Here is a 54,578-nt window from a genome sequence, read left to right on the forward strand (position 1 = left end):
CGGAAACAACATAACACAAGAACGGAAAACACGTCACAAATGTCAATAGAAGACATGGTCTCTGGTTAAAAGTCTGCTGTTTGTTGGCCAAATATACAAGACTGTGTCATCTGCATAGAAATGTATATTATAAGTCGGTGTTGGAGAGATGATATTGTTTATTACTGATGATCCAAATAATTAATATTCCGAATAAGTATACAATATTTTCCATTTTGTGGGTGGACTGAGAAGAGAGGAACCTAAACCTCAGATTGATTTGTTCAGTATCTGATTTTTCGGTTTGTTGTGGCGTCCATCTCGCTAATCGCTGTTTGCTTTTAACCATCACAATTTTGTTTTATTTTGTTTATCCATAACTAACTACGTTTGTGAAAGTTCATTCTTGACTTTGGATTTGGACTCAAAGTCGCTCCTACTAGCTTTTTACAAAACTTTCAACAGATGGAGTTTTGCTCCGATTTGCTGGCCTGTGTTTCACATTTTTGAACGCCCATTGACTTATTTTGTCATGTCAGTCGTTAGTCATGTGACTCGTTAGTTAGTATCGTTAGTCTCATGAGTCGCTAGTCATGTGAAGCCAAGTTCAGACAACAGGAAGTGGTCAGATCTCTGTACTGATTACACACAACTTCCTGTCTTGTAATCAGGAGTCTTTAAGTCGTTTTCACGCTACATGACTGACCGGAGACAGGAGGTCACACTACCAGATCTTTCAACAGGAGGAATTCCCGATGAAGTCTCCAAACTAGTCACAAAAACACGAGAAATACACGGTAAATGACGTGATACCATACGAGACGCATTGCTGATGTTGTTGTTGGCACACAGGTTTGTGCAACAACAACTTTGCTCCGTGTTGCAAATGCAGCTCATACATTAAGTTCCTGTTGTTACAGGCTCCTCCTCCAGGTTCACCATCAACCCGGGTCTCACGCTCTCGTTGGCTGTAGCTCGTGGCCAGAGTCCCCGACAGGTCCAGATATTTAGCATGCTTTTGCAGACATTTTTCACAAATCTTTTGGGTATTTTTGAGACATTTTTCACATATTTTACTAATAACATTTAGATATTTTTCTGATATTTTCCACTTATATTTTTTCATTTATTATACAATATTTATATTAATAATTTTCCGATATTTTTTTTTTCTCAAATATTTCGAACATTTTGCAACAAAAAACACACAAATTTTACTAATAATTTTCAGAAATCCTCAGGATATTTTTCACTTTTTTTTCACATATTTTCATGAAATCAAAGCTAAAGTTTTGTAGTGTGAACAAGACATTTGTTGTGAAGTTTAGGAAACGGTCGTGGTTAACATTACCTTAAGTGACTAAGTGGTTGTGTTGCCTAAACCTAACTTCCTGTGAAAACGAAAGTTTATTTTGAAAGGAAACAATACATTTAACAAACATATATTGACACGCTATCTCCGGTCCGTCCAAAAGTAACGTAAGAGGGGTACCCTGTGCGTCCGTCTCCGATGCCGAGGGGCGCTGACCAAGCGGTGAGTTTGGAGGGAGAACGGGTTGTACCGTCCGATATTTGACCACCTGTCATCACGTGACTGAAGATCACTCGATAAAAACTGATGAAGAACATGAGATGGGGTCAAAAGCTCTGAAATAAAGCTAGTTTTAAAGGACTTTACTTTGTCAAACTAGTTTATAAAGAGAACTTGTTGACAACAATAAAAGCCGAGGGGGTTTATAGATCCTGGACGTAAAACTCACCATGAAGTTGAGCACATCAGTGCTGAGGTTGGTGTAGATTGATTAATGTGACTGGTAGAGCTGCGGTAGCCGGCTGCAGAGAGAGAGACAGCGCTATAATGTATGTGTGGTATTGTAAACAGCTCCTGGCGACCTGCCTCGCTCTCTTAATGAGCTCTAATCCTCCATCAAACACGCAAAACTGTCGACGCTGTAAACAAAGACGACAAAGCGGCGGCCCATCAGCTGTCAGTCAGTCACTGCCTCGGGTCGAGCCGGCTGTTACCGCAAACACCGGCACAGAGGGGCTGATGGGAAATGGAAAAAAGAACAGATGAGGGTACGATGAGTCTGATTCCAGGAAACTTCAAAACTTTATTTAAAAACGGGAACTTCCCCGAGGCGGGTCATGAATTGTTCCTGCTCCAGATGAAGGAGCCTCTCTCGCCTGGAAGAGTCAAATTATTTAATAAACGTTTATAATTAAAATTAGCTGGATAGTTTGGAGAAATCTGAGTTTTCTTTCACAGTTATAAAACTACATAATAATTATTAATTATTGGCTGTAAAAACAAATCTCCCTCCGAGACGATATCAACAATGGTCTCATAACTCAAACCTCTATTTGTTTTCATACATTTTTAACCTTTTTAGATATTTAATAACAAGAACTACAAGAGGCAAAGACACTTTTACCGGTTTTACTTTATCAACTGTTTTTAAACTCAAATCCAGCTCGTAGCAGGAAAAAAAACTATTTCAGATCTTGAAACCGTGCTGATTAAACTCCCCCTAAAACAATCTGAATAATAAACTAACAGCTTAAAGGAACAGTTCACCCAAAAACAATATACATTGTATTTAGTACTCGACTCCATTGGAAATCCAAACACAACTGTTCTGATGTGCAGGTTTGTGCAGGACGACTCGCCCACGAATGGATATGAGACACTAGGATGATACTGCTCAGGGATTTTCAGAAAGTTTTGCGGACGTTTTATAACGTTATTTTAAGGTTACTTTTCTTTGACCTCTGTTGAAGTCTGTTTAATATGCTTTCATTTTTCGGACGCTCTGCTCTTATTAACGCTATTAGATTGGAAACTTTTTCTGACACCATGAAGAGGTGAAGTCCCGCCCCTTTCAGGTGGACCATCATAGGACCTTATTTAGGTAAAAAATATGAACGATAGCCAACGAAATCGTCTTTTTGTCTTTCGTCTTAGAGTGAGATGTTCAGATGGATCAGTCTAATGTTAGCTTAGCTTAGCATAAAGACTGGAAGCAGGGGAAACAGCTAGCCTGGCTCTGACGTACCAGCACCTCTACGATGGGAAAAAACAATCTTTTTTTTACTATTTAGAAATAGATTTTTTTTAATGCCAGAATGGATATATCTGCTTCATCTGAGTCTATGTGGAGGTAGAAGGAAGTTACCGCTTTTATTGTGGTGGTCTGAGTAGCGTGACGTCATATCCATTCCGTATCCGTCAACCAAAACAAACCTCAGAGAGTATAAAACGTTGGAGTGTCGTCATGGATACGACCTGCACCCTCCCATGTTAAATCCAGCGTGGTAAACACTACACATCCAGTAAAGGATGGAAACACTTTGGGTTTCACACATTGACAGGAAAAGCAGAGCTAGACAGAGCAGAGCTAAAGCTGCATGCTAACGTATAAAAAAGGCCACAATATGTCCGAAAATAAGTCAAAACAAAGGCTGAAATTTATCCGAAAAAAGGCCGATATATGTCTGAATAAAAGTCTGAAAAATGTCTGAAATATTTCCAAAACAAATGTCTGCAAAATATCCGAAAAAAAGTGTGAAAAGGTTATCAGGAAACGTTATGGTGTGGCGGTAACGTGGCGGTGGAGCCGGCCGTCGCTCTCATCTCCGTGGTCAAATGGGCCGACGCTACGACTGTAGAGCACCCATATACTGACATTTGTGTTCTCTGCATTGAAACGGCCCCGATGGAGCTGACCATGGATGGATAAAGAGAACGGAGCTGACGGGAGAGCTAGAGACCACCTTGGAGAAGTTAGAGGAAGTAGACACGTGGGACTACGTCCGCTTTTCAAAATAAGGTGTTAACAAAGGGAACTGTATTTACAAAATACATCTATGGAAATCAGATTGATGGATTATATTCACCAGAAGTATAAAACATCATAAATTAAAAAGAGAATACCACTAATCTGTGAGGGAAATGTCTTTATTCTTTGAGTTTTGGGTTGCTGGATAATAAATAATTCCTGACAATGATCCTGATATATTTGACTTCAGGATGTCTCAGACTACATACATGCTGGAAATCAAACATTTATACTGGATTCATTTAGAGGTTTTCCAAAGTAAAAGTCCCTAGAAGTGTAAGATTCAACTTGTTGCCTTGGTTTAGTGTTAAAAAAGTCACAATAAATCAGGATATCGAATCACACCGATGTATGGTGATAGTATCTAATCAGGAGATAGGTGTATCTTTTGAAAAGAATACCAAAGCTTTGTTTTTTGTCTGTAACTGCAGTAATAAGTCATATTGTGGCGTGACTTCAGCTTGCTGAGTGAGTCCTGACTGGATTAATTGCGGTTGATGATTTGGCCGTTATGAAGACGTCATCAGCTGCAGGCTGAAGTCAGACTGGTGTCAGTGTTTACCTGCTGCTCTCCTCATTAACTCACTATCAACACTATCAGAGCGTCTGTGGTGTATGTTGGTGTTATTAAGTGTAATTATCAATATTAAGTCTCATTATGAGTGCATGTCAATAAGTCTACGGTTCATCAGTTCAACTGTAGTCGACGGGTTCGGATCTGCTTTTTATTTATTTATCGTCCTCAAACGTCTAGAAGTGAGCGACTCAGCGGTTTTGGCGAGCAGCAGCAGCTGCTGGTCGGTGACAGACGAGTCGGCGACATCTGATGGTCACCTTCACGTCTGGGAGCCGACGTCCTGTCGGAGCGGCGCGATGGGCGGCTGTTTGTATTCCAAACACTCGTATAATTAGTGTTTCTGTGTTTGTCTGACTGCTGCTACTTACCTGCAGGACGGGTCGGGTCACATTGTGTAATGTAAGATAATAGTGTGTGTGTGTGTGTGTGTGTGTGTGTGTGTGTGTGTGTGTGTGTGCGTGTGTGCGTGTGTGTGTGTGTGTGTGTGTGTGTGTGTGTGCGTGTGAGATATCTCAACATAACACATTTCTTCTTCATAATAATAATAATTGTTTCCTGATCTCAAAATAACCTCCGAACCGTCTCCTCCGGATCATTAGAAGAAAACTAATGATCAGAAATCATAAACTTGTGATGTCATAATCACCAGAAAATGATGCGTCTCCAGAGATCACTACAATATTTATCCGTGTGATGTCGTTATCTCGGGATCATTAAATAATTCCTCTGTGATCAAAATATATGAATATTTACACCTTTCACAGCTCCTCAGAGGAGTTAAACACTAATTTAACAGAAACTAAACTCATTATTTTATATATATATATCTGTGTAATTATAGTTGATAAGATACGATATCAATAACATTCTGATTACGTTAGTCAATTATTTATTATCAGCTTATTGTTACACGTTATAACATTTTATATACTGTATTAAGTATTTGTTAATAACTACAAAATTAATAAATTGTTTGTTAAACATCTTTAAACATTACATAGATGGATGGACCATAAAACTAATTATTAAACATTAATAAAGAATGAACCATCTATTTAAATAATGTTTATTGACACTTTACAAACTATCTATTAAAGATTTACGAATAACTTCATAATCATTAATTAATACTTTGTATAAAATAGTAAATAAAATAAATTATTAAAAAAATTCTTGTTATAATGTTTGCAAAAATAAACTGTTTAAAATAAATAATTATAATTTCATTGTTTGTTAACAGTAAAATAACTTTTTAACTAAGTTTAATTATCAATTTCACATTTATAAATGATGGTTATTATAAAGTGTTACCAATATTTCATTGACTTCAGTAGTTTTAATTATGTATTATTATAAGTTTAACATGTTCCCTCTTTAAGATCTATTTGATTTTGATGTAAAAACAACTTCATTTATTTACCTTTATATCCTTAACTTACTGTTTTACAACCTGTCACACCTCCATGTGTACACAGATACATATTATTCCTGTTTACATTCTGTTTTTCCATCTGAAATATTGTCGTCAACAAAATTACAAATTTACATTTACATTAGTATACTATACTTATGTTTTATATTTATTTAGCTGCACTATTTCATTCCTCAGATTAAAGTAGTGTGTTGCCCTTTTATATATCTATAAATTTTATGAGCATTGTTGAAGGAACCTGAGACCAAAGATCTTCTCTGACAATGAACCTCGAGTTAATCGCGATTTATCTGTTCTAAATGAACCTTAAAGGGAGATTTGTAAAGTATTTAATACTCTTATCAACATGGGAGTGGACAAATACGCTGCTTTATGCAAATGTATGTATATATGTATTATTTTAAATCAATTAACAACACAAAACAATGACAGATATTGTCCAGAAACCCTCACAGGTACTGCATTTGGACAAGATTTAGCGTAAGTTTGGAGCGTTATGACATGGTTTGTACCGATGGATTCATCAGGTTTTATAGTTTACTATGATACTAGTATCTTTAAAACTGAGCCGCTACAACCTAAAAATCACAAGTTGCATTAATGCGTTAAAGAAATTAGTATCATTTAATTTTTTGTTAACGTGTTATTATCGCGTTAACGTGTTATTATCGTGTTAACGTGTTATTATCGCGTTAACGTGTTATTATCGTGTTAACGTGTTCTTATCGCGTTAACGTGTTCCTATCGCGTTAACGTGTTCCTATCGCGTTAACGTGTTATTATCGCGTTAACGTGTTATTATCGTGTTAACGTGTTATTATCGTGTTAACGTGTTATTATCGCGTTAACGTGTTATTATCGTGTTAACGTGTTCTTATCGCGTTAACGTGTTCCTATCGCGTTAACGTGTTCCTATCGCGTTAACGTGTTATTGTTGTGCCCTGAATAGGGAAATATTTGTATTGAGACTCTTGACACGATGCCTACTCTCTGGCAGTCTCATGAGAATGAAGCACCGTAGTCGCGAGCTTCCCCTTCAGGCCTCGGCAGGTACTACTAATCAATCTCCGAACAGACTTAACAGGTAGATCACAGATGGACAGGAAGATAGGACATATTCTGACATTTAGAGAGGTTTTAACCAAAATAATGTTTTTAAAGTGTTTTTAATCTTTTTTAAAAAGACTGTTTCGAACACTCAAACCTTTTAAATGTTTTTATGATCCATTTCACAATTAATTAATCTTTTATGTCACTATAACTGTTTTTATTACTCAAAGTTATTTATAGCTGATCAGCTTTCCTCATATAATATTCTACCTATCACATTATTACCGCGTTAACGTGTTATTATCGCGTTTGAAACGCCGTCTCCGGTCCGTCTTAACTTTGACAGCTCTAAAAACAATATTCTCAGCATCAGTAGCATTGATTATAATTGTACGTATTTATTATAAGCTGCTGTGTTATAGTGTTGTTGCTGTGAAAACATTTCCTTCAAACAACTTTATTTAAGTTTCTCTCCAGAAGCTAAATTTTAAAAGATTGGATTTGAACACATCGTGATAACATGATAAAAGCTGGTCTCATGATCACATATTATTACTGAATATCGGAAAATTATTGGGGCATCCCTAAACAAAAGAACTGGAAGCAGCTGTGTTTAAAAATGGTTAAAAAAAGAAAAAGAAAAAAAGATATCTTTCTCAATTAATTACGGAAAAAAGGTTAAGTTATGTATAAAAGTTTAAAACATTGTAAGTTACATTATGAGATGGTGAGTTAAAATTTTGTCTTACTATCTCAACGTTTTTGACTTCGTATCTCGCGTTAAATTTAGCCTCTGAGGAGGTCAATTTAAAGAATATTTAGCGTTAGTTTGGAGCATTATTTAACCTCCTTCATGACAAGCTAGTATGACATGGTTGGTACCGATGAATTCATTATATGAGTGTATTGCTTCTGGTTGGCCTACAAACATACGTCATCCCTGGAGCTCTCTATTTTGGACTTAAGTCCATCAGGTGGACAGAAACACGACTCTAAATGAATGCTGATGTTGCTCCGTATCTGCTGGACTCTAGCTTTAAGACTGAGCCCGCTACAAACTAAACAATGCAAGTTTCTTTAATGCATTAAGGAAATTAGTGCCGTTAAAATTAATTTGCAAATTATCGTGTAATTATGGCATTACCTTTGTCAGCCCTAGTTTGAACAAATCATGATTACCCTGAGATCGCTGACTAGAAAGCATTAATGATGATTTTATGTTCATCCAGAAACAAAAGAACAAGAGGCTGGAAAACTATTATATCATTAATTGATTACAGAAACAAGTTGTGCCTGAAAATAAAAAATATTAAGTGACATTATGAGATTGTGAGTTAAAGTTTTGTCTGATGGTCTCAATGTTTTTAACTTATCTCACGTAGGAGTATTTTACATTTTTATCATTCCCGACTTTTATTACTATTTTTTTTTTTTTGGGCAGAATTGAGCTTCCGTACAAAAAGTCTGTGTGAAAACATGAAATGATTTATTTATCCATCAGCTCTCCGAACCGTCGACTAACCAACACGGAAACGAAGCACTAATCTAAATACCAGCGTGAGTCTGAACTGCTGCGTTAACGTGGAACTAAAATGTTATTTTCTCCGTGATTAAGTGTAATTATCTCAATCAGGCTGCAGACTCACAGCAACCGTCATTACTCTTAATTAGAGTTCTTTCAGTGATTCATAGAGAACCAGCGTTTTACTGCCTATCGCTTCCCCCCCAAACTCCTCTCGGCCAATCACAGCGGCCCGTCCAGGTGGTGGCGTAAGGGAGCGCTCAGGGGGGGCGAGGCCGCCCTCCGGGCGCTGATTCAGGATCAGTTCTTCCTCCCGCTGGCCTCCATCACCGGTGGAGGTTAGAAGCTGATCTGGGAGCAGCGTCTGCTCCGTCCGAAACCAGCTCTTCCAGTCTGTAGACGCTGCTCAGCGCCCAAACCCGTCATTAGCCCGTCACGCTCGCTCGTAAATCAGGCCCCATCGGATCCGTTGTCATGGCAACACCAGAGCCACAAATCAAGGTGGGCGGTTGGAGCCGACAGGCCTCTGGCACGCCAGGGAGCTGTTGGAGAAGTCAAACTGTAGTTTAGGTCAGATGAGGCTTTTTTTATGCAAATGAACGGGCGCCGCTCAGGACACTCGGGCGCCGCCGGTCATTTACATCCTGCAGAACGAGCCGTCGTCGGTGGCGTCATTTTGGCGTGCAGAGAGTTTCTCCTCACGTGAAGCATACAGCACATTAGGGAGGAACATTAGCTCATCAATCATCCGCCTGCTCATAAACGCAGGAGTTTACCTGGCAGTTAGTGAGGTGGAGCCGCCAACGCCGTCTCATAATCGATGGACGTGAATCACTCACTTTTATAGACGTCACATTCCTCTTCTACATCGTTATTTTCTGGCACCTGCCGCTACACGTGCTGCTGTATTCACCCGGAGCTCGTTTCACCTCCAGGTTCGGTTCGTTTGTTCATACGTGAACTGTGCAGTCAGAACGCAATCGACCCTTCGATCCAAAACAACCAGAGCTAATCTCCGACAGGCGAACTCTCGTCTTTCATTAGCTCCACACTTTTTCGAACTCCTCCTAAAGGGTTTATCAGATTGGGTTCAAATTGAGTGGGTATAACCCTCCGGGCTAATGTGACGCTAAATTGCGCAATAATAGTTGCTACCTCAGACGATGATGTCATAGATCACGTGACAATACCCCATTTCAGACACTTTACAGGTACGGAACTTTTAGAAACTCCTCCTACTGGATCCAAAAGATCGATCTCAAATTTGGTCAGCAGAATCTCAAGATCTTCATGATGGTTAATTGCAAAGCTTTTGTGTTTTTGTGGAGAGGCGTTGCCGTGGCGAGGCGGGCAGTTTGCATGTTTCGCCATGACACAGGAAGTTGTTGTTACTGGACTTTACATCGTCCATTCTGCCCCAAATTGTTGGATCAAAGTCCAAGTCTAAAGACATCTACGAGCCCTCATAGTTGCTATGATATTCACAAAATTTGGTACCCACATTACTCTCATCATTTTGGACATATTTCCCATCGGCTTTCATTAGCTCCGCCCTACCGGGAGTCGGCCATTTTGAATATCTTGTGTTTTTCATGTTTTTATGCAAACTTTTTGAAACTCCTCCTACAGGATTTAACAGATCGATCTCAATTTGGTCAGCAGAATCTCAAGACCTGCAAGATGGTAAATTGCAAAGTCTTCGTGGAACGGCGTTGCCGCGGCGAGGCGATCAATTTGCATGTTTCTCCATGACCCAGGAAGCTGTTGTAACTGGACTTTACATCGTCCAATCTGCCCAGAATTTCACAAGTTGGATATAAGTCTAAAGACATCTACAAGCCCATATTGAGTTATAGTCATAGCACCACCTACTGACAAAGATCATCTGATTTACATGAGATTAACGTGGTGTTATCTACACATGATATACAGCAACATCGCGTATAATTAGCGTGTGTGTTCTGTAGCGCCACATAGTGGACACAGGAAGTGGTACAAAATGTTTAATATGTCATTTCCAGCGCCACGCACTCAACGCAGGACAACCCATCTAACTTGTGAGCGTAGTGTCCAGTGGTCAAGGAAATGCACAGCAGCATCAACCGGCATTCCGCCAGTAACCCCCGACGTGCAATTTAAAGTTTTTCTTAAAATCTGCTCGACAGCTGCATGGAAACACGACAACTGATTTGCAGGAGAAACAACGTCTTGTCTTATTAAAAACTTATTTTCAATGCCTCAAATACATGAAACCATTTGATTCAACAGCTTCCTGAGAACTCCCCCAGGATCTCCTGGACAGAAGCAGGTTTACAGAAACACCTGTAATGAGATGAGTCGGTAACTCGTCCATGAAAACAGGAGAGGAGGCTGCTGCTTGTGGTTGATCTCAGTGGGGGATTTCTCATCATACAAAGACTCAGTTTGGTAGCTGAACCTGTAACCAGATGGTTGGAAATCCCCTCCGTCAAGCCTCAACACCGTCAGTTCCTCGTCTCTTTCTGCTGCTCAAACTTTCCCTCCGTCAGAATTTACTTTGATGAGTTATTGTCACGCATGTGTACCGTCACATGCAAATACTGGACCACATGTAAATACACCCAGAAACACATCACCGTTTAGCGGTTAGTAGCCTCCAGCCACAGAGCTGATAGAGTCCAGTCAGATGTGAGAGAGGACGACTCTACAGGTCTGAAAGTCCTCTTTACTAACAGACGTTATTTAGTTTAATACACGGAGAACAAAACGCTGTTCAACGGTTCAACCAGACAAAGAGACGTCGATCCCTCTGAGCTCCAGTTTAATCAGAATCAGCAGTCGTTGGTGAAAGAAACATGGAAGCTGAGCGTTATGATTTATTGTGACTTTTGTTACCTTGTTTACCTCTAGACCATGAAGGGAAACAGATGAATCAGACACTTCTAGAGACTTTTAATTTGGAAAATCTCTAAATGAATCCAGTAAAAATGTTTGATTTCAGCATGTATGTAGTCAGAGATGTCCTGAAGTCAAATATATCAGGATCATTGTCAGGAATTATTTATTATCCAGCAACCCAAAAATCAAAGAATAAAGACATTTCCCTCACAGATTAGTGGTATTTTCTTTTTAATGTATAATGTTTTATACTTCTGGTGAATATAATCCATCAATCTTATTTCCATAGATGTATTTTGTATATACAGTTCCCTTTGTTAACACCTTATTTTGAAAAGCTGACGTAGTCCCACGTGTCTACTTCCTCTAACTTCTCCAAAGTGGTCTCTAGCTCTCCCGTTTCAATGCAATCCTGCAACTTTTCCTCACTTTTTTTCGGATATTTTTCAGGCATTTTTCTGACTTTTTTTTCCGCACATAACTAAGTCTTTTTTCAGACTTTGTTTTCGGAAATATTTCAGACATTTTTCTGACTTTTATTCAGACATATATCGGCCTTTTTTCGGACATATTTCAGCCTATGTTCGAACTTTTTTTTTATGACATATTTTGGCCGTTTTTAGAAGTTAGCATGCAGCTTTAGCTCTGCTCTGTGTAGCTCTGCTTTTCCTGTCAATGTGTGAAACCCAAAGTGTTTCCATCCTTTACTGGATGTGTAGTGTTTACCACGCTGGATTTAACATGGGAGGGTGCAGGTCGTATCCACGAAGACACACATTTTATACTCTCTGAGGTTTGTTTTGGTTGACGGATACGGAACGGATATGACGTCACGTTACTCAGACTACCATAATAAAAGCGGTAACTTCTTTCTACCTCCACATAGACTCAAATGAAGCAGATAGATTGATTCTGGCTTTGAAATATTATGTTGTTTTTAGAAAAATATGAATATAACAGCTGATTATTAACTTTTGAACATTTTAATGAAGTTGTAGTTTGGTATAAACGGACAGAGAGAGAGGTTCAGAGGATTAATATAATGTGATCAGCTGATTGTGTTGTGTGGTGGTTAATGTGATGCTGAGCAGCAGCAGAGTGGCTCTTATGTTAATTGCTTTTATTTGCAGCAATTAAGTTGATTAGAGGTTTGCTAACGAGCGGCTGGTTTTAATTAGTCTCGTTTGGATAAATACTTTCATTAACATCAGAGAGCTGACGGATGATTGGCGCTAATTGAAGCACTCGACTGATTGGAGGGTTGAAACCTCAACAAGTGTGAAACAAACTGACACAAACAATAGAAACACAATAGAAAAGATCAACTTTTACTGGAGGAGATCAGACGAACCTTTAACCTTCACAGTTGCTGTTGCTGCCACTTCGGTGGTTTTATCCACCAGAGAGAAGTTCATTCTCTTTAACTGAATGTTTAACATGTCAATCACAGGAATATGAGGATTTAAGAGTTTCTGTCTGTTGACTGTTGTTTTACTTTTACCTGCTGCTCTGAGCCCAGTGGATGAATTATCAATCTATCTATCTCTCCATCCGTCCGTCCGTCCTTCCTTCCTTCCTATCGTCCATCCTTCCTTCTTTCCTACCTTCCTATCGTCCGTCCTTCCTTCTTTCCTACCTCCCTATCGTCTGTCCTTCCTTCCTTCCTTCCTATCGTCCGTCCTTCCTTCATCCTTCCTATCGTCCGTCCGTCCTTCCTTCCTTCCTATGATTCGTCCTTCCTTCCTTCCTATCATCCGTCCTTCCTTCCTTCCTTCCTTCCTATTGTCCTTCCTTCCTATCGTCCGTCCTTCCTTCCTTCCGTCCTGTCATCAGTTGACCTTTCTTCATCCTTCCTATCGTCCGTCCTTCCTTCCTTCTTCCTTCCTATCGTCATTTCTTCCTTCCTATCATCTGCCCGTCCTTCCTATCGTCCTTCCAGCTGTTTCCTTTCATCAGGCTGGTTTATCAGCGGTGACCTCATCATCAGCTTCGTTGACCTCATCAACTCGGTGATGTACGTCTGAACGTGGACGGTCGGTGACGTCCGTCTGAACGTGTCCTGCTGCTTCGTCCTGAATCTGAGTCGTTGTCTTCAGCCATACGGAGGTGACAACCCTCAAACGAACGCTGAAAGTCGTCACTTTACCGTCTCAGTTATTGTTTCATATTTAATGTGATGAAGCTCAGAGACATCGGAGATATCAGAGACATCGGACCAGGCTGTCCTGTGTGTGAATGTGTTTGAACCTTGTCGTGTTGACGCTCTCTGTTAACAACATTATGAGAATCATAATGAATCCATGATTGATAATTGAATGTAATAACCGGCGGTCGCCGCCGCGGTTCACCTGGACTCACCCGTCGGTGTCGCTCCACTCGGAGGAGATAAAGAGAAGTGATAATTTGTTTCTGTCAGTCGTGCACCTGCATGCCTCCCGCCATCTGTTATTTCACTTCAGCCTCCCATTGTGAATATTGAAATGTTTCCATGGCAACGCCACCAACATACAGGCAGGTAGCAGCGACTGGAGGGGGAGAATACAGCGTTATGATATCTCCATCATCATAATCATCACTTTATTGTCCTCTATTAGTGTGTTTTACTCGCTCCGTTCCTCCTTTTGTTCTTTGTGGCGTCAGTTTAATATCCTTTAATTTGATTCAGTGAATTAAAAATCACTATTAACGTGATTATTCCCAACATATTAGTGCTCTTTATGAACATAAATATTACTGCCTTTGTGCCAAAGAATGTACCGTGTACTATATTTATCTCCTGTAATATTTCTGTAGTATTGTTTGTAGTACTTTACCTGCTGCAAGCTGTATTTTCATCACATTCACTGTAATATTGAGTCATCTAATCAGGGTGGTGTTCAGATCCTTTACTGCAGTAAAAATACTAATACCACAAAAATATCTGTAAATTATTAGTAAAATATCTGACAAAAATAGTAAATAAATGTCCGAAAAATATGTGAAAAATATCCAAACATTATTGGGAAAATATTTGACAATTTCTTTGTGAAAATGTCCAAAAAATATGTGAAAAATATCCGTAAATTATTAGTAAAATTATTGACTAAATTTGTGAAAACTGTCCAAAAAATACATAGCAAAATATGTGGAAAAATATCCCAAAACTAACCGAAAATTATTAGGAAAAATATTTGACAAAACTTGTGAAAAATGTCCGAAAAATATGTGAACATTTTACGGAATTTTTTTTTTTTTAATTACTAGGAAAAATATTTGACAAAATTAGTGAAACATGCCTGAAAAATATGTGAAAAATGTCCAAAAAATATTAAAAACGTGAAAAATATTCGAAAAATATTTGACAGAATTAGTGAATTAACTAAAGCTGTCAGATAAATGTAGTGGAGTAGAAGTATACAGTGGCATGAAAAGAAAATACTCAAGTACAATACAAGTAGTTGTACTTTGTACTTAAGTACGTTACTATAAGTCATAATATCTCAGTATATATATGTACTGTGTTACCTCCCTGTTATAATGAGGCAGTTTTTTGAGGCTGTATTTTGTGTATTTCTTGTGTATTTGAGGGTAGACCTGTGCAGTATGGAGATGATGGAGTATATTTCCACATTTTATTAATAATGTACTTCATCTGTTTGTCCATCTGTCTTCATTTTGTTGATGTTTATCTCAAGATTATTTCTGATTCAGACTCTCAGTGAATCATTACTGTAATAATTCACTTTATGAATTTATTTCTCATAATATTCCAATAATCCTCCTAAAGTTAGATACAACATGTGTCTTAAGGTACTTGTTATATTGTTATTTTATTTACTTATTTCATGTTTAATTAATATCTGCATATAGAGATATGTGTTTCAGTTAATGATCCGAATACTTTGTGCACATTTAGATGCAGAGAGAGACGGGGGGAATCCGGCGGAGCAGCTGCAGGCTGAGGACGCAGGAGGACCGGGATACCAACCTGGACACCAACCTGGACACCAACCTAGACACCAACCGGGACACCAACCTGGACACCAACCTGGACCCCACCCGGGACACCACCCAGGACACCAACCTGGACACCAACCTGGACACCACCCAGGACACCAACCTGGACACCAACCTAGACACCAACCGGGACACCAACCTGTACACCAACCTGGACACCACCCAGGACACCAACCTGGACACCAACCTAGACACCAACCAGGATACCAACCTGGACACCAACCGGGACACCAAGCTGGACACCAACTGGGACACAAACCTGGACACCAACCAGGACACCACCCAGGACACCACCCAGGACACCACCCAGGACACCAACCTGCACACCAACCAGAACACCAACCGGGACACCAACCGGGACACCAACCGGGACACCAACCGGGAAGCCAACCGGGACACCAACCGGGACTCCAACCGGGAAGCCAACCAGGACACCAACCTGGACACCAACCGGGACACCAACCGGGACACCAACCTGGACACCAACCAGGACACCAAACTGGACACCAACCTGAACACCAACTTAGACACCAACCGGGACACCAACCGGGACACCTTCCGGTCTGAACCGCTGCAGCAGCCGAGGATCAGCTTCAACCTGCGGAGGATTCACAGGTCTGACATCTATTTCTATTCTACTATCTATACTTTATATTTATTTGAGTTCGTACAAAATAAGTGAAAAATGTCCGAAAAATATCTATAAATTGTTAGGAAAATTATTTGACAGAATTTGTGAAAACTGTCTGAAAAAACACGTGAAAAAAATGTGTGGAAAATATCCATGAATTATTAGGAACATTTTTTACAAAATGAGTGAAAACTGTCCGAAAAATATTTGTAAATTATTAGGAAAAATATTTGACAACATTTGTGAAAACTGTCCGAAAAATACGTAACAAAATATATGAAAATTATCCCCAAAATAACCGAAAATTATTAGGAAAAATATGTGAAAAATATCTAGGAAAAAATTGAAAATTATTTGGAAAGATATTTGACAGAATTAGTTAAAATATAAAAAAAAAATTGTGAAAAATGTACAAAAAATATTAGGTAAAATACTACTATTACTACTAGCTACTAATACTACCACTACTAGCTACTAATACTAATACTAATAATAATAATAATAATACAAATTTGAGTTCCAAGATTCAAATTACTTTAAATTGAAATTTAGTTGTAACATTAACAAAACCTCCACATCCATAATCTATAAATGTTTTCTATTCTTGTAAAGTCAAATCAGTTTTACTAAATGTATATGTTGTTATTTGCAGATTTTGGGTGGTATATCTTTAATATTTCACAAAGAACCGTTTTAATGTCATCATAACGTCAACAACGTAAAACAAAACGTTTGATTTCATCTCATTTTATTTATATTTTTTCCAAATCTGAACACAGGAAGTACAAAGCTTCTGTCATTTCCTGTCCCCATTGTCGTACAGTTAGTGCATTCGATCCTAAAACGATGAAAAAATAGATCTGACTAAGAAGAAGAAGAAGAAGAAGAAGTGCTACATAAGGAGATGATGAGGTAAATCTGTCCAGGAAGAAGAAACAAACAGATGAATGGATGCAGTGAGAGAAACAAACAGTCCACACATCATTATTATTATTATTATTATTATCATTATTATTATTATCATTATATACACATCAGATGCATAGAATACTTTTTTCAAATCCATTTTTTTACATAAATACCTAAATTTTTTTTCCAAAAAGACAAAAAAAAACTAAGGAGCAGAATGAGAACTGCTCCGGGATCAGCTGGTTTCTGCCGCCAAGCAGAGAAACCTTAAACTGCTCAGTGAAAAACAACTAGAAGATTCCTGCAGGAGACATGCGTGTTTATCATTTTATCTTTTTCTACTCGTCAACAAACCTCATTAAAAAAAGCCCAAATGTGGATTAATCCGCCGCTGAAAATAGTCCCCAACAAAGTCACTATTTATATATATTTATATATATATATATATATATATATTTATATATATAAATATAAGATATTCAGTAGGAACCAACAGGCTCGGATCTGAGACAGACAGGAAGTCAGACAGTGTTGAGAGACGGACATGAGATTTGTTGACAAGAATAAAATTATAAAATATTCTTCTATGTTTAGAGACGCTGCTTTAAACTCTTTTTCATTCGAGGTCAAACAACAAAACTAAGCGTTGTTGAAAGATTTCAGGTTCCTCCAACAGGAAGTTTGACTTTTAATCTACAAATTAAAATCCACTTGTTAATCAGTTTGTGATGTTCAGCACAGTATATATATATATATATATATATATATATATATATATATATTGTTAATCAGTTTGTGATGTTCAGCACAGTATATATATATATATATATATATATATATATATATATATTGTTAATCAGTTTGTGATGTTCAGCACAGTATATATATATATATATATATATATATATATATTGTTAATCAGTTTGTGATGTTCAGCACATTCCACCAGTTATTTTGAGTTGAAAAAATGTTGTAATGATCCTTTTTTGTTGCCTACATTTCCCAGAATGCTTTTGAAGTAAAGACAGAATGAGAGCAGATGCATTCAGACGCTCTTTGTCAACTTGTAAAGTACAAAAACTGAAGAGTTTACCACCTGAAAAATTATAAATAACATTTTCTTATTAAAGGTGTCTTTCAGCAGAAAACCTGAAGCATGTTTCTGAAGGGTTTCTATCCATATTTTATATTAGAAGGATTAAATATTAAATAATGATTATTTTGTTAGAATATATTACAACACATCAGTTTGTGAAATAGTCGTGAAATTTAATCTATTTGATTCGTGTTCACAAACTAACCTTTTTTTCATGACGCTCAGCACGACTTTCACCAACGTATTTTTCGTGCGTTTTCCTACGAATGTCCAGCAACACGTGATGCACGTGTCAACTTACGCTCCAGGCTTTTCAAAATAAAACTACTTAGTTAGGTTTAGGAAAAGATGGCGGTTTGAGTTTAAATAACACCGGAAGTGTTGTAACTTAAGTACGGAAGTTACGTGACAAATAAATCAGCGTTGACATGTGGTCTCAAACGGGACATGAACAGCGGCGCTCGACGTTCGACACTCGACGTTCGACGCTGACTAATTTCGTGCTGACTATCACGAAAAAAAAAAAGTGAAATCCGTGTCTATGTTCACGAATCAATACATTCAATTTTGTGACTATTTCATGAACTGCTGTGCGACTGAGCTGCATGTTAGCAACAACTACAATTCCCATGATGCTTTGGCAGCATCCCTGTGTCCAAGGCTCGCGGGATATACTGTTGTTAAATGCAAACAAAAATCAGTTTAATATTGATACTAGAGCAAGCTAAATCTACTTAAGTGCGTCTCGCGGGTGTAGTTAGCGAGTTCAACGGAAACACACTAGCTGGAATAATTTGTTAATGAGCATCTTAACAACCTGTTTAAGCTTCAATACGAGGACTGTCAGTCGATTCAAATAGTTAATTAATAGCAAATCAATCGCACATTTAATCGCAAGTATTTAATCCTCTTATCAACATGGGAGTGGACAAATATGCTGCTTTATGTAAATGTATGTATATATTTATTATTGTGAATCAATTAAGAACACAGATCAATGACAGATATTGTCCAGAAACCCTCACAGGTACTGCATTTAGCATAAAACAATATGCTCCAATCAGAACATGTCAAACTGCAGCCCAACAGACAACAACAGCTGTCAGTGTGTCAGTGTGCTGACTTGACTATGACTTGCCCCAAACTGCATGTGATTATCATAAAGTGGGCATGTCTGTAAAGGGGAGACTCGTGGGTACCCATAGAACCCATTTACATTCACTGATCTGGAGGTCAGAGGTCAAGGGACCCCTTTGAACATGGACATGACAGTTTTTCCTCTCCAACATTTAGAGTAAGTTTGGAGCGTTATTTAACCTCCTTCATGACCAGCTAGTGTGACATGGTTGGTACCGATGGATTCATCAGGTTTTATAGTTTACTATGATACCAGTATCTTCATTCTAGCTTTAGAACCGATTATTATATTATTATTACTGCGTTATTATCGCATTAACTTTGACAGCCCTAATTATTATTATAAATGCTGGTGTGACTGAGCCCTGACAGCCACCGATGAATCCAAAGTAAATCTGATGTGATTGATTGATTGATTGTTTTCCAACTTAACAAGTTGACAAAGAACAAAACTGAAATGATGTTTCTCAGGATGTAAAACCTGGTTTCTCTGATTGTTTTCGCCCCGTTTGTTGACTCCATGACAACAAAGGGACAAAATCTGACATGTTGCTGTACTTAAAGTAAATAAAAGTGTGGTAGAGAGTAAAGTAAAAAGACTAAACGGAGCGTGGAATGTAAAGAACATCACAAACACAGTTGTGTTTAAGGTGGATTCTTCTTTAGAACTTTATGTTAAAGTAAACTTTCCGTTCCACCCCCCATCCATCCTCTGTTCCTGCTCCTGTTTCCCTGCTGGAGGAACCGTTATTCTCCTGTTTCAGACTCGTTTCTCAGCTGAGCAGATTTCCTGCGAGCCGGCCGCCGTCTGTTGCAGACAGACGCTCAGAAAAAAACCAGCTTCTCCTCTCACTTTAATCCTCTTTTTTTTTTTTATCCAGGAACGCTGGCTTCGTTTGGCACCAAAGATCCGTGTTCAGTCAGCAGCTGTGACCACGTTTGGACTCCTGTTTATTTTTATTTTTGCCTCTCGGAAGCATCAAATCTCCTCGTCAGTCCGACTCCGACAGGAAGGAAGGTACAGTTTGTGATTCTTTGAGCTCCTCCTTCGTGGCTGATCAGAGTTTTTGAGTGTTTTTTTTTTTTATCCTCGTCTCTAACAGGAGAGTTTTGACCTCCTGCTGTTTGCATGAGCGTGATGCCTTCAGGGACATCCATCAGTCCATCAGGAAAGGTGAGCTGTCAACATGTATGTATGTGATTATATGTGCTGCTGTGCATGTATGTGTGTGTCTATGAATCAGTGTAGGAACATCTAAGGTTTACATGATATATTTGACCATTTAGTAGGACATTTTGACATCTTTTAGTAACCGTTACGGAGAAATCTGAGCTGTAATCAAACTAACTTTAAGATTTGAGGCAGAATTATAAACTTCATCATTTCCTGCAGATGTTTTTGGCAGTTTGTGAACGTGAGACGAACCTGCCAAATAATATTTAGTAAACGTGCCAAAACAGGAAACACCTTCACCTGTCGGTTGGTCTGACGGCTCTGTTAAAACACCGACGTCGGTACGTTGAGGGGGTGGAGATTTGTTTTTGCAATAAGTTTTTTTTGGTGGAATTTGTGTCTGTTTTGAGTCATGCATTTTACTCCTGCAGCCTCATGCATGACTCACAAGTACGATGATTTGTTTTGATGAAGTGAAAAGTGTCGAGAGAAGAAATGATCATGATGCAACATCAGGTTTTATTTAGAAATTTAGGCCTCGACTGAAAGAAAATGGAGCAACACAGGCCCGCAAATTTCATGGTGATAATTAGCAAGTGACCTATTTGATTTTTCTTTGGAATTACTGCCAAATGATCCCAATATTTACCTCAAAACTTATCCAAAACTACTCTATTATAAACATTATTTAATAATTATATTTCGCTATTTCCCAATAGATGGTAATTTATTTAATACATTTAATAATACATTTAATTTATTAGTAAATAACTTCTTTGACATTTTTTTTAAAAACTCCCTGAATTATGACATTAGCTATCAGGTTACATCTGTGTAGACAATCAGTCACCATGGCGATCAGAAGTGTCTTCTATTAGTTTTGTTAGAAGAGCAGCCGCTTCTCAAGCCTGTTTTAGCCTTTAGATGCTATTTTAACATAATTATTAAATTATGTTTATAATAAAGTAATTTTGATACATTTTGAGGTAAATATTGGGGTTCAAATAGGTCACTTGCTAATTATCACCTAATTACCATGAAATTAGCAGACCTGAAAATGAAGAGTTACTAAAAATGGTCACAGTGGCCGTATTTGATAAAGTAAATAAACCTGTAGAATACACTTTATTATAGATTTTATTTTTACGAGGCCTGAAGTTACACTGAGTACTGTTTCTTTAACAGTATCTTTAAAGTCTTAATAAATCATAGACGTATTTATTATTGCTTTTAGACAAATGAAAAAAGGTGATGAAGTATCTTGAGAGGATGATGAGTTTCAGTTTGTTCTGCTCGCTGCAGATTAATTCTGTCTTTTTTTAAATGAATCAGATTAATTACAGCTCATATTTTCGTCACTTTTGGTAAAACGAGCTAAAGTTGGCCTCGTGGTGCGTTCAGTGTCTGTCTTTTACACAGGTTTGTGCACATTTTTGTGCACAATGTTTTCTTTTGAAAGGTTCAAGAAATCCAGCTCTCTTTCTCTGTTGTATATTTATCTATTATTAAACCAGGTTGATATTTAAGAGCTATTTAATTACAGCACATGCTTGTTGGTAGTTTATATCCAAATGGGATTCTCATTGTGATTTGTATCTAATATCGTACAAAACGTTTTTGCTTCATTTCTTACAGCTTTTAAAGCTGAGGTTGCGTCAGAAATTTCATCCTAACATGATATTTAATATAGTAAAACAGTATGTGAGACATTTTAGTACATCCGAAACCTTAGTGTGAAACCAGTAGTACGCAAGTTACATACTATTTCCTGTGAAATATTACAGAATGTAACACTGGACACTATGGTGGCATAAATATCCCACAATCCAATGCGGTAGTGACGGACGGCTCTGTAACGTCAATAATAATATAATTCAATTTAAATTACTGCTCGGTGTGTCCGTAAAGATGCATACTACTGTTTATTCACACTAACGTATGTTGAGCGATAGTACGCATACTGAGTTTGTAGTGCATAGTGTGTGATTACGGACCAAGCCGAAGGTTTTGATTATAGTTAATAATTACAGATTAGCTGCTTTTGATGAGTGGAGGAGAAACTGAATTCAAGTTTTTGTCTCCTGTGGAGACTTTGAACACTGAGCTGTTAGCATCACGAGCTACGTTAGCCCGTCCTGTTTACAGAAATCTGATTGTTGATATGAAAGCTTTTTTAAAACATGTGAAACTGAACGCACCTTTAAAGTTATTTAGATGTCAGTCACTAACCAGTATGACTGTAACAGAGTGTGTGTTAATGTGTGTGTTAATGTGTGTGTTTGCAGCAGTCTAGTCCTCGCTGAGGACGTCCACGTCCTCGCCGCCGCCGCCGCCGCCTCCTCCTCCTCCGCCGGGCTGCTGTGTGGCTGCTCTCCAGCGGTTGATATGCTGACTGCCCTTCCTCTTCTGCTGAGCTTCAGGAGACTCTTCCTCCAACTTCTGACGTTTGTGCTTCGTCCGGCGGTTCTGAAACCAAACCTTCACCTGCACACAGAGAGAGAGAGGTGTGTCTTAATACAGGTAAAACACATCCAGTTAAATATATGATATGGTAATCCTAGTGCTCCTAATGGCGTTTTCACCGCGCCCGAACAAAAACAACCAATCAGGGTGCCGCAGTAGCTCACATGGTAGAGCGGGCGTCCCATGTACCAAGGCTTAGTCCTTACCGCAGCGGCCCCAGGTTCGAATCCGACCTGCAGCCCTTTGCTGCATGTCATTCCCTCTCTCTCTCCCCCTTACAAAAAACTATATCTGTCTCTGTCAAATAAAGGAATAAATGCCCAAAAAATAATCTTTAAAAAAAAACAAAAAACAATCAGAGCGGAGCTAGCAGCTGTCAATCACTGCTGGCGAAAATCGGGAACTCCGATCAAACAGTCAAACTAGGCAGCGCTGGTCAAATATGGATCAATATTCTGTTACTGTAATGACTGTTTCTCTCCTCAGATGTTTTTAGAAACACATTTTAATGTGTTTTTTCAGCTGTAAAAGTCGAACCAAAATCATCAACGCTCGCCGGCCGGAGCAAAATAATTCATTTTACAGCAGTTTACAGCATGTCGAAAAATGTCGTGAAAAAATGTTGTGAATATAATGTCGTGACAAAAAAGTCGTAGTATTATATGGCGAAAAAAGGCGTGAAAAAAAGTTGTGAAAAAAAGTCGTAGTATTATATGGCGAAAAAAGGCGTGAAAAAAAGTCGTAGTATAGTATGTTGAAAAAAGTCGTGACAAAAAAGTCGTAGTATAGAATGTTAAAAAAAGTCATGGTAAAGCATGTACTGCACTTCCATATATATCAGAAGCGTATTACTTCTTTTCATGTGAACTCCAAAAGATGATTTAGAACTATTATCTGTACTGTCAGCTACTATTACTGTAGTACTCCTTCTACCACTGACAGTTATAGTACTAAATATGATTTAATATCTTCACGCTGGTTAAACACGCATCCGTCTGTTAAAACACGTCCTGTCTGACAGATTGTGCAACATGAGCAGTTAGTCAGCAGCTTCTCTTTTACATTAAATCTGTACGACACTCAGGTGTCTCCTAAAGGCCTCAGGTGTCTCCTAAAGGCCTCAGGTGTCTCCTAGAGGCCTCAGGTGTCTCCTAGAGGCCTCAGGTGTCTCCTAAAGGCCTCAGGTGTCTCTTTAATATGACATGGTCTCCGTGAGGGACGGGACGTTGTGTAATTATATTATATTATGACAGTTTAAACTCTTTGTTCGTTCCAGACAAAGACACTGTCTAATAAAAGTCAGACTTGTTACTTTACGAGCTTCATTTTAACATGCAAACACGTCAGACTTCAGATCTAAACTTACAGAAAGTTTCGTCAGTAGTAGAAGAAGTGGTGGAATGTAATTAAATACATTTACTACTCAAGTACTTGTACTTGAGTACAAACTTTTACTCCACTACATGCTTCAGTAATATTAATCCAGAAACAAAACACTGACTGAGAACATTTTACTGCTCCATCAATACTTCTACTGTAAGTACATTTTGCTGAGACATACTTCTACTTGTAGTGGAGTATTTTCACAGTGTGGTATTAGTACTTTTACTTAATCTACTTAGTTACATTCCAACACTGATACTTAGATATTTTACTTGAGTAAAAGTAGTAATACCACAGTGTAGAAATACTCTCTGTTACAAGTAAAAGTCCTGCATTCAAAATGTTACTGAAGTAAAAGTACAAAAGTATCAGCATTAAAATATACTCAAAGTACCAAAAGTAAAAGTACTCATTATGCAGAATGGCCCATTTCAGAGTAATATTTTCATACGTTAAGTACATTTTGCTGATTACATACTTTTACTTCAGTAAGGTTTTGAATGCAGGACTTTTACTTGTTGTGGAGTATTATTAGTAGTTTTACTGCAGTAAAAGATCTGAGTACTTCTTCCACCGCTGAGTAAATCTACTTAGTTACATTCCACCACTGGTACTCAGATATTTTACTTGAGTAAAAGTAGTCATACCACAGTGTAGAAATACTCTGTAAAACTAAAGTAAAAGTATCAGCATCAAAATATACTTAAAGTACTCATTATACAGAATGGCCCGTTTCAGAATAATATATATAATAGTTGAGTATTATTAGTAGTTTTACTTCAGTAAAGTATCTAAATAAATCTACTTAGTTACATTCCAACACTGATACTTAGATATTTTACTTGAGTAAAAGTAGTAATACCACAGTGTAGAAATACTCTGTTACAAGTAAAAGTCCTGCATTCAAAATGTTATGGAAGTAAAAGTACAAAAGTATCAGCATCAAAATATACTTAAAGTACCAAAAGTAAAAGTACTCATTATGCAGAATGGCTCGTTTTAAGTACATTTTGAAAGCAGGACTTTTACTTCTAGTGCAGTATTATTAGTAGTTTTACTGCAGTAAAATATCTGAATACTTCCTCCTCTACTTAGTCACATTCCAGCAGTTGTACTCAGATATTTTACTCCAGTAAAAGTAGTAATACCACAGTGTAGAAATGTACAGTGTACAAGTCCTGCATTCAAAATGTTACTTAAGTTAAAGTACAACTACATACTTTTACTTTTTTAAGGTTTTGAATGCAGGAATTTTACAGTGTGGTATTAGTACTTTTACTTAAGTAAAGGAGCTAAATACTTCTTCCAGTACTGATACTTTTACTTAAGTAAAGGAACTAAATACTTCTTCCAGTACTGATACTTTTACTTAAGTAAAGGAACTAAATACTTCTTCCAGTACTGATACTTTTACTTAAGTAAAGGAACTAAATACTTCTTCCAGTACTGATACTTTTACTTAAGTAAAGGAACTAAATATTTCTTCCAGTTCTGATAAAACTGATTAAATAAAATCGTCAGCTGAGTTTTTGAGTCTAGTTCTTTAGCTGCTCCGTGGAGACGAGCTGACAGCCGTTCATTAAGTCTGACGGTTTTAAGAGTTGTTGGACGGCGGCCCTGAGATCTCCTAAAGGAACGCAGATCGCTCCGTCATTATCGTCTATAAAAGTGCAATGATTGCAAAAGTTTTATTTATGTGTGATTAATAACTGCTGATGATTCTGTGCTGATTGATGGATTACTCTCCCTCTCTCTCTTCCTGTCCTCTGTTGTGAAATTAGCTCATAAATAATCGTGGATGATTCACATCGTTTCGCTGGCGTCAGGACTCGTATCGCCGTGGAGACCTGACGACAAACACTGTCAATCACTCCTGAGAATCAGGCGGAGGGAGCGCCGAGGAGCTGACTAACCGTCGACTCACTTCCCCTCCAATCTTTCCTCTGATCTGGATCCCAGCCAGACATCTGAAGCTCAACCTGACTTTATATCAAGGCTTGATGTCCTACATACGTACAGACACTTTAAGGTGATTGATATGAAGGTTATTATCACTATTACTACACTACTATACTTATCAAGTTATATTTGTTATTTTAATTGACATTTTATTCAAGTGAAATTGCTGTTTTAAAATGATACAATTCTGTATTTCGTAATTCATTTTTTCTGGAGGATAATTTGTTGTCAGCTATTTTTACAGGACGGTATAAATTCATTCATTTCTCATTAAAGTTGATTAAATTTACTGATGGACAATAAAACCGGAATATTTTAATTAATTTGTCATTAATTCCTTCTAATTTTCTGTTATATTTTCATACTGTAAAATGACAGTTTATAACATGCTATACTATGACTTGTTTTCACAACTTTTTTCAACATTCTGTACTATGACTTTACTCGACATGCTATACTATGACGTTTCCACGGCTTTTTTCGACATACTATAATATGACTTTTTTCCACGACTTTACTCAACAAACTATACTATGACTTTCTTTTCATGAAACTTTTCGACATGCTATACTATGACTTTTTTTCAACATGCTTTACTATGACTTTTTTTCACGACTTTACTCGACATGCTATACATGACGTTTCCACGGCTTTTTTTGACATGCTATACTATGACTTTTTTTCATGGCATTATTTCAAGACTTTTTTCAACATGCTATACTATGACTTTTTTTCACGACTTTTGTCAACATGCCATACTATGACTTTTTTCAGAACTTTTTTGACATGCTATACTATGACTTTTTTTCAGAACTTTTTTGACATGCCATACTATGACTTTTTTTCATGGCATTATTTCATTAAATTTTTCGACATACTATACTACGACTTTTTTTCAGAACTTTTTTTGACATGCTATACACTGACTTTTTTTCACGACTTTTGTCAACATGCCATACTATGACTTTTTTCCACGACTTTACTCAACATAGTATAATATGACGCTTTTTTCATTACATTTTTCGACATACTATACTATGACGCTTTTTTCATGAAATCTTTCGACATACTATATTACGACTTTTTTTCAGAACTTTTTTTGACATGCCATACTATGACTTTTTTCAGATTTTTTTTTACATGCCATACTATGACTTTTTTTCAGAACTTTTTTTCAACATGCTTTACTATGACTTTTTTTCACGACTTTACTCGACATGCTATACATGACGTTTCCACGGCTTTTTTTCGACATGCTATACTATGACTTTTTTTCATGGCATTATTTCATTACATTTTTCGACATACTATACTACGACTTTTTTTCAGAACTTTTTTTGACATGCCATACTATGACTTTTTTCCACGACTTTACTCAACATTGTATAATATGACGCTTTTTTCATGAAATCTTTCGACATACTATATTACGACTTTTTTTCAGATTTTTTTTGACATGCTATACTATGACTTTTTTTCAGAACTTTTTTGACATGCTACACTGACTTTTTTTCACGACTTTTGTCAACATGCCATACTATGACTTTTTTCCACGACTTTACTCAACATAGTATAATATGACGCTTTTTTCATTACATTTTTCGACATGCTATACTATGACTTTTTCCACGACGTTTTTCGACATACTATACTATGACTTTTTTTCAGAACTTTTTTCAACATGCCGTACTATGACTTTTTTTCAGAACTTTTTTTGACATGCCATACTATGAATTTTTTTCACAACTTTTTTCAACATACTATACTATGACTTTTTTCCACGACTTTACTCAACATAGTATACTATGACGCTTTTTTCATGAAATCTTTCGACATACTATATTACGACTTTTTTTCAGAACTTTTTTTGACATGCCATACCTTGACTTTTTTTTCACGACTTTTTTCAACATGCCATACATGACTTTTTTTCCGATTTTTTTTTACATGCCATACTATGCCTTTTTTTCAGAACTTTTTTTGACATGCCATACTATGACTTTTTTCAGAACTTTTTTTGACATGCCATACTATGACTTTTTTTCAGAACTTTTTTTGACATGCTATACTATGACTTTTTTTCAGAACTTTTTTGACATACTATAATATGACTTTTTTTTCATTACATTTTTCGACAAACTATACTATGACTTTTTTTTCATGAAATCTTCTGACATACTATAATAAGACTTTTTTTTGCATGAAATTTTTCAACATACTATACTACGACTTTTTTTCACGACTTTTTTCAACATGCCTTACTATGACTTTTTTCAGAACTTTTTTGACATGCCATACTATGACTTTTTTCAGAACTTTTTTGACATGCCATACTATGACTTTTTTCCATGACTTTACTCAACATACTATACTATGACTTTTTTTCATGAAACTTTTCAACATGCCAAACTATGACTTTTTTTCACTACTTTTTTCGACATGCTATACTATGACTTTTTCCACGACTTTTTTCAACATGCTATACTATGACTTTTTTTCACCACTTTTTTCGACATGCTATACTATGACTTTTTTTTCATGAAACTTTTCAACATGCCAAACTATGACTTTTTTTCACTACTTTTTTCGACATGCTATACTATGACTTTTTCCACGACTTTTTTCAACATGCTATACTATGACTTTTTTTCATGAAACTTTTCAACATGCCAAACTATGACTTTTTTTCACTACTTTTTTCGACATGCTATACTATGACTTTTTCCACGACTTTTTTCAACATGCTATACTATGACTTTTTTTCACTACTTTTTTCAACATGCTATACTATGACTTTTTTTCACGACTTTTTTCAACATGCTATACTATGATTTTTTTTCACGACTTTTTTCAACATGCCATACTATGACTTTTTTTCAGAACTTTTTTTGACATGCTATACTATGACTTTTTTGACATGCTATACTATGACTTTTTTTCACGACTTTTGTCAACATGCCATACTATGACTTTTTTCCACGACTTTACTCAACATTGTATAATATGACGCTTTTTTCATTACATTTTTCGACATGCTATACTATGACTTTTTCCACGACTTTTTTCGACATACTATACTATGACTTTTTTTCAGAACTTTTTTCAACATGCCATACTATGACTTTTTTCAGAACTTTTTTGACATGCTATACTATGACTTTTTTTCAGAACTTTTTTGACATGCCATACTATGACTTTTTTTCATGGCATTATTTCATTACATTTTTCGACATACTATACTACGACTTTTTTTCAGAATTTTTTTTGACATGCCATACCTTGACTTTTTTTTCACGACTTTTGTCAACATGCCATACTATGACTTTTTTCCACGACTTTACTCAACATAGTATAATATGACGCTTTTTTCATGAAATCTTTCGACATACTATATTACGACTTTTTTTCAGAACTTTTTTTGACATGCCATACCTTGACTTTTTTTTCACGACTTTTTTCAACATGCCATACATGACTTTTTTTCCGATTTTTTTTTACATGCCATACTATGCCTTTTTTTCAGAACTTTTTTTGACATGCTATACTATGACTTTTTTTCAGAACTTTTTTGACATACTATAATATGACTTTTTTTTCATTACATTTTTGGACAAACTATACTATGACTTTTTTTTCATGAAATCTTCTGACATACTATAATAAGACTTTTTTTTGCATGAAATTTTTCAACATACTATACTACGACTTTTTTTCACGACTTTTTTCAACATGCCTTACTATGACTTTTTTCAGAACTTTTTTGACATGCCATACTATGACTTTTTTCCATGACTTTACTCAACATACTATACTATGACTTTTTTTCATGAAACTTTTCAACATGCCAAACTATGACTTTTTTTCACTACTTTTTTCGACATGCTATACTATGACCTTTTCCACGACTTTTTTCAACATGCTATACTATGACTTTTTTTCATGAAACTTTTCAACATGCCAAACTATGACTTTTTTTCACTACTTTTTTCGACATGCTATACTATGACTTTTTCCACGACTTTTTTCAACATGCCATACTATGACTTTTTTTCATGAAACTTTTCAACATGCCAAACTATGACTTTTTTTCACTACTTTTTTCGACATGCTATACTATGACTTTTTTTCACGACTTTTTTCGACATGCTATACTATGACTTTTTTTCACTACTTTTTTCGACATGCTATACTATGACTTTTTTTCACGACTTTTTTCAACATGCCAAACTATGACTTTTTTTCACGACTTTTTTCGACATGCTATACTATGACTTTTTTTCATGAAATCTTTCAACATATTAATACCATGACGCTTTTTCGTAAAAAATTTCGACATACTATACTATGACTCTTTTTTCATGAAATCGCTCGACATACTATACTATGACTTTTTTTTAAAAATAATTTCAACATACTTCTTTAGTTACGTTTTGGACAGTTTTTATTCATCCATTCATTTATTTAAAGGTATTCTAATTTTCTTGAGGGGAGCTTGAGTTATTGATCTCATTAATAATCTGTTTTGTCATTTTGGTTCTTATCTGATAAAAGTTATTTTTTTTTGGTGTAATTGTGTTTTATTCTATGCTTACCTGCGTCTCGGTCAAACACAGCCCGCTGGCCAGCTGCTTCCTCTCGGCTCCGACTACGTAGTGATTTTTCTCGAAGGCTCGTTCCAGACGGAGCAGCTGAGAGGGCGAGAACGCCGTCCGGATCCGTTTGGGTTTCCTGGAGAACGGACCGTGAAGCAGCAGGTTCTCCGGACTGCTGTCGTCCCCTGAACACAAACAGCACGACGATTAACAAACAATAACCTGCAGTGACACCTGGTCCACAGGTTTACAGGTCTACAGGTCTAGAGGTCTACAGGTCTACAGGTCTACAGGTCTACAGGTTTACAGGTTTACAGGTCTACAGGTCTACAGGTCTACAGGTCTACAGGTTTACAGGTCAACAGGTCTACAGGTCTACAGGTCTACAGGTTTACGGGTCTATGGGTCAACAGGTTTACAGGTCAACAGGTTTACAGGTCTACAGGTCTACAGGTCTAAAGGTCTAAAGGTTTACAGGTCAACAGGTCAACAGGTCTACAGGTCTACAGGTCTGCAGGTTTACAGGTCTACAGGTCAACAGGTCTACAGGAGGAGGAAGTGGGGAAAGTAAAGAAAAATCAAAAAGACGTTGGAGTTGTTGAATTGTTCTCAGACTGTCAGAACAGCTGGAAGGATAAATAAGACAGAAAATAAAGATCTCGAACATAAACTACACTATGACGTTTTTTCATGAAATTTTTCAACATAGTACACTATGCCTTATTAAATAGTTTTTTGACATACTATACTATGACTTTTTACAAATATTTTTGTATGTTGAAACATTTTATGAAAAAAAGTCATAGTATAGTATGTTGAATTTTTTTTTTTTTTTTTTAAATGCATAATATAATAAGTAGAAAAATTTCATGAAAAAAAAGTCATTGTATAGTCTATAGAGTATATATTATATGGTCACATAAACCGTGACAGTTCACACCGTTACGGTTTCTATTTATAGAAAAAATTATAAAATGTTTTGACATACTATACTATGACTTTTTAAATATTATATATAATCTATAGATATGATCAGGAGCAAACACCAACCGTTCTTTAAAATGTTAAAATCAAATGTAAAACGTACGTAAGTAACTAATGTAGAGATGGTGTTATGTGGACTCTTCTGTAGACTAAATAAAACTAGTAATGCTCAGTTAAGGTCTCTATTGTTAATACTTTTTAATCTACTTTCAACTTAAATGTTTAGTTTTATTAATGGAGAGACGATATTTAATGATGCAGCATCTTGTAGTTGCAGCTCAGAAACATGCAGCAGAAAACAATGAGCAGTATTTTAACAATCAAACAGCCCGCTGAAGACGTCAAGACAAAATGTCATCAAACCGGTCCTCACAGGGATACAACAACTATTGTTACAGCACGCCGTCAGACAGAAATAGATCTGAATGAAACAGAGTGTGTGTGTGTGTGTGTGTGTGCTGTGGGATTTATGGTTAATCTGATCAAACACACGTTGCGCATGCAGATATTTATATCTGCAGTTAAACCGCAGACCGAAGTCTGACTCAGCATTTCACCACAACCACGATGATATCATCGCTGTTTTAAAACAAAAACCATGACAGTTCACACCGTCACAGTTCCTATTTATAGAAAAACATCATCTCAGTCACAGAGATATGATTTATGATCTACTTTCATATTTACATCTGGTGTAATGAAAGTTTAACATGTGACAATAACAACAATCTACAGAAAATAGGGATGAAACACTGAATATATAGATACAAATTATAATTTTACGTCACAATAATAATTAATTAGTACATGGAAAGGCAGGTATTGATTGATGTAACATCCAATCAAAAGTATGTTTAAAGATAACAACACAGCCGCAGTCAGCTACCAGCTGTTCATGATCATAAATATAATTATTTATTCATGAGATGAGAACTTTATGGGAGACAAACTGATTTATTTTAACGTATTAACACAACTTGTGATTTTTAGGTTGTAGCGGCTCTAGAAAACCTGATGAATTCATCGGTACCAATCAGGTCGTACTAGTTGGTCATGAAGGAGGTTAATTAACGCTCCTAACTTAGGCTAAAATTTTGGCGAGGAAAAACTGTCATATCCATGTTCAAAGGGGTCCCTTGACCTCTGACCTCCAGATGTGTGAATGTAAATGTGTTCTATGGGTACCACGAGTCTCCCCTTTACAGACATGCCCACTTTATGATAATCACATGCAGTTTTTTTGAATAAATGTGTTATTGTCTCCTATTCTAAAATGGTGTATCTGAATATTTCTGCATCCTGGGGTCCCTAAACAGTCTTTGAATTACATAAACTGGGTTTCACTGTAAAGCTGAGACTCTGGTGGATCCAATGAGCCCAACTTTATTCATGTGTGATGCTGTTAGTACCCATAGGAGACATTTCATTGACCTCACTGTATAAAATGACCTGTGGTGACCTCTCAGATCATCACAGCCTCATGAAACTTTACAGCCACAAACTAGAAAAATGTCAGAATATTTTTCAAAAAATTGCCAAAAAAATCCAAAATAAGGTGGAAGAGTAGTCCAAAAAAAAGGCTGAAAAAGGCTGAAAAATGTTCCAAAACAGGCTGAAAAAAGGCTGTAAAATGTCCGAAATATGTCCGAAAATGTCCAAAAAAACTTGCAAAAAAAATGTGAGAAAAATTTCCAAAATAAGGCAGAAGAACAGTCCGAAAAACGTCCGTCTTGGTGTCTTAATGTGGTATTTGAGAGGGATAATTGACAGTTTTTATCAATTCTCCAGTGATAAAAAATTGCTGCAACAACTTATGAGACATAATAGAGCATGGGGATGATCATCATATACTTCTATCATCATGTTCTAAACCCTTATACACTTTCACTATTTAACTTAAAAATTAAAAATCAAATTAATCTTCAGGTTTCCAGCTTTCAGATGATGTACACTACTTCTATGTGACCTCTACTGTTGACCTGCTATCTCCCCCTAAATACCCCCTGAACCCCCTAAAAGAGACTAACAGGTCTGCTGTGTGTCTCAGAGGGTTAAATGGTGTATTTAAAATAAAAATAAATGTGGTAAACAGCTTTTATTCTTCGGTTTGACAGTAAAGGTGAAATATTTTTACTTTTATCTTTCACTTCAGTCCAAAATATAACTTTTAATAGTTTTATAAATCAATCTATTGATGTTTTATTGAGTTATTCTGGTCATTTATCTCCTCTGCTGTCTGCTTTCTCCGTTCTTTATCGGGTTTTGTTTAATGCTTTTGCACAGCTCATTATCTTGTGTATCTTTTTATTTATTTATTTATTTAGTTGTTTTTAATTATTTTATTTTATTTATTTATTTATTTAGTTGTTTTTAATTATTTTATTTTATTTTATTTATTTATTTAGGTGTTTTTAAGTATTTTATTTTATTTATTTAGCTGTTTTTAATTATTTTATTTTATTTTATTTATTTAGGTGTTTTTAAGTATTTTATTTTATTTATTATTTGTTTTTAATTATTTTATTTTATTTATTTAATTAATGATTATTTATTCATGTTTTTAATGTGTAGTTTTATAAGTTTATAGCCTTTGATTGTTTTTAGTTTTGAGATTAAAAGTGTTTCTCTTTCTTTTCTTTCTCAGGCTGATAATCAGTTTATATCTTTGGGTTTAGATGTTATTTTATTATATTCTGTCTTATTTGGTTACGTTTTCTCATATTTATTATTTATTATTATATTTTTCTGTGCATGTCACCTGTGTGCACTTTTGAGGTAAAATGCATTTGAGTTGAAACAATTGATCAATTATTCAACTGAATATTAATAATCCGTTAATTCTTTCAAGCAGGAATGTCAAACATTTGCTTCTTAAATGTGTATATTTTTAGTTTTATATCTAAAATATTTTTTGGTTTTGGATAAAACAAGACATATGGTACGTTGTGGACATTTTTCACTTTTTTCTGACTTCTTAAATCTACATGATGAAAATAAAATTACATTATTTACTTGTGATGAAATGTATTATATAAATAAAACAGTTTTGCCTTCAGAGGAAATACTTTATACGTTTATCAGACGACACTCAGAGATCAGTTTGACATGCAAAGCAGAGAAAAATACTAAAATATTAAAGGTACTTCTGTTGTGTGATACATGAGAATACATGAGTGACATACCGGCTGCATGTGTGTGTAAAAGGGTGTTTTGTTTCTAATTTTCCTGAAGTGGTTAAAGGATTAGATCTGTCACCGCGTAGATGATCGCCGGTTAAAGAAGCAGAAACTCATTTGTTTGTCAGACGTGTCGACGTGCACGTCATTAAATCTGATCTCAATGTCGGTCAAAATGGACGTTGTGTTTCTCTTTGTGTCTCCGCTTCATCCAACATCTGCTTCATTTTTCTGACCGTTTATTGAAATTTCACGTAAATGTTTCACAATAATATTTTACATAAAAACAAAGCCACGCATGACTTCTCCTCAACCGCTGCAGCTCGGCTGAAAGGGAGGCGCCGCCGCCGTCACGCCGCACGCAAAATAGTCGGTTGCTCGGCGGCTTCGAGGAGGCAAGGGGGACAATGATGGCGTGCAGAAAGCCGACACGTTCCCACGCTTTTTAGCCAACGTTAACGTCTGTCCAGTGATATTCATATGCAAAGTCGCAAGTCGGGAGCCGTGGCTGATTGGAGGTCACCGGTCGGGTCTCAGAGGAGCTCGGCGTGCAAATATGACGGTTGACTTCTGTTGAATGTCAAATAAGCCGACATGATGGCGTTAATGTAACAACAGCGGCAGGTTTACAGGGAGGTCAGAGGTCTCAGACGCTCGCCTGGTTTGTTTTTTTACCGGCAAGAAATCAGTGAGAGCGTCGAGACAGCGAACGCTCCGAAACAACTAACAAATCTCAGAATAAATATATATAATATCCATCAAACTGAGAGAGAAGAAATAACTATCTGTGTCTACAGGATTCTACTAAACTGACTCAAACTGCTGCGTCATGATTCATACGTTAATTCTTCTTCTGTCAATGTTTGTTCAACCTCTGCAGGAAAGACTGCCTGATATAAACAACCTGGAGCACCACAGATCACCTCCTAATACACACTTCCTCTCTTTCTGACTCCTTTAACCCCCTGACACCCCTATAGAGCCGTTTTAGTCTTCTTTAGGGGGGTCCAGGGGGTCTTTAGGGGGAGATAGCAGGTCAACAGTAGATGTCACATAAAAGTGGTGTACATCATCTGAAAGCTGAGAACCTGAAGATTAATCTGAGAAGCAGCTCAGCACTGTGTGTCAAGTCGTTCTAGTCATTAATCAGAAATTAAGTGTATAAGGGTTTAGAAATGATGATAGAAGTATGTGATGGTGATCTCCATGCTCTATTATGTCTCATAAGTTGTTGCAGCAATTTGGGGGTTGATACCATTTGTTACACAGATTTGGTGCTAAATTTAACCATTTTTTACCACTGGAGAATTGATAAAAATGATCAATAATCCCTCCAAAATACCACATTAAGACACCAAGATCTTGAGGAACACTATAGAAAAAGACATGCTGTGATTTGGGATCAAAAACTTTTGACATTTTGGAGATTTCTGCAAGCGATTGGATGGCGAGCACTTGTGTTGTGTAAACTGCTCAAAAACCCAATTTTTGTCAATATTTTCAGTTTTTCTCTTCTGCCTTTCTTTCGACATTTTTTGGAGATTTTTTAGAGACTTTTTTTGGGAGATTTTTCAGCATGTTTTCAGCCTTTTTTGGATATTTTTTGGACTGTTCAACTTTTGTTCCATCTTTTTTCTGACATTTTTTGGAGATTTTTCAAAGACTTTTTTTGGGAGATTTATCAGCCTGTTGTCAGCCCTTTTTTGGATTTTTTTTCGGATATTTTTCAGACATTATTCAGACGTACATCATCTTCTGAATGCTCTAGGTCTCTAGTTTGATCCATCCATCCTCTGAATGCTCTGGGTCTCTAGTTTGATCCATCCATCCTCTGAATGCTCTAGGTCTCTAGTCTGATCCATCCATCCTCTGAATGCTCTAGGTCTCTAGTCTGATCCATCCATCCTCTGAATGCTCTAAGTCTCTAGTTTGATCCATCCATCCTCTGAATGCTCTAGGTCTCTAGTTTGATCCATCCATCCTCTGAATGCTCTAGGTCTCTAGTCTGATCCATCCATCCTCTGAATGCTCTAGGTCTCTAGTTTGATCCATCCATCCTCTGAATGCTCTAGGTCTCTAGTCTGATCCATCCATCCTCTGAATGCTCTAGGTCTCTAGTTTGATCCATCCATCCTCTGAATGCTCTAGGTCTCTAGTTTGATCCATCCATCCTCTGAACGCTCTAGGTCTCTAGTTTGATCCATCCATCCTCTGAATGCTCTAGGTCTCTAGTCTGATCCATCCATCCTCTGAATGCTCTAGGTCTCTAGTTTGATCCATCCATCCTCTGAATGCTCTAGGTCTCTAGTCTGATCCATCCATCCTCTGAATGCTCTAGGTCTCTAGTTTGATCCATCCATCCTCTGAATGCTCTAGGTCTCTAGTTTGATCCATCCATCCTCTGAATGCTCTAGGTCTCTAGTTTGTGGCTGTAAAGTTTCATGAGGCTGTGATTATCCTAGAGGTCACCATAGGTCATTTTATACAGTGAGGTCAATGAAATGTCTCCTATGGGTACTAACAGCATCACACATGAATAAAGTTGGGCTCATTGGATCCACCAGAGTCTCAACTTTACAGTGAGACCCAGTTTATTGAATTCAAGACTGTTTAGGGACCCCAGTATGTTGAAAAATTCAGATACACCATTTTAGAATAACACATTTATTCAAAAAACTGCATGTGATGATCATAAAGTGGGCATGTCTGTAAAGGGGAGACTCGTGGGTACTCATAGAACCCATTTACATTCACACATCTGGAGGTTAGAGGTCAAGGGACCCCTTTGAAAATGGCCATGACAGTTTTTCCTCTCCAAAGTTCAGCATAGGTTTACTTTTTAGGTATGACTTTGGTCCTTGAATTCAAGAAGACTAGTCAAATATTTGGTCTGTTTTTAAAAGAACCTAAAATTTAAATAAATAAATGCTGTTTAGATGATTCGTGGAGCTTCTGAGGATTCATGGAAACCAAAGTCAAACATCTCCTGACCTACAGAGAACCTCTACTGAACGCCGTCATTAAAACGTTGTCTGACTGAGTAACGTCGTGTTTCAGACGTCTCTAATGAGCTTTTAGTTTGAAGGTTTTAACCCTTTTAACAGCAGCGGTGGACAAACTGGAGGCAGGTAATGACAACATGCTGCAGCCTAATGACAGTAAACACTCCTCAACAACAACAACAACAAGTTTCTGTCTGTGCACACGTTGAAAACAACTTTAGGGAACTGCTGCAGAGGTCAATAAAACTAAATGTTTTGTATTCTGGATGTTCGTACAGGACACAAAGTTCTTATTCAAATCATTCCGCACACTCATCCTCTCATTTACATGAAACCTTTCCTCAATATCATAATATCTATTTATATTTTCTGCTTCTTCTGCCACTTCACTGAAGCTAAAATGTTGAAATGACTGAAACATGATCAAATGTTAGTCCATCTGTACAACATGTTGGGTTGCACATTCCTACCAGAGCACCGTACAGGTAGAAGATGATGATATAAACCTCCAGTTACAGCAGACTGTCTATACGCTCACATGGAGGGAAACGTAAATATCAGTAATCTGTAGCTACTTTCTTAATTTCAAAGCAGAATAAACATGCCGAGGTTAGAATACACCACCTTTAACTAACTAACAGTTCATCCTAATCACATCTGATCACATTTTAGAGTTAAACTTCTGTCTTAAAAGGTCCCATATTGTAAAAAGTAAGATTTTCAGATCTTTTATATTATAAAGCAGGTTTCAGTGCTTTATAAATCCTCTTAAAGTATTGAAGCGCTCAATATACGGAGAAATACACACAGCCTGTATTCAGAAACTGTGCGTTTGAAACAAGCTGTCAGGATTTCTGTCCATTTGTGATGTCACAAATATACAATATTTAGACCATGACTCGGTTTTAAACATTCTAAATGTGTCCCAGTTTATTTCCTGTTGCAGTGAATGTGAATAACATCAGCTGACAGGGAGTAAACATGGACCCAAACTGTTGCCAGGCAACGCAATTCTGTTGCAATTCTGTTGCAATTCTGTTGCAATTTTGTTGCAATTTTGTTGAAATGCACTAAAACGGAGCGTTTTAGACAGAGGGTGAATACAGGTATATTGAGACAGACAGTATGAGGAAAATAAAGTTTTTTTTAACATTACAGCATGTAAACATGTTCAAGTAGAAACACAAAATACAAGTATGAACCTGAAAATGAGCATATGGGACCTTTAAAGTTGCTGCAAATGAGGTGAAAACAGTAAAACCAGATCGACTAAATGTGAATATTTAACAATTTTAGACTAAAACTCAAATTCACATCCAAAATCTGAATTTGTAGCTCATGAAAAGAAAAGAAAACGTTATTCAATAGCTTCTTTTTAAAGATCTGAATTTAAAGACAAAATAGACCGCAGAGACATGAACATACTTCCTGTCAGATCCTTCACTGACAAACTGTTCAGCTGCTGTGACAGAAGGAGGAGGAGGAAGAGGAGGAAGAGGAGGAGGAGGAAGAGGAAGAGAAGGAGGAGGAGGAGGAGGAGAAGGAGGAGGAGGAGGAGGAGGAGGAATGTGAAAAATATAAGAGATTCTGAGACAGAAGAAGAGGACGAGAGACATGCAGAAAACGAAGAGGATGGACAGGAGTAAATAGAGGAAGGAAAAGAAAAATGTGTTTGTCAATGAAACTTTAACAGAACAAATTATAGTCCGAAAATTCACTGTCAGAGAGGAGGAAGAGGAGGAGGAGGAAGAGGAGGAGGAGGAGGAGGAGGTTTGGGGCAGATGGCACATCAGGCTCCCCTGGCACTGACAACAAGCCCAGACCTGTCTGTGTGTGTGTGTGTGTGTGTGTGTGTGTGTGTGTGTGTGTGCGTGCGTGCGTGTGTGTGTGCGTGTGTGTGTGTGTGTGCTCAGCTAACCGTCTCCTTGATGTTTACACATCTGATTAGCAGACAAGCTAACGATGCTAACGGTGTTGACAATATGCAAAACAAGAACAGTACAGGTGAGTTCAGCGATAGTTCCTCTCACAGCACGAGACGAACCACGAGGGACGAAGTGTACAGTGATTGGTTGAACACGTGAGCCGCTGCAGCACCAGCAGCCGCCATTTTTAAAAGAAATGTTAGCCATGTAAACAACAAACAACACAAACAACAAATAGTACAAACAACAAATAACACAAACAACAAATAATACAAACAACAAATAATACAAACAACAAATAATACAAACAACAAACAACACAAACAACAAATAATACAAACAACAAATAATACAAACAACAAACAACACAAACAACAAATAGTACAAACAACAAATAACACAAACAACAAATAATACAAACAACAAATAATACAAACAACAAACAACACAAACAACAAATAATACAAACAACAAATAATACAAACAACAAACAACACAAACAACAAATAATACAAACAACAAACAACACAAACAACATCTATGTAACAAAATACATGGAACAGTGAAGTCCAGATGTTAACTTGTTCATGAGCACACAACTGAGCCAAAGGCTAACCCAGTAACACAAAGACTAACCCAATAACACAAAGACTAACCCAGTAACACAAAGACTAACCCAGTAGCACAAAGGCTAACCCAGTAACACAAAGACTAACCCAATAGCACAAAGACTAACCCAGTAACACAAAGACTAACCCAGTAGCTCAAAGACTAACCCAGTAACACAAAGGCTAACCCAGTAGCACAAAGACTAACCCAGTAACACAAAGACTAACCCAGTAGCTCAAAGACTAACCCAGTAACACAAAGACTAACCCAGTAGCACAAAGACTAACCCAGTAACACCAAGGCTAACCCAGTAGCACAAAGACTAACCCAATAGCACAAAGACTAACCCAGTAACACAAAGACTAACCCAGTAGCACAAAGACTAACCCAGTAACACAAAGACTAACCCAGTAACACAAAGACTAACCCAGTAGCACAAAGACTAACCCAGTAGCACAAAGACTAACCCTGTTACACAAAGACTAACCCAGTAACACAAAGACTAACCCAGTAACACAAAGACTAACCCAGTAGCACAAAGACTAACCCAGTAACACAAAGACTAACCCAGTAACACAAAGACTAACCCAGTAACACAAAGACTAACCCAGTAACACAAAGACTAACCCAGTAGCACAAAGACTAACCCAGTAACACAAAGACTAACCCAGTAGCACTAAGACTAACCCAGCAAAATAAAGACTAACCCAGTAGCACAGAGACTAACCCAATAACACAAAGGCTAACCCAGTAGCTCAAAGGCTAACCGAGTAGCACAAAGGCTAACCCAGTAGAACAAAGGCTAACCCAGTAGCACAGAGACTAATCCAGTAGCACAAAGACTCACCCAGTAGCACAAAGGCTAACCCAGTAGCACAAAGGCTAACCCAGTAGCACAGAGACTAACCCAGAAGCACAAAGACTCACCCAGTAGCACAGAGACTAACCCAGTAGCACAGAGACTAATCCAGTAGCACAGAGACTAACCCAGTAGCACAGAGACTAATCCAGTAGCACAGAGACTAACCCAGTAGCACTAAATACGTCATCGTGGTTACTAACAGGAAAGGGGTCTATATGTTTAAGTTTAATTAATGCTTAATTAATAAGAGCATTAGATTTAGTCGTACAATTCCTGGCAGGTTAGTGGTTTAAATTAAAAGAGCACATAATCACAGATTATTATGATATACACATTAGACGATTAGTACAACTATGAATATTAATATTAGGAGTAAAGTTAACATGTAATCAGAGTCAGTTTTGTGTCTTCAGTCAGTTTGTTTTCCTCTCGGAGTGTTTTTAGAGAGACGACCCGACCTCTGAGAACAAAATTAAGCCTTTAATCTGACATGTCAATGTGTGTGTTCATGTGTGTGCCTGTGTGTTTGTTAATGTGTGTGTGTGTGTGTGTGTGTGTTAATGTGTGTGTGTGTGTGTGTGTGTGTGTGACAGATATCTGCAGGTCGCCCGCTGAGACGACGTGCAGCTTTTAGCTTCTCAAACTTCACTACCAGACTTCCTGCTGGGACCCTTTAACAGAAGTCCCGCGGCCCCATTTGGGTCCTCAGCCACAGGTTGACAAACCACATGGTCAGATTACTCAACCAGAAAGTTCAGTTGTTGTAGCTGTTGACAGACCAGATATTATTAACATTGTAACTGTTTATAAAGGAGCTGGTTCTAACAGGATACAGAATATGATTAATATTATATATCTAATTATTAATATATTATATTATTATTAATATATTTTTTTAGCTCATGAAATATTTTAATTATAATATAATATATTTATATTATATTATTGTTCATGTATTTAATTATAATAATAATAATATATGAATATAGTATAAAAATATAATAAATTGATATTATAGTAATATATTATAGTAATATGAATATGTATGTCTTAGCTTGTAAAATATATTAATAATAATAATAATAATATTATATTATTGTTAATGTATTTGATGATAATATATTGTTATATTAATATTAATATATTTAACAAGCTAAGAAAAATCCCTGTTTTCAGCATTGTGACCAGATGTTTTAGCTCATTTTAAATAGTTTATATACATTGAAAATTAGCAGAATTTAGTTTGAAAAATTCTAAAATTCACCAAAAACTGGAGACATAATATGGTTTTCATTGGAGAGTCTCTACGAGTAATATTTTTATTGGAATTATTTTATTATTACAATTTTATATTCTTGCTTTTGACAGGCAAAAAGATAAAAAAGGAAATGTTGATTTGTGTCAAATATTCCTAAAAAACTAAAACATTTAAAGACAAACATTCATGGAATAAAAACTGACCGTCATTCAGAGGATTTTAACTTGTTGAAATGTAAATAAATTTAAAAAAATGTTTTTTTTAACTAAAATCTAGACATTAAAGAGCTTTATGATAATTGTGGTCTTTAAAAAACTGATGAATATTTTTTTATGTTTTGTGACATTTTATAGACAAAATGATTAATTGATTAATTGAGAAAATAATCTGCTGACTAATCGATAATGAAAATAATCGTTAGTTGATGGCTTTGATTGTGATAACAGCACACAACGAGGGGTTGATATGACTAATGATTGACAGCCAGATGCACCAATCAGTTCATGTGTTGTGACTTCAGGTTGTCTGTTGTGTCAATAAAGCTTGTTTGAATTGTATATATTTGTATATTTGTATATTTAAACTGATAAAGATTTAGTTGTTTTGTTCCAACGGACAGATTTAATAAATCCTGATGTGAAAGTTCTGATTCAGTTTAAAGCTGTTTCTCCTTAATTCAATAGGAATGTTGAATGGAGTCTGGAGGGTTTAAAGACGTTCTGATGGACTGAGAGGTCGACAGTCAGAAGTCTAAATAACACAAAAGATATATAAGATATTAAAAAGACAAATATGATATGAGCTGTACTGTTGATAAGACTTAAAACAGGTTTTAGATTCATCACAGAGCGCCACACACACACACTGCAGACTGAATAAACTACAAACCTGCATTTGACATAAAGTGAGGTCATCTGCAGCCTCAGAGGTCAAAGGTCATTAACGATCACAGACAGAGAAGATTTCACCTCTGACAGAAACTAAACTCACGCTGTGCAACTTCATTTTAAATTTTAGTGGAGATCACAAAACATGTCGGGAGGAATTTTGTGGGAAAATGTGTTTAAAAAGTTGCAGCAGACTTGAAAACATGGAGTCTGTGGTTAATATTATATTATATAATATTTCACATCATAGAGCTTAAATGAAGAGCTGCAACAACATGATGCTCAATAAATAAGAATAAACAAGATTATCTTTCTATCAACGTCTTCTTAAAGAAGGAAAACTGGATGTTAAAGGGTTAAAACAAAAGATGACTTTCTTCTTCTTCTGTTTAAAATAATAATCTGATTAAACTGCATTCAGCTGATTTTAAATCAGTAATGAAGCCTCATATTTAAATTCTGTCTGGTTTTCATGTGAATTTTGATGTGAAATAAGTTTGATTTAAAGAGCAGAGAACACATTTATTTACATTTTCAAAACCTATTCTGTGTATTTCTTTGATCAATTTGCAATAATTGTTTATTTTGTATCTGATTTTATATTTGTATTGTATTCATTTCAGGCATATAACCTTTAAACATCTATATTTTTTGTGTTATTATTATTATTATTATTATTATTACTATTATTATTATTAATAATTTGTTTTATGCATTTATTTATTTATTTATTTTGGGCATATAATCTACAAACATCTATATTTTTTATTTTTTTTATTTGATTTTATACATTTATTTATATATTTTGTGCATATAGCCTAGACAAATCTAGATTTCTTCATTAACTTTTTTGTTTTTATGCATTTATTTATTTATTTTGTGCATATAACCTATAAACATCTATACTTTTTTCATTTTATTATTAATTTTATGTATTTGTTTTTAAAATCACTTCCCATTATTGTTATTCAGTGTAATGATATCATAGTAATTATTATTCTAAAGATATTTTATTAAACATAAGGATATAATTGAACCGTCCTCTCCGCGGGTCGCCTCCCACATGTTGAGAAACTCCGGATCAATTGTTTATGATTTATTTCTGATCATTTCTTTTTGTCTGAATTATAATTATAATAATCTGTAAAAGATGTTTTATTCTCTGAAACATTCGAGCTGAATGATTTTATTTATTAACGTCTTGTTATTCATTAAACTGCAGCGGATCGATAAACCTTCATATAGAATCATATATAATATTACATTACATATTACATATATATGATATATGATATAACCGGTTCATCGTTCAGGTCGCTGATTCACTTTCACACGTTTCATCAAATAATAATAATAATAATAATGATAATAATAATATATTCTATTATAAATCAAACTACAGATATAAATCATTATAATGAATCATCGCAGCGAGTCGAGGCGGGAAAATAAATAATAAATAAATAAAAATAAATCTGTCAATTAAGGGTTAAGGTTATTTTCCTCACAGTTTGATTTTAATCACAAATATCAAAACTTTATTTAAAAGTCCTTTAAAAGCAGAATAAAAACGTCGCATATTGAAGTTAGTTTCCTATAATTAAATAATTAAATAAAAAGGCCTGAAGTTAAAACAGCTGGTTTCTTTATGACTCAACTCGAATAACGTTTATTATTATCAGTGATGTTTTAATTTGAGATTATAGTTTATATGTTTATTAAACCTCCAGAGAGAGTTGAGTCATAATTAGATATACATAGAGACCAGCTGGTTTTAACTTCAGGCCTTTTTATTTAATTATAGGAGGAAACTAACTTCACTATGCGACGTTTCTATATCTGTGTCTGTCTAAATATAACTCAACTCTTTATATCTTTAATAATGATAGAAACAATAATCTCAAGTTAAAACATCACTGATGATGATGATAAACATTTTTTCGGCTGTAAATTGAATCTGCTTGTTTCTTATAAAACAGTTTTACAGGACGAATCAGCTGCAAACTGACTTTTTATTATTGAAATACGACACGAAGACTGAGCCGTTTAAAGTGTTCTAATTATCTACAGCAGCTTAATATATTAATATATAAATTCTAAAGTCTAAAGGACACGTCCGTTAAATTCACATTAAAATAAATAAAACAAACTCTTTAAAGAAGCTCAATAATGAAGAAATCAGTCTGAAGAGCAGAAATCAGCTTTTAGTTTGTGTTTTAGATTTCTTCTTATTCTAACAGCACAGTTGAAGTTGAGTCTGGTGAGTTCACTAAACACATTTTAGCTCGACAGATTCAAGTCATTAAAAAGATAAAAGTTATTATAAAAAAAGGAAGATCAGAAATATGAACTGTTGAAAGGCCTTAAAATATGTTTTACATTCATTACCGAGCAGCACATGCACAATGCATTATTATCATTATAGGACAGAAGTAATATTATTATCTTCCCCCATGAGCAGGTGATTCACTGGTGACTAACATTAACTAATGTTAGTTCACAAACTGGTTATCCTTCAGCTACCTGCTAATGTGAGCTAGATAACTACTCTGATAAAACAACAACATGATTAATGATGTAGTCATTTATTTCAGGAGAAAATTAGTATTAACTCGTTCCCTCGAGTTCCTTCATAGAGCACTTCCTCCAATCATTCCTGACATATATATATATAATATTCAATAACTTCAGTAATGTACAGTGTTACTTCACACATCAGTGATCTCCTCATAGTTGTACTACAACACTTAGTTTGGAAAAAATATTATTTTGCATAATTCTTTGAATTTTTAATGGGAAAAATATTCAATAACTTCAGTATTATGCAGAGTAATACCAACAAAATCACTTCACACATCTCTACATCTGATTATACTCATTAAACTAATTAGGATATTTTGATGGCACTACACTTTATAAAAGTGAAGTTATATATACAGGAATATTAGTATTATATTATTAGTATACAGGATTATTAGTGTTTTAGGTTGCAGGTCGCTCGAGCTGCAGAACAAAATAAAACACGAGCTGCTTCTGCAAAAAATAAAAGTTTTAATAAAACCCGAGAAGAACTGAGAGTTTCCTGCAGGATAGAAAATAATAATATATATAAGATTATATAAGATTTAAGATGATTTATAGTTTAAGGTGATGCAGCTCGGTGGGTGGAGGTGTGTGTTCATCATGATGAACTGAGAGAAATATTTATACAGATAGCATGAATAAAACAGCAACTAAATGTTTAAAATATAATAGAAATAGAAATTGTGTTACATGTATAACAGCAGATAAAAATATAAAGCATGAATTTTAAAAAAAAAAATCACTAAACTGATTTATTTATTTTATATTTTATCCTCCCAGAAAACAAATTAATCTTCTTTTTTCACACTGAATCTGTGTGACGGCGAATTCTCCAAAAACACACCAATAATACCATCGATTATCAATAACACCATCGATTATCAATAATACCATCGATCATCAATAATTATTCAATCTGCAAATCAATAAAACTGCCACTCAAATACTACAAATACTGCAAATACTACTATTAAATACATTCTACTACTAATACTAGCACCACTACAGGCCACTAATATTATCATCTATAATTATCACTATTTATCATTTATTCAGAGTGCTCTGTAAGTTAAATTAAATTAAATAGGAAAGATAATACTTAATAATAAGAATAATAGCAGAAAAAGAAGGGAAATAATCAAATTCTAAAAATAAATAAAAAAATGTTTTAATTAATTTAATTGCAAAATAATAGTAAAATAATAAAAGGGAATAATGGAATAATAAATTACAAACACTACTGATGATGCCTCCTGAAATGTCACAACCTCTGAGAACCTGAGACCTTTCTATAATCAACCACTCCAGACAACTAAAGGTGAATTTGGTGGAAATGTTCACCACCTTCTGGCACAAGGGACAGATTTTAACGTCCTGGGTTTTTGATTCTATTCTAATAATAAAAAATGAAATATATTTCTGCCATTTCCTGTCCGGTAGCATTTTATTGCAACACTCACTCGAAGACAATGATAAAAAAAAAAGGATAAATGTAATTAAAAAAAAGATTCATATTTGATAGAAAATGCAAAAAAAGTGACTCAAAGCTGCTTAAATCCGCAAAAACACCAAATGAAAAATCGGAATGCCCCATCATAAATAAATAAATAGCTATATTAATAAAGGACATAAAGTAAAGGTACTAATAAATAATAATAAAAATGAAATATATTTCTTCTATTTCCTGTCCGGTAGCATTTTATTGCAACACTCACTCGAAGCTGCTGATTAAATAAAAAAGGATAAATATTAATCTTTTTTTTTAAATCATATTTTAAAAGAAAAAGTGAAGCTGCTTAAATCTGAAAAAACACCAAATGAAAAATGTGACTGCACACACATAAATAAATATATAAATGTATAAATAAAGAGCATATTATTGCAACACTCACTCGAAGCTGCTGATTAAATAAAAAAAAGAATAAATATTAATTTAAAATAAGATTAATATTTGACTTAAACTTCTTTATTCTTTTTTCGATTTTATCTTATGCACTTTGTGCTCTTTTATCTTGCTTTTATATATGTAAAGCACATTTCATACACAAATTGCCTTTGTGTATGAAATGTGCTTTATAAATAAACTTCCCTTGCCTTGACAGGCAACCAAAAAAAGTGACTCAAAGCTGCTTAAATCCGCAAAAACACAAAATGAAAAATGTGACTGCTCAAATAAATAAATAAATAAATATATTAATAAAGAGCATAAAGTAAAGGTCCTCCCGGCTCACCTTGCAAATACTACTACTATTAAATACATTCTACTGCTAATACTAGCACCACTACAGGCCTCTGCTAATATGATCATTTATACTCATCACTATTTATCATTTCTTTAGAGTGCTCTTCAGACTTCATAGAAAATGCACAAAAAAAGTGACTCAAAGCTGCTTAAATCCACAAAAACACCAAATGAAAGCTCTGAATGCACAAACAGAAAGAAATAAATAGCTATATTAATAAAGGCTATAACTTAAAGGTGCTCCGTGCTCTCGTCCTCCCGGTCTCACCTGTGTATCTGGCTCCCTGCAGGTATCTGCTCCGCAGCAGCCAGGACGGGTAGAAGCTGATCTCTCGGTGCTGCGGGCTGAAGAAGCTCTGCGGGTGCATCCCGGGGATCTGGTGCAGAGGCAGACCACCGGGACCACCGGGACCACCGTGCAGAGACCCAGGCTCCTGCATCACCAGGTCCAGGTCCGGCCCGGTGGAGAACAGAGTCCTCCCGCTGCTGACCCCCTGATGGTGGAAGCAGGAGCCGAACACTCCGGCGGCTGCAGCGGCGGCAGCTGCAGGGTGACTGAGGGAGTCCGGAGGGAACCGGAGCGCCCTGGGCCGGATCGGCTCCTCACCGGACCCGGTACCTGGTCCGGTACTGGAGCCTCCACCCGGGTGGCTGCTCGACTCCTTCCCGACCAGAGACTCGATGCTGAAGCATTTCTTGTTGTTGCTGTGATGGAACATGTTGAACACCTGGAGCTGCAGGAGGAAGATGATGAAGATAGTCCAGGTCCTCTATAGTCCAGGTAGTCCAGGTCCAGCCAGATCCTCAGGTAGTCCAGATAGTCCTCTGACTGGAGGAGCTCAGAGTCCCAGAGTCCTCCAGAGAGTCATAACTCTGCCCAACAGTCCTGCAGAGTACAGATCCCACTGGTTCAGATCCACCTGGGGAGGTTTCCTCCTCACACCTGTGTGCAGGTGATCAAACCCGGTTAAACTCCTCCAGAGTGTCCTCCGGTCACAGAGCACCATGTACCCGGGTTCAGAGCGCTGAGCGGCGGGTCTGTGGTGTGTGATCAGTCGGTGTGTCCGCTCCTCACCGCAGCATGCTGCAGACTGAACCGAGAGGGACTGACAGGCAGCGGGCACGCGCACTGACACACACCTGCCCTGCCTAGTGGAGGTGAGCTGAGCATGCGCACAGGACTCCTCTAACACTGCCATTTTGTTAATGGAAGAGGAAGAGGAGGAGGAAGAGGAGGAGGAGGAAGAGGAGGAGGAGGAGGAGGAGGAAGAGGAGGAAGAGGAAGAGGAAGAGGAGGAGGAGGAGGAAGAGGAAGAAGAGGAGGAGGAGGAGGAGGAGGAGGAAGAAGAGGAGGAGGAGGAGGAGGAGGAGGAAGAGGAAGAGGAAGAGGAGGAGGAGGAGGAAGAGGAAGAAGAGGAGGAGGAGGAGGAGGAGGAGGAAGAAGAGGAGGAGGAGGAAGAGGAGGAGGGTGGGAACGTCAGTGATGATGATTGACAGTGATGAAGAACATGATGATGAGGTCATGACAAAGATGATGTCACTGATAGTAGTCTGCATCATAATCAATCAATCATCAATAATCATCTGAATTATCCTGTAATATTATTATAATATTAATATAATGAGTTATAGTGAGATTTATGTCCTCTGATATTCCAATAATACCAATTAATGAATAAACAATGCATTGTTTATTCATTATTTATGTTTTATTTTCTTCTTTCATTCTTCTACTGTCTAGAAATGAGACTAAATAAGAAAAAATTATGTTATTATTATTATTATTATTATTATTATTATTATTATTATTATTATTATTATTAAGTCAAGTCTTTATTCGGTTGTTTTTCATTTTTTTTATTTTAAAATAACTAAAATAAAAGCCCCTAACATGTAAAAGTGTTCAAAATACCAACTGATTAATTTTAAAAAATGATTCTTTACTAACTTCTTCGTCTTGTGTTTTTCATTCTTCCACCTTCTAGAAATGAGGCTAATTAAGAAAAAATATTATTATTATTATTATTATTATTATTAAAATATGTCTCTTTTTTCTATTCTGTTATTTTAAAATAACTAAAATAAAAGTCCCTAATATGTAACAGTGTTCAAAATACCAATTAATTAAGAAACCAATTATTCTTCATTAATATTTTGTTTTTTATTTTCTTGTGTTTTCATTCTTCCACTATCTAGAAATGAGGCTAAATAACAAAAATATATGTCTTATTATTATTATTATTATTATTATTATTATTATTGCTGTTGCTGTTGTGATTGTATTTCCATTTTATTATTTTAAAATAACTAAAATAACTAAATGAAATGCCCCAAACCAATTAATTAATGAACAATTTATTCTTTATTATTGACTTTGCACTCAGTTCAAGACAGTAAATAAATTGATCTGTACACGTGCTTTGAATTTGTTCTTAAGTTCAGTCCTTGAGTAAATGTATTTAGTTAGATGCCACTGCTTCGCTTCTGTCACTTTATATGTCAAATCGTATTTTATTTTTACTTCATTAGTTTGTTAGAATCTATTTAATAAGAAGCAAACACACATTTAAAACGGAGTATTTTCATTGGCTGTGATTAATTAAAGGGTTGTAAGTTTGAATTAGAGCTTCAACTAACAATTACTTTCATTAGAAATTTATTTTTCTTTTAAATGACTCGATTAATCATGTCCTCTAAAATATCAGAAAGTGAAACATGTCTTTCAAATGTTTGTTTTTTCCAAAACTGAAAGATTCAGTTTACAGAGAAAAGTCCTCTTAAATATAATTTATTTTCCTTTTTATTTCTTCCTTTATTGCCACTCTGATATACTTTGTTCTATTTTATTGTTTTATTCTATTCTAATTTAAATATTTGAATACTTATTTTTACAACTGCATTTAATGGAGCCATCCTGTGATTTATAACGACAATAAAACCTTGAATCTTGAAACTTGAACAGTTAATTAATTATCAAAGTTGTTGATTAATCGTTTCAAAACTGGCTCTATTAAATATAATAATAGGAGCTGGTGTAGAGGTATATATACATATATATACATATACATATACATGTATATGCGTGTTGTTGTTTAACTCAGTGTGTGTGTGTGTGTGTGTGCGTGTTGTTGTTTAACTCAGTGTGTGTGTGTGTGTGTGTGTGTGTGTGTGTGTGTGTGCGTGTTGTTGTTTAACTCACTGTGTGTGTGTGTGTGTGTGTGTGTGTGTGTGTGAGTGCGTGCGTGCGTGTGTGTGTGCGTGTGTGTGTGTTTGTGTGTGTGACAGGTCAATTGACACAGAACAAGACAATTGACCCCGGGGGGTCAAAGGTCAGAGGACACCTCCCTCTTTTATCAGAGTTAATCACAGTGAGAAGTTTCAGCTCTCGTTACCTGACAGACAAGAAATACACCAGACACCTGCTAATATTACTATACTTAATATTACTATACTTAATATTACTATACTTATACACTGGAATGTACTTTACTGGAGTATTTGAGTATTTCTATTTCCTGCTACTTTCTACATCTACTCCACAACATCTCAGAGGGAAATATTGTACTTTTTACTGCACTACATTTATTTAATAACTTTAGTTAATTTACAGATTCAGATTATTAAAACAAAATATAAAAACGCTGCGTTGCGACATGTTGCGTTGCGATAAGTTGCATTGCGATACGTTGCGATACGATACGTTGCGATACGATACGTTGCGATACGATACGTTGCGATACGATTCGTTGCGGTACGATATGTTGCGATACGATATGTTGCTTTGCGATATATTGCGTTGCGATACGTTGCGTTGCGATACGTTGCGTTGCGATACGTTGCGTTGCGATACGTTGCGTTGCGATACGTTGCGTTGCGATACGTGATACGTTGCGTTGCGATACGATACGATACGTTATGATATGACACGGTTTGGTACAATATGGTAGCTAAAATACGATACGATACATTACGTTACGTTACGTTACGTTACGTTACGTTACGTTACGTTACGTTACGATACGATATGATACGATACGATACAATACGGTATGATATGATACAGTATGGTACAATATGATAGCTAAGATACGATACGTTACGTTACGTTACGTTACGTTACGTTACGTTACGTTATGATACGTTACGATACGATACGATACGATACAATACGGTATGATATGATACAGTATGGTACAATATGATAGCTAAGATACGATACGTTAAGTTACGTTACGTTATGATACGTTACGATACAATATGATACAATGGTTAAAATACGATACGATACAACACCATACGACACGAAACCGCAATCTTTTCCTAAAGCTAACTAAGTAGTTTTGTTTTGAAAAGACTGGAGAGGAAATTGACACATGCGCCACGTGTTGCTGGGTATTCGTAGGAAAACCCAGGAAAAACACGTAACTTCTGTACTTAAGTTACAGCCCTTCCGGAGTTATTTAAACCCAAATCCTTTTCCTTAACCTAAAAAAGCAGTTTTGTTGCTTAAACCTAACCAAGTTGATCTATTCGTAAACCTAACCAAGTAGTTTTATTTTGAAAAGAAATGTCACGTGTTGCTGGACATTCGTGGGAAAACAGAAAAGTAAGTTGTTGAAAGTCGTGCTGAGCGTCACGACAAAAAGGTAAATTTGTGTCTATGTACACGAATCTTAATACATTAAATTTCGTGACTATTTCACGAACTGCCGTGAGACTGCGTTGTGTGTTTTCGTATCTCGCTGCTCGGCTGATCGGACACCATTTGGACGTCGGATTCGACCCACGCATCCCGGACCCGGTCCTTCCTGTGCAGCTTTTGGACCTGGAGGACAAATGCCAGCCCATTCAGGAGCCTCTAATTGTGGCCCGGGAAGCTCCACAAAGCCCCCCTGCCTCCAGCTTCAATGGGCTGCCCTGCGGAGGCCCTGCGGAGGCCCGTGTGAACCGCAGCGCCCCTTCTTCCTCCCCATCCTGCCCCAGTATGGCGGCCCCCGCCCCCTCCTCATGTTAATTAATAGGCCTTACTGGCAGATCTGGATCCCGCTCGGCTTTGATTGAAGGCGGCCATTAGCATCTATTAATTTAGCCTGTGGCGTTTTATCACCAGCTCTGAAAGAGGGAATTAAGTGGTGTGAGTTATTGTGAGGGCTCGGGGTGTGAGGCTGAGTTAAAATGTGATTATTGTCCCGCAGCCTGGAGCCAGCTAACTGCTGCTAAGCCCTCTTGAAAGTGAAGGGGCGACTCCTCTCATTAGAGCCCAACAAGGGAAAGATATTAACAGGAAATAGCTGCAAATTTCTTTTTTCCCCCCACTTCTAATCTCCTCTCTTTATGCTCCTCGTGAAAAGGGCACTTAAAAATGTAGAAAGTGGAGCGCGAGCGACGACGTGGTTAAACAGCCACAGTGATGATACAGTAGTCCAGCCGATGGACGTCACCCTCTTCGGGTTTTATAAGAGATTTAGATTTAATTGGGGCGAAGAGGAGCAGCTGCAGGAGGGTCAAACATGGCTGCAGTTTGGCGTCGGTTCTTCTTCATGTTCAGCTTGTTTTAGGTTTCTGCTCCACAAAAAGACTTAATTGCGATTAATCGCAAATTAATCTCACATTGGAGATTTGTCAAGTATTTAATAATCTTATCAACATGGGACTGGACAAATATGCTGCTTTATGCAAATATATGTATATATTTATTATTGTAAATCAATTAACAACATGAAACAATAACATATATTGTCCAGAAACCCTCACAAGTTCTGCATTTAGCATAAAGTGTGCATGTCTGTAAAGGGGAGACTCGTGGGTACCCATAGAACCCATTTACATTCACTGATCTGGAGGTCAGAGGTCAAGGAACCCCTTTGAAAATGGACATGACAGTTTTTCCTCACCAAAATTTTGCTTAAGTTTGGAGCTCGAGCTTTAAAACTGAGCCCGCTACACCCGCCGAAATATCGATTGCATTAATGAAATTAGTGCATTAACACGTTATTATCGCGTTAACTTTTAGACTTTTCTTCTGCCTTACTTCGGCCTTTTTTCAGACATTTTTTGGACATTTATCCAAATTTTTCACCCTTTTTTCAGACATATGTCAAACCTTTCCTCTGCCGTTCTTCATACTTTTTTCAGACATATTTCGCCTTTTTTTCAGACATTTTCTGGACATTTTCCAAATTTCTTTTTGGACGTATGTTGGACTTTTCATCTGCCTTTCTTTGGCCTTTTTTTGGACATTTAACCGACATTTTTTTGGACATTTTTCTGGACATTTTCTGACTTTTATTCGGACATACTTTTGGGCTTTTTTTCGGACATATATTGGACATTTCTTCTGCCTTTCTTCATACTTTTTTGTACACTTTTTGGAAATTTTTCAGACATTTTTCAACCTTTTTTCAGACATATGTTGGACTTTTCAACTGCCTTTC

At 36.3% G+C, this 54,578-nt stretch overlaps 2 protein-coding genes across 2 annotated transcripts; one reads left to right on the forward strand and one right to left on the reverse strand.

Annotated features, from left to right (window-relative positions):
* The first annotated feature begins 6,834 nt into the window (after positions 1-6,834).
* Positions 6,835-22,639, forward strand: LOC119494898 (clumping factor A-like). Its single transcript, XM_037781121.1, has 7 exons — positions 6,835-6,877; positions 8,570-8,737; positions 13,233-13,285; positions 15,172-15,887; positions 19,927-20,063; positions 20,149-20,219; positions 22,505-22,639. The coding sequence occupies exons 1-5, from the start codon at positions 6,835-6,837 to the stop codon at positions 19,976-19,978; spliced, it is 1,032 nt and encodes a 343-aa protein (XP_037637049.1). The 3' UTR covers positions 19,979-20,063; positions 20,149-20,219; positions 22,505-22,639.
* Positions 21,614-49,232, reverse strand: emx3 (empty spiracles homeobox 3). The gene is made up of 4 exons (XM_037779219.1): positions 49,220-49,232; positions 48,413-49,030; positions 30,617-30,801; positions 21,614-22,703 (listed from the first exon to the last, which is right to left on the reverse strand). Exons 2-4 carry the CDS (start codon positions 48,861-48,863, stop codon positions 22,509-22,511), a joined length of 831 nt encoding a protein of 276 aa, XP_037635147.1. The 5' UTR covers positions 48,864-49,030; positions 49,220-49,232; the 3' UTR covers positions 21,614-22,508.
* Positions 49,233-54,578: the final 5,346 nt, after the last annotated feature.

The sequence above is a fragment of the Sebastes umbrosus genome, chromosome 9, assembly GCF_015220745.1.
Source record: "Sebastes umbrosus isolate fSebUmb1 chromosome 9, fSebUmb1.pri, whole genome shotgun sequence".
Classification (NCBI taxonomy): domain Eukaryota; kingdom Metazoa; phylum Chordata; class Actinopteri; order Perciformes; family Sebastidae; genus Sebastes; species Sebastes umbrosus.

Excerpts from the sequence above, each read along its gene's own strand:
- emx3 (XM_037779219.1), bottom strand. The coding sequence starts at position 48,863 with ATGTTCCATCACAGCAACAACAAGAAATGCTTCAGCATCGAGTCTCTG. Across the intron at positions 30,802-48,412 it reads GCAGGGAGCCAGATACACAG|GGGACGACAGCAGTCCGGAG; the intron begins GTGAGACCGGGA and ends GTTTGTGTTCAG. Across the intron at positions 22,704-30,616 it reads TGTGTTTGACCGAGACGCAG|GTGAAGGTTTGGTTTCAGAA; the intron begins GTAAGCATAGAA and ends CTCTGTGTGCAG.
- LOC119494898 (XM_037781121.1), top strand. The coding sequence starts at position 6,835 with ATGAAGCACCGTAGTCGCGAGCTTCCCCTTCAGGCCTCGGCAG. Across the intron at positions 6,878-8,569 it reads TCCCCTTCAGGCCTCGGCAG|AGAACCAGCGTTTTACTGCC; the intron begins GTACTACTAATC and ends AGTGATTCATAG. Across the intron at positions 15,888-19,926 it reads AACCTGCGGAGGATTCACAG|GAACGCTGGCTTCGTTTGGC; the intron begins GTCTGACATCTA and ends TTTTTTATCCAG.